Raw genomic sequence first — 72089 nt, 5'->3', positions numbered from 1 at the left:
TACAGTGATTATGAAAATAATCGCTAGTTGCAGCCCTAGTTCAAACCTGCAGCCCAACCAGAAAGTCAGACAGACAGACAGACAGACAGACAGACAGTCAGACAGTCAGTCAGTCAGTCAGTCAGTCAGACAGACAGACAGACAGACAGACAGACAGTCAGTGAGACAGACAGACAAACAGACAGACAGTCAGTCAGTGAGTCAGACAGACAGTCAGTCAGACAGACAGACAGACAGACAGTCAGACAGTCAGTGAGACAGACAGACAAACAGACAGACAGTCAGTCAGTGAGTCAGACAGACAGACAGACAGACAGTCAGTCAGTGAGTCAGACAGACAGACAGACAGTCAGTCAGTCAGTCAGTCAGTCAGTGTGTCAGTCAGACAGACACTCAGTCAGTCAGACAGACAGTCACACAGTGAGTCAGACAGTCAGTCAGTCAGACAGACAGTCAGTCAGTCAGTCAGTCAGTCAGTCAGTCAGTCAGACAGACAGTGAGTCAGACAGACAGACAGTCAGTCAGTCAGTCAGACAGTCAGACAGTGAGTCAGACAGACAGACAGTCAGTCAGTCAGTCAGACAGTGAGTCAGACAGTCAGTCAGTCAGTCAGTCAGTCAGTCAGACAGTCAGACAGTGAGTCAGACAGACAGACAGTCAGTCAGTCAGTCAGACAGTGAGTCAGACAGACAGACAGACAGACAGACAGACAGACAGACAGACAGACAGTCAGTCAGTCAGTCAGTCAGACAGACACTCAGTCAGTCAGACAGACAGTCACACAGTGAGTCAGACAGTCAGTCAGACAGACAGACAGTCAGTCAGTCAGTCAGTCAGACAGTCAGTCAGACAGACAGGGTATCACAGACTCAGACCTTCTCCTCTGCAGATGTCAGACGCTGGGTGAGTGACAAACAACCTCCCTCAGTGCCACTTATTGATCAGCTCGAGTCTCTGCTGCTGCAACACACACGTGGTTTATGTCTGTTGTGTATGTGTGTGTATGTGTGTGTGTGTGTGTGTGTGTGTGTGTGTGTGTGTGTGTGTGTGTGTGTGTGTGTGTGTGTGTGTGAGAGAGAGAGAGATAGATAAGGGAGAGGGGGGGAGATCTCAGTAACAGTCATCACATGGCTTATAAATACACTTTTCACGGACCCTTATATGAACTCTTTGTTCTGCTCAACAGGTCCAGGCCGCCTGAATCCACGGAATCCGACAGTATACACGACACACTCGACTGCAGCTGAAAACATGCCACTGATTTATTTTCCTAAAAAACAGATTCCGATCATTAGGCTTGAAATAAAGGACAAGTCCACTACCTCACTTGTCGATCAGTGATTCTTTGACATGTGAAATGCCTCTTGTTGCTCCTGTCCATCAAATCTTCCAAATTACAAAATTGGGGCAACACCCACTATACATTAAATATCAGTTACGGAGAAGAGTGTGACACAGAACTATTACTGTTACAGGAAAGTGTATAAAGATAAGATTGACATTTTATTCTTCACCTTGGCAACAGCAGTCAAAAAATCTGAGATTCAAGTTACTTCATTGCAGTTGCCTGTCGTGTCCAATGGTGACAGGTGACACTGTGACACTGTGACCTGTGACCTGTGGGCTGTGTTATTTTGACATGAGGCCTTTCTGTTGTTTTACACCTTTAAATGCAAAAGTAGAAGCAGAGATTGAAAAAAACCCAGATGAGACAAAGATGTTTTTTATGCACCCACAGATGTGGCGGGGCTCTCTGGCTCCACATATAGCTCACACCTGAACGCAACACGGCCATGTCTGTTTTCTGTAAAGAAGCTTTCAGGGAATCGTATGAAATCATAAAAAAAAAGAAAGAGGGTATAGAAGCGGTGGAGACAGGCTGAGGGGAAATGGGGCCAAAAAACAAAGTGAATCACAACACTTGATCCCAAAATAACTCCTGGATTGTATCAGGCATCATAAATTGATGATTATAACTCTCAGCAGGAGAGAACCAGCGGCTGGATCCATCTCCATGAAACACTTCTTCCTCTTCGGAGGGACCGGCTGGAACTGAAGTCGCAGCTGGAAAGGCCACAGAGCGGCTCCCAGGTGTGTTTAACAGAGTGAGACAAGGCGATTGCTTTCAAAAAAAAAAAACAGCATGTGCACCGACTCCATGTACAGGACTTGGAGAAGAGACGGGCCCGCACTCTGCTCCGGTGGATTCATCTTTAAAAAAATTGCTGCCAGAAAGAGCTTGTTCAAGGTGCAGCTCCCTGGAGAGCGAAGGCTTGCAGCAGGTTGTGGCTCAGGCTCCTTGTTTTCAGGGGCCTTGACTCCTCTCGGCACCAGGGGGAGCACACGGGTGAGTTCGCCACCGAGTGGTCCGCTACAGTGCTCCAATACTGACACCGAGTGGCCAGAAGAAAGCACTGCAGCCGTTATGATATTCCACTCACACGCAGAACTCAAACATTTTACTCGAGTAAAAGTACAAATAAATGGACAAAAATGCACCAAAAAAAAGTACCACATTAACTTTTGTACTTGAGTAAAAGTATCAGAGTTCTACTCAACGTAAAAGTAGTTGCTTTGTAAACCTATTCCTTTAATGCAACGGACTACTTCCTCATGAACTGTGCCTACTACACCAGTTGTAGCTTGATCTGTGTTGACCTGTTGGTGATGCAATTGAACAATAGGTTAGCTCAAGTTAAGTGATGCTACACGAGACTAATTTGTTACCTGTCTGCTTTGAGTTGGACCGATTCCCCTCTTGTTATTGATTACTTTAAAAGTCTGCTCCATAAAAAATCCGATGAATTGTAAAAAAAAAAAAAAAAAAAAAAAGTATAGTCAAGTTAAAAGTACAGATATTAGCTGATATTTTACAGCAAAAGGAAAAATTACCCGGATATAAATCTACGTCAGTAAAGTAAAGTATACATGAAAACTATTCTGCAGTACTGTAATATTACATCACGAGGCGGGTGGCATAAAGGGACACTGGGACGACCTGGAATCAAACCTGGACCATCTGTACCCAAGTCAGCGGTGTAACCCACTAAGCCATACAAGCTAAAGAAGTAAATGTATGTCTTTTTCCATTTTTTTCTCATCCTCACCTCTTCTCTTGCTTCTTTTTTTTTTAATCCTGTGCCTTCTCCTTCACCCTGATAGGTCCACCTGTGTTCGTCTTCTACAATAAACCCCTCTCTTGTTTCCTCACCTGTTACCTTTTCCTTTACTTGCTTTTCCTCTACTTCTCTATGTCTTCCCTCCCTCCTCTGATTCATCTTTCTCCTCCTTAACTCGTGTCTTTCTGGTTCCTACATCCTCTTCCTCGCCCTCAGTTGTCACCCTCCTCTTCCTCCTCCTCTCCCCCTGAAATGTGGGGCCTGTATTGTAGAAAGTGGAGCATCTATATATTATTGATATGGGCAGCTCGGTGGTGAACGGAGGCAGGGGAAAAAAACAGAAAACTTTTGTGCTCCCTGCTCTTTTGCTGCTCATTTGTTTTTTACAGACGACCTGGGACCAGCAGCGCAGATGTTTTAACCTTTAACTATTCTCGTTTGTGGGATAAAATAAAAGAGCTTCAATCCTCCAATCCTTAGACTATATAACAATAATAATAATAATAATAATAATACATCTTATAGAGCACGTTTCATTGTTAAAAGCAATCTCAAAGTGCTACAGAGTAAAAAAAAATATAAAAATAAAAATAAAATACAGGTTTAAGAAAAAACATTGGTAGAAGAAAAAGTACAGCTGAAGAAGAACAAAAATAAATTTTTCGTATCAAAAAGTCACAAAAACTATATTTGGAATTGCATTATGCTACATGCTAAACATGAAGCTATGAAGCCACGCGGCATCTGCACATAACGGGGAGACGCTCGGCTACACGCCAGTGATGTCAACCCTCTTCACCGACACGAAACACAGTTAAACCCGCGAGCAACTGAGTCAACATACGCATGAACGCGACAACTTTACATGACAATATATCACCGAAGTCAGACTTGATAGCTGCTACCAACATGCTAACAACACAAGCTACATCTCATGCTAACAACACAAGCTACACCTCATGCTAACAACACAAGCTACATCTCATGATAACAACACAAGCTACATCTCATGCTAACAACACAAGCTACATCTCATGCTAACAACACAAGCTACATATCATGATAACAACACAAGCTACATCTCATGCTAACAACACAAGCTACATCTCATGCTAACAACACAAGCTACATCTCCTGCTAACAACACAAGCTACACCTCATGATAACAACACAGGCTACATCTCATGCTAACAACACAAGCTACATCGCACGCTAACAACACAAGCTACATCTCATGCTAACAACACATGCTACATCTCATGCTAACAACACATGCTACATCTCATGCTAACAACACAAGCTACATATCATGCTAACGCCTCAGCCTCCGCAGATTCCAACGCTCTCCTTCCTCTATAACTCTCAGACAAACATTCAGCGAACCAGCCACTGGCCAAGGTTCATATCAACACAGCGACATACATAAATTTATGTCTTACCGTCGAAGTATTTGCAGGAAATGTTATGTGTTGATCCATGAATCCGCTTTAGTTAACGTAGCACAAAGACCGCTTGTCACTTCAAGATATTAATCCGCCTGGTCCGTCCTACTTCGACCACACATGCGGAAGTCGCATGTCAAATGGCGGTGGGGAAAAAAGGCCTCACAGTGGGTTCGCCCCCTCACAGATAGCGAATGGTGTCCGTGGGAGGCGCTGACGGTTCTATAGACGTGTCAATCACCCGGATTGACCATTGCTCTCCTGAGATACGGGCCTATGTACTGTACGTTGAGTCTGTTCGAAGGTCTGACGACATTACGTCGCACTGCAAAGATCGTTTATGGAGCGACAGATGCTCACCCGTCTTCATTAAAACAGTTCTGTTAAATGTAATCAGTGAGAAGCCTCACATGGAACAGAGTCCGTCTGACCATGTCCCTACTAAAGCCTATAACTTGGCTCTGATTCACGTTATCAGCATGAAATTTGGCAGAGATTATGTTCAGATGTTGTTCTATTGATTTCAAGAGGAATGGGCTTCATCTTCACTATAACATAGGAGATATTCACTCAAAAAAAAGATTTCAGGCGGACATGAAATCTTTCATTTATGTTCCGTCTTCATTTACTGTGACCCAATAACATCTATACTTGATTATTCACTTCTGCTGAAATCTCACAAGTGTTACATTTATATAGATACCAGGATTATTCATATAAACCTTGTAAATTCAGAGATATACTATTTTTTTTATTCCGTGCATGTCATTTTGGAGCGGGGACCTGCAAAAGGGGCCCGGAGCATGGAAAGGAAAGAAAGGAAATCATACACTATATGGCCATAAATATGTGGATAGTTCACCCCACATGTGATCAATCAACATTCTATTCCATAACACGCATGTACAGACAATCATCTATCGCTGTGACATCCTCCCATTACTATATAAATATATAAATGTATTCTTTTTTTAATTAATGCCTTTACGCATCCCCATTGAAAGCATATTCGTTATTTAGTAATATTTATTTTCAACTGTAGGTCAAGAAAACATTTACAGAAGGTAAATGTGTGGTCACGTGGTTGAACCAAAGAACGACCCCCAGCCTCACATTCTGCACGTTGATTGGCCAGGTGTGCTCAGGTGTGCAGGTGGGCGGGGCCAATCATCACTTCTTCCCAAACGGATCACACACACTGACTAAAGAACCGATTGACGAAAAAAACAAAACACCGTGGACACTTCGCTGTTGGATTATTCCTGATTAAACCTCAGATCTGGATTATTCACCAGCGCTCACGGCTTCCGCGGGAAATCAAAATCAAGATTTTAGTCTGTTGATCACCTTTGACGGACGCTTGTCTGAGCTGCACGTGCTGTTGTGCAGCACACGCGGTGAACCACAGGTAGGACGCATGCGTGTTACACACACACCTCACTACATATTTGTTAGGCAGCTGCTGCTGCTACAACTTGCACTTTGTTTAGTTGTCGTATATTTGGTTATACGTTATATAATGATGTATGGGCGCTACGGGAAAGATAATAATATTATTATTATTAGCGTTTGTCTTGGCTCCTTGTGCAACAATCGAACAAATAATCGATTAGTTGACGACAGAACTAATTCTGCAGCTTTTCCCCTTATCTAGAAAATGTATGACGATTTGAAGTAATTTATTTTGGGGGGAACTGTTTAAGGAAAAATTGGAAATACCATTAGTTTTAGATGTGATGTGGTTTTGTACACTGCGGCCTACAGTTGTGGTTCTGCTAGGTTGTGTGTTGCTCTTTGGTTGTTGTTGTTGTTGTAATACGCTTTATGGTGTTAGTATCTGGCTCCCATCACAGCGATTTATTCTTACTAAGGATAGAATATGTACTAGACTGATATCCATGTTGACAGGGGGCTTCTGGTATTGAAATATAGTAATTTGTGTAAAGCCATAAGTCATAGGCCTTTAACACCGCAGCAGGAACCTCAGTGCAGTGTGACGATGCCTGCAATGTTTCCATGATTTGAAAATGAGATATTGTGTGCACATTTATTTATTATAAATATTCTCTTCTTATGAGAAAAAAAACTAAAACCTCAGCCTCGTCTTATTGTACACATTTCTTACGGGAATGTTTCGCGATTGTTGTGATTATAATATTCGGCGGCGGTTGGTTGTCTTGAACGCACCCGAGAATGTTTTTCACGTGTAAATAATTGGTATTGTCAGTAATTCTGTGACGCTAATTCAGTCATTACATCTAAATTATTGATTAAATACATATCCCTCAAAAAAACCACAACATGTCATCTGCATGTTTTCTTTCCTGTAGCGCCCATACATCAGTAGGACCACAAGAGGGCGCTACAACGTCACTAAAACTTGACCTTTCCTCTTCTTCCAGCCACAGTAGCAGATACACTTGACAGTTTTCCCATGAAATTGAACCATCCCAGAGAAAGATCTGATCAGATGCAAAGCACTGGGGCAAATGAACAGGCTTAAAAAATGGACTGAATAACTTTGTCGGTTTTAAGGACGGAGGAGAAAATCTGGTTCGACTCCAAACAATTTTGATAATGGAGAGACAGTGGTATAAGACAAGGACGCAGACGAGGTGATAGAAAGAGGATGCACAGGTGGAGTCAGACAGAGGAGAGGAGTCAGAACCGCAATGGGAGCGAAGGAAAGACATAATAGGGAAGAAAGGGGGAACGTTGGAGAAAGAAGTTTGTTTTCCTCTGTCAATAGAAACTACACAGTGGATGAATATAGTTTTGCTCATTTAATGAAACTGGTGCATTGTTTGAAGTGAGGTAATAGGATATGGCATCATTTTCTAGGCCATGTATTGACAATATAATAAAACACATTTTAAAAACGTGCTTTATTTTCCTTGGCCACTGGGGGGCAGTGTGCAGAAACATCAGTATATCTTCATCTTATAAAGTTGATATGGTGAACACGTTGGCAGAACATACCTGCCAGCGATTAGTGTTACTAATTATTGTTCTGGTTGGCTGATACATGCAAGAAGAACATTCCCTCTCCATTTGTCTCTGTTCTTGTGTTTGTCCACCAACTCCTGAGGGAAATCCGTGGCTCTTCAGCTGAACGATGTCACAGAAAAGTTCATCTCCCTAAATAATAGAATAAATCTAGACATGAAAAAAAAGTCATTTCCAGGCAAGCCTGTGTGTGTGAGTCGACCCAGTGGCATGTGTGTGTTTGTGTGTGTGTGTGTGTGTGTGTGTGTGTGTTTGCACTTTGACCTCTCCTTCCTGCGGAGGCAGTGGGGCAGTCTGTTACCCATGGTCCTTAGCGGGGGCCAGCTGTCAGGGCCCGCGTCCAGCGTTTTTCCAGCTCAGACTGTGGGAAAGTAGGAACCCCGGGTTCGTCTCACAAGGCTCGCTAATATCTTAACAACTGCCGCCCCGGCTTTCTCATCCTACTTCCTGCACCAAAACGGCTAAATATAATACGCCCAGGGCCGTGGACTTTCCCGTCCCGTCCCAAAAATACTGCGCCGACATCAGGCATGTTGTGTCGAGGCATTTTTCCTCTCGAAGGTCGTCACCCAACGCTTTCTCTGTGGCGTTAAAAACAAGTTCAGTTGTATTGATGGATACGTTAACCAATTTTAGCTGCGTAGTTGGATTTGAATGGGAAAAAGCGCTGCTCTTTGAGGGAAGCGCTGAGCGACAGCAAAGATTCTCCTGGGAGACCGATACGGCTTCGTTATCAAAAATACGAGGAGGGGGAGTTGGGTCACAATGACCGTGTTGTACATGGTTAGGATAAATGAGCCACTGATATTGTAGCATGATGATTAAGCGTGAGGTAGTTTCATGACATTTCAGCCAAACCATATGAGGTGTGAAGCTTATGACTTATTGTTAGTCATATTTATACATTTTTGAAATCGGATTCTTCTTTCATGTTCTCATGCAAATACTGTTCTCCGGGATTTATATATTCATGTCTGATATATTTGTGTATCAACATGAAACAGTCACCCCCCCGGAGAAACTATCAGGCCTCGTTCACAATTGTGAACGAGTGGAAAATCAGATTGTTCAGGTCATGTCCTCTGCGCCACTTCAATTAGAGACGTCTTGTCGAAATATGTTGCAATGAGCTGGGCGGCTGCGGCTCGTCCGCCAGCCCTCGATCTCGGCTTCTGCCAGTCCACATGCCGATGTGTCCGAAATTGCCTCTGGCGGCTCTTCCGACGCAGTGTGTGAATGTGACGGGTGAATGGGACTTTGCTGTAAAGTGCTTTGAGTGGTCCATACGACTGGCAAGGCGCTGTATAAATACAGTCCATTTACCATTTATTAAATGTATTAAGACTAACCTTTAAGAGTTTCAAAAGGTCTGTTTCCCCTGTCATTTTCCCTTTTTTTTTTTTTTTTTTTTTTTTAATGCTTTGTGTGGCTGCAAAAAGAAGAAGAAGCTGAGGCCAAACCCCAGGCCGGATGGATGGACGGCTGGATGAATGGCCGGTTGGTTGGTTGCATGGCTGGCTGAGTACACGCAGCACTTAACCCCATTGCTGAATACCAGCTCACCACCTCCACCACCTCCTCCACCTCCTCCACCAGCAGCAGCAGCAGCAGCAGCAGCAGCAGCAGCAGCAGCAGCAGCAGCAGGCCATTACTGTTCAGGAAATATGCTGAATTATTCAATCACTTCCTCTGCATTCTCTACAGGATGCACGGGGTCTGTTGAAAATCATAGAAAGGGTGTGTGTGTGTGTGTGTGTGTGTGTGTGTGTGTGTGTGTGTGTGTTAATGACATGTGCACACGGAGGCTCTGTGCTCATGCGTGCGGTAAAGTCCTGATCATGACCTACATCACGTCGCCTGCTCGTTCCAGATTTACACAAAAAAAAAAACAACAATGTGGAACTTTGAGTCTTTACAATGTTGACGGCTTAAACGATAGAATAAATCACGTTTTGTTTCATTTGAATCATGCATATTTTTCCGGTTGCATATCGAACACGTGTCGTCTTATTTCAGTCCATTTCAAATCTACAGCCTTGGTGTTTTCGGGTTCTTCTCACTGCAACTGGTGTCTTGCGTTTTATGCCAATTATATCACAATCACATGTGCAGGCCTTTTGTTAAGGGTGCAGACCAAGTGGGCGATTTATCACTGCATGGGTACGCAACAGTAATGTAACAAGACAAATATAAGTCGACCTAATGTTCACTTGAGCAGTTATGTAGCAACGGTTGTGAAAATTGGCTAAAACATGAGTAACTTTCTCTTGAGATGGGCCGATGCAAAGTAATATTTCCAACTAGTCCTCCAACCTCGTACTACAAACTATGTTGTACATGCTCTCATACAACCATTTCCTAAAATAGCGCCTCTACGGGTGACAGGAGGTAACGCCTGAAATTGTCACCTCCGAGCATCGTGGGGTTGTATTTGATTTACCAACGCGCGGTTGATGAGCTTGTACAGGTAAAGCTATTCTGCTTTTCACAGAATATTAGCAAAGGGTCTACGGTTGTTTACGGCTGACCTCTAGTGGCCTTGGACTGTATGACGACCGGTGTGATAGGTCAGAATAAGCGGCGTGAAAAACAACCCATGTGTTCCTTTTGTTGGCGGACGACGGCCTGAATATTGTTCAGGCCGGACATCGCAAGTGTTAAAGTGTTAAAGGTGCAAACTTTGAATGTTTCTACCACAGCGGGCAGTGAAACACTAATTTGAAGCCTAGTGTTGAGTTAACTTAAACCCCAAATATTGGTGCCGCCATTTTGTGCCGGTGGCGTCATTTTCCCCGCCGATTCACGGGGTCGACCAATCGTGAGGCAGTCTCTGCTTTCAATCATGTTTCACCCCGTTTTTACATCATCAAATGAACTAATGAAAACCTCAACTCATCAGATCTTTGAACCCTTAACACTATTCATCAGTGTGATGAGAATGACCTGTACTTTTTTGGTCCATGTCCCATCTGCTAACAGGGCGGAGGCGGAGTTTATGACCTATACAGGGGGCCAAGTTTTGGGAGCTGTTATGTCGTCCATCTATACATACATACTATGATCCAAACAGTGGATACACAATGATTTCATCTGTTCATTAATACGAAGCTCAACATCTGTTGCCTCCTACCCATAATCCCTTGTGTTTTTGCGGTTGGTTTCTCCCTTCCTGCGTGAACCACTCCATATTTTGGCGTTTCTCTCCCTTGACCAAATAAAACAAACTAAACGAGTCTCAGATGATCCTCTGTAAAGTGGGTGGGAATATATATATATATATATATATATATATATATATATATATGTGTGTATTTTAAAGGAAATGGTTTATCTTGGTCCTTGAACGCAGCTGCAGCTGCTGATCCATGATTTGGCTTTATTTGATTTTTTTTTTTTTTTTTTTGCAAAGACCACAGTAGAAAACAGCCGTCGTCCACATTCACATCCAAACCAGAGTCTAATCTGTTGAGAATTTCATAAAACAAAAACAAGATAAACCATATACGAGGATGTAAATCAGATGTTGTCATTTGCTCTCAGCTCTTCTGGTTCCACACATCATCATTCACATGGAAAATATCGGAACAGGAATGCAGCAATTGTGAGTGAGAAAAAGCTGAAGAGAGGACAGGGGACGAAGGAATGAGAGTGGGAGGGAGGGATGTGAATTCCAGAGGGCAGGGAGCGGAGTCTTGTCATCCCAGCAGCAGAAACAGGAAGTGAGTTAAAACCTCTCTCCTGACCTCTCGACCCCTGCAGATAACATTCCCACCCTCCTCCGTCCCTGCAGCTGTGCGAAGCCCCTCCCACGCTGCTCCCTGGATTTCTCTGAAAGTCCAACTCCACGAAATCTCCAGCGCTCGGGTGTCTTTATTCTCATTTCTCCACCACTGGTCATCGGCAGTTCACAAAATGAAAAAAAACAACCCTGTTTGGTTTGAAAACCCTTTCGAGTGTTTTGGGTTTCTGATTCGACTCGACGGTCATTTCCGTGGCCACAGTTTGTATCGACAGGGAGGAAGTCTCCTGTTCAGCATCTCCTCAGACGTTGTGGTTAAGTTCCAAAGTATTGGGCACTTGCAATCAGGGCTGCGACTAACGATTATTAATAAAACGATTAATCTGTCGATTATTTTCTCGATTAGTCAATTTTGGTCCATAAAATGTCAACATGATGTTTTGTTTTGTCCACACACCAAAGACATTCTGTCACTGTCACAGAGGAGCAAAGAACCCAGAGAATGTGTTTTTTATGGCAGCTGGACGTTGGGCATCGGTGCGAAGAGCTGGAGGCCAGACACGACCGGCGAAGGTGATTCGCCGAATGGGTTTTTGCCTTTTCAACGATCGAGAAATGATTCTTACATCATCCATAATAATTATGGCTCAACAGTCCATGCGGTGGAACTGACACGAAACTCCGGGGCATCGTAAAAAAATGTTTTTCTAAACTGGCATTACTGGCACGCCCTTTCATCGATAAAAACAAAAAAACTGACCGGAAGGAGACTGACTGTAAAAATGATCTCATCCTGCATAATACCTGCTCCAGCTGTCGCCCTCCGGCACTTTCAGCACTTTTCAGTCACTGCCCATCCGAACGCAACATCTCAATAACTGCTGTAATACAGACACTGAAAATATATATGTATATATATATATATATGTATCTATATATATATATATATATGTGTGTGTGTATATATATATCTATATATCTATATATCTATATATCTATATATATATATATATATGTATATACACATATATATATATATATATACATATATATATATATATATGTGTATATACATATATATATAAGGGTGTGTGGTGACGCAATCCACATTTCTGCCAGTGGTTGTGTACTATTTGACAGTTGGACGTTGGTGGAAATGTAGCAATGTGTCGGCAAACGGCGGAGAGGACATGCTGCCCTCCTCATCTTCATATGAGGAAGGAAACTCTTTCATCAGGTGATTCAGTCCATTATGTGTGCGACGGTGCGAGCAGAGCGTGACACGAAAGACGTGTCAAACAAAAAGTCAAGCGTGCCCAGATTTTTTTCACTCGTGCTGTGAACCATTGATTTTTTTTTGTTGACGAAATGATCATAAAACTGAATCACTGTCCAGGCTGGACCGGAGGTCAGATGTCTTTTGATTCTGATATTTCTACATTATTATACAATAACAATATCATCTCTTATCTCCTCCTGTCTTCATCCTTTCCTCCCCTCCACCCACGCAAATCCCCAGCTTCCTACTGGAACGCTCTCTTGCGCGCACACATGCACGCGCACACGCACGCGCACACACGCACACACACTGCCAACACCTAAGCCATCTCCGTCTACTTTGCGTCAACAATCTAAACAGAATAACAATATTTCCAAGAAGCATGATATTACTTATGCTTCTAATAAACTTATATTTCACACACAAACTTGAGTTTCAGTACCTGCCGTAATATTTTAAGTTTAAAGCCATCTACTGCCCGAGTTGAGCTGAAATTCATCCAAAAACCAATCGTTGTTTTTCGTTTGGATCATAAACGTGTTTGTGAGGTTGAACCGTGTGTCGGTAACCATTCACCTTTCGGACTCGTCCTCGGATCCCTGCCTCCTCCCGGGCTGCTCTTCTGTAGCCAGCGCTGGCCTCTGGCCCTCTTTCATTTTCATTACTTTTGTTATTCCACTTCCACCATTGACAGCTATGAACCATGGCGATGCGTGTGTGTGTGTGTGTGTGTGTGTGTGTGTGTGTGTGTGTGTGTGTGTGTGTGTGGGGGGGGGGCGATCTCCTATGTGTCAGTTACCGGTCCTGTAAACACACAAGAATAGTTTTTTGGAGTGATTGACAGTTGCATGGGCGTTTGACGGACAGGCGGTTTTGTTCCCGGGGGGCTGTGAGACTGACTCCCAGGGTGCACCGGGACAGCGCCTGTATGGGAACAACAAGGCCCACAGTGGAGATGCACGAGTTGGCCAGGGTAGGGGGTCGCGCAGGGTCTGGGGGGCGGCTCCTCACCTCTGTACACCCACGGGGTCGGAGGTCACGGCTGGAAGTGGCATCACTCGTCAACGCGTCTCATCACTGGAGGGGAGAGAGTTTCTTTTTTGGGAAGCAAAGCACACTTGTCATCCTCTGATAACTATTCAGGCACTTAGGAGCTACAGCAGTTTAGCCATTTTCAATTGGCACTGTTGCCAATACATCTCAATTTCGTCGTCAATCAATTTCTTAGCGAGAAACCTTCGGTTATTACCAAAACTGTCTGCGGCAGACTTCGGAGGTTCTGGGGCCACAGAGTCACGAGCCGTGTTGTGCCTGTGTGCCCACCTGACCGACTTACAATTCTTCCCAAGTTTCTTCCATTTCCTGTTCCTAGAATTCAAAAGCCGAGGATTTTCCTCGGAAATCCAACAAATTCACATCAATTTTGCTTTATTTGTTTTTCTCCCTTCCCAGTAGACCTCCGTCGGATGTTTGTCTATCGGATACCAAACAGGAGCGACGCACCTTTTTTCTTCAGCCCACTTTTTTTGAAAACAGGGCTCCAGTTTCAAATCAATTGTCTCGAGGTTTTTAATGTTACAACAAAGTGTTTTTGAGCTGTTAGAGATCCGAGGATGTGAAAAGTCTCCAGGACCGTGAATGGAGCGTTATGGTTGAATTAAATATTAAAGATTGTAATGCTCCACTGATGACGACGACGATGACGATGCTAACTGATTGTGTGTTGATCATTTTGTCCTCCCATCACTTGACGGTGATGGCAGTTGGCTACCACTTGACTAGCTAACGTTGACTGACTGTTTCAGCTGCGCGTTAGATTGTTATTCATAAAGAGAAAATATTGTTTTGTTGTTAAAATATTGAAAGTAATTGTTTCTTTATTCCTAGATTTATATATTTGTTTCAGTTATGACTGTCAAACTTGATAATGAAATAAGTTCCATGACAGTCTTTCTGTCAGTCATGACAGAAAGAGGCAGTCATCACTTCCATACAGGTTTAGTTTAGTTAGAATACTTTATATAAGTTGTCAATGTTTTAAATGCGCCAGTATCGGATTGGTGGTCGCATCGGCCGATATGCACGAGTCCAAGTATCAGAATCTGAATGGTGTAGCCCGTCCCATTGAAAGGGTCAGAGGTCAAAGGGAGCGCAGTCAACTTGCCGGTCAACAACTTGGATGCGTACACACAGAAGTGGGCCGTGGAACCGAACCTGCAACTCCCTGTTTACAGCAGCGGCTACAAAGCTCCGACACGTCAGAGTCCAGGGAGGTCGGAAAAGTGGGTTTATTGGTAAAAGCTCGCAGACGTTCATGCATTATTCATGTTCTCTATCACACTTCAAACACACATGCACACACTTTCTACTGAGTGTTTGTGTGTCACAGATGACATGAGCAAAGTGTGTAAGGATGGAAGATGCTAAGAACTCTGTTTTAATGCACTTTTGATTTTGAAATGATGAACAGAAATGCTTTTTTCCCCTCCAAGGCTGCGTATGCACATAAACCCACGCACGGAAAACACACAGTCTCGCTTTTCTTCATCTAATAATCTCTCACACACACACACACACACACACACACACACACACATCTGTATTCACTGCTCTGGGAAGCCATTAGCGTGACCCAGCCTTGATTACATATTTATGAGCCCAAAAGAGCAAAGTGAAGGGAGTGGAGCACCAGGGGGCCTCAATTATAAAAATAATAAATAAAAAAAACGTTGTTTGACTTCACCCAGATCTCAGCGCAGTCGATGTTATCATTTCTAACAATGTCTGCAAAAAGACCAAAAAAACAAAAAAACAAAAATTAAAATCAAGAGAGAGGCTCGTTACTTGGGATCGAGAGATGTTTTCTGACAGAATTCCGTCTGATTGAATCGAGTAGTGAGGTGGGAGGAAGTATTTTAGGTTTCCCAGGTTTGTAGACGTAAAAGTCTGATATGTTTGGAATATTAATTAGGTCAAAATTATTTAATTTACGATGCACATGTGTTTATTTATATTAAATTGAGGCGATTTAGGCTGCCAGGTAGAGGGCGCTTGACTTCTTTTTTGTTTAATCTAGAGATAACGTTAAGATTGGATTTTCCTTGCAGCCAATCGATTGGTTGAATTTCTTATTATTCTCGTCATACGAAAAACATGTTGCAGAACGTTGGCTCGGAAAAATGAGCTCACAGCTAAGCTTGCTAAGAATAGCAAGTCTTGTTTTTCCATTTCAAGAAGTCAAGGAGTCCAATAGCTTACAAAGATAAATAGTAATAAAAAATGAGTGTAATATATAAGTTTGATTTGGAGTAATTGGCCATTTTCTTGGCAGCCATTTTGACATGAAATAGCCGTTTAGCATGGCTACTAGTAATCACATTAAAGATTGAACAGAACATTAATGAGGAAAAAACTCAAGTAAAGTCAAAATAAAAATATGAAATGAGTAATTGATCACAACACATCGGCCACAGTATACAGTGTAGAGTTGTCTGTTAAAATACTACAACAGTTCGACGGTTTCACTTTTGGTCGTCCAAGTCTCATCCCAGAATGCGCCAACGTGCACATGGCTTTAAAACGGTGTTTAGAATATGATCTGGGTGTGTCCATGTTTCTGTATTTGAACGAATGCAGGGCTACATAAATAATGGCTCGGCATACAGCATAGCCGTCATCGACAGGTCGCCGCGGTAACTTATCGATGATAAGATGCGGGACAACTCATTCAGTCACCAAGCACAGGTTGGGTCCGTTTGGAAATTCCTTTTTATTGGTTCATCATTAGCCAGGAGGGTAGCAGCAGCAGCCACGCCACACTGAGAGGAACAAATCAACAGAAACCAAAAAGACAAACAACAGCAACAACAACATCGGTGCTCTTCAAACCACTGTAAAATAAATACGTCGCGCATCGACATCGCCCTCCATGATTATTGTTCCCGCCCATTGTTGTAACCATTAAAATAAATACCCATGAAGCAATATCAGCAATGAAAGAAAGTGGTGAAATGCATATTGTTCCGTATATAATATATTCATTTTAGATAATTTTTTTTTCTATACATATTTGTTCCATATACTCTCCTTAAATTCTTTCACAACATACAAGATGCCAATTTGGACCAAAAAGCGATGCTCTGCTAAGACACAAGAGGAGACGCGTGGTGGTGACGGTGGCAGCCTGCGCACATACAGCATCGGACCGGTTCCTGGTATGAGCTCTTCGTCTCGACGGCGAGGAATGTTGGAAACATTCGAAAAATGTGTGGGCAATCTTCGAATTCAGAGAATTTACGTATCGCAGTGGTTTTAATTGTACGCGCGGACGCCCAGATAGCTTAGTCAGCAAAGGTCAGGTGAAGTCCATGGAAAATTAATACAATTACAAATCTCGCAATCACAATAATTTGCATTTCAGTAAAAACAAATTTGTTTGTGCTTCATTAGATTAAAAAAAACCATTTGACACAAATTACATACAGTAAAAAATGAAACTTTTGAAGAAGAAAAGGTTAATTAAACATTGGAACACTGCGTGAATCACTCTGCGTGTTCCTGAAGTACTTCAACACATTGCACTCGGAAGTGGTTATGATTGAGCTGCGACTAAATATTTTAAAGTCACTCTGAACAACAGATGAACCAGTTTTTAAAAAAAAAGAAAGAAAAAGTGCAACAGTTTCCTCTGAATCATAAGCAGTCCGGGTTCGTGTCAATCTTCCTCACAAGCACCGGCATCTGAGTCTTGCTGCTTCATCCAATCAATGTAGAGGAGACGGCGTGGGCGCCTGTGTTGGACCAATCAGAGGCCGCGCCCACACCAACGAGGTTAAATATGAAAACGTTTCCTTTTTTGTCAGTTTTCTGTCCACGTTTGTTGTCTTCAAACACCACAAAATCCCCAAAGTATGTCTCTGTTGTTGTTTCTCTTCTTTCTTTTTAACGATCAGTTGGGTCTGCACATGGCCGCCATGGTTTTCTGCTGTTTTTGAAGCATCGTTTTGTCATTCACAAAGCACGCATGCAGGATAGAATGTGCCAGCGGTTTATCATAAATGGCTCCCGTGACAGACATCTTTTGAAAAAGCTCAGTTTCTCAAGACTGGCAATTTTTGACTTGTTCTATTTTGGTTGGTCGAAGACGCCGGCTGTGGATGAAAAACTGAAAAAAAAAAACGTTTTCACACTCATCAGCATCAGTGTGGACAGCCTATAGGTGATTTGTATGAATAGGTGTCAATTACAAAGATTATGATTTTTTCCCCCGATTGCCTATTCTTCTAATAATAACCATAAAGCCATTGGTGACACTTAAAAGTGGACAAACTTGCAACATGGAAAAAACAAATGGACAAAAATAGCCATATTTAAGTTAAGCGTGTCCTCCACAGTTACTAACCCGTCTTAAAGTGAAACCAGTGATGAGCACAGAAACATTTGGGGCAACAACAACAACAACAACAACAAAAAAACAGCAATCGCACAGATAAAAACTATTAAAACATTTCTTACCTCTCTTGCAAATGAATTCGCTGTAACGCTTGATTTAAAAAGAACATTTAGCTTGCTATATTTAAGTGTAGTACAACTTTGGTCTGTTAGTATCCCCTTTGACATCTTAGCTCTCTGCCTTAATCCATCGCCACCTTCTGGAGGAAGGCTCTGAGCATTTTGTTAAAAAAAAAAATTCAAAATCGAATGACTTACTGAAGCCATCAAGTCTGCAATAATACCTTATTACCAGTCTGTCCAACCACTGCTGAAGGCAAGTGTTCATGACGATGACTGTCCGTAAAGATGAACGGCATGGCCGCTCCCCGAAATGTACGCAAAAACCGAGACGCCCCTGGTGGCGGGCCGCAGTATGGGTCATAAATCCCGCCCAGATGTGGGCCAAACTCCAAAGTCGTACTTTATTTTATGCCGTAAAAATGGGTTGAGATGCGAGTATTGACGGCTGAGATTGACTCATGATTGGTGAGGTTGGGTGTACCTGCGGGACCTCGATACCGCACCATCTTTGTATACGGTCATTGGTTTGTACCCGTCGCAAATGGCCCACATCCCACTGTGTCCCCTGATCTCACTCAATCATCCTGTGACAAACCTGCGTAGTGTTGATGCTCTTCATGCACAAATGGGGATAATGGCACACTTTTGGACAGTCTCCCCTATCCCCAGATTAGTGCGACCGTGGTATTGAATTGAGGGACGTTCGAGCTCCTGCGCACCAGGCTAGTTGTTGCGTAAAGCCGATCAGATTTTCGGAAAGGAAAGATACAAAAAGTCGTGGGACGCAGCCTTTCCATTCCGACGTCGGAAAGAGTTTATCAGATGCTGTTAGGTGATCCGACAGACACCTTGTCTTTTCCCAGGCTTTATTTTAACGTGTATCAAACTGTTTGATGCAGCAAATCAATTCCGGCCCTGTCGTAATCTGGCTTCCACCCTCCTGCGCGCAGTCGTGACCGGGGCTGCACTGATATTTCCTGAGAAGAATTGTTGGACAAATCAGAATTTTGTTCTTTTAAGCCATAAGGAAGAACAGGGAATGATCCAGAATACAACTGACCCGACGGCTGAGCCGCTTCGGAGCTTAGCTTTTGGTACTTGATGCTAAAGATGCATTTGGTCTCAAACCAAAGGATTCAAACCAAGCAATAATACTGAACTACTTCTGTCCACACAACGACACGGTGAAGAGTTGATGCTGCGACATTTCCCCAAGTCCTTGTTCGAAATTTCCCGTCACAGTTGCCCCAAACGTTCACGTTCTGAATTGGTCACAAGTGGACAGTAAATAAGTAAATGTTCACTATAACGGAAAAGCCATAATAATAATAATATTAATAATATCAATCTCATAGGGACAAAATAAAGCAGAATAAAAATAGTTGTACAGTTAATAGCCCGTATTTACATATAAAAATATAGCAAAGTAACTTTTAACATAACAGGTCAGTGTGTCCGTGCTTGTGTGATGCATCCTGTCACACATGCACACACACAAAAAAGCCCACATGCATCCAAACCCACACACACGCACACACACACACACACACAAACACACACACATACACACATGCACCGGCCTGATGTTTGTTTTATCAGCTTTGGAGCCTTCCTTCCTTCCTTGCAAAGCCATGCACTGTTGTTGCATTCGTTTTATACCTGAAGTGCGGAATAAATGTAGTAGAGGCAATGAAATTCATTTCAACTAACCTCCCCCCTCCCATTTTGTCAGACATGCTCCGTCTCCATCTGACCTAATGGCGACATCAACACCCTCTCTTCCCTCTTTACTTCCCTTCATTCAACCTCTCTCCTGTCTCCTTCCCCTTCCCGGCATCCCTCTTTTCCCCATCAGCTGTCCATCTGCCCAACACCGCAATTCCACTCATCCTGTCCTCTCGTCTTCCCTCCCTCCCACGCTCCATTCTTCTGCGGCCCATTAAGGGCTATCACGGAGCTAATTGCCTGTTTGATCAACTCTCTGCGGACGAGGAACTGGAAGCTTTTAGCCCTCCGAGCGTAAGAGGAGAAACGGACGAGGCGGGAAGGGATATGTGGGCGTGTGGGAGCAATACGCCTCGAGTCAGTCGGCTTAACTCAAAATCTCAGTTCCCCCCCCAAAACGTTGGGCTACCTGTTCCGTTCGACGTATTCCGAATGTACTCAAGTTGCCAATCTTGGTTGGTGAATCGAGTGAAATTAAAGCCGCTGCTTTTGCACCTTGAGTGACTCCGGGCCGAGATGCTAACACGGGGCGGCCCGAACTGAGAGCGAGACGGGGACATGTGTCTGGGATATTGCGACGTTTGATTTGAGGACGGGAGGAGAGCGGGACCGGTGATTTAAGCGGAGTGGAGGAGGAGGTCGGTCAGAGGAGAGAGGCTGGCGACAGACTGACTTCAGGAGGAAACCCAACCAGACCCCCAGAGCTCCACTGAAGCGGCACTGCTAAAAATAAGACAAGGGAGGCTTCTTCTGCTGACAAAACAACATAGACACAGGCTCTACAATGCACAGCTTGTTGTACAGGAGGAGGACTCACACACACACACACACACACGCTGCCTAGTCACAATGGACGCACCCCTCGCTCCTGTTGAATAATCCCCAATCAGCTCTTGGCTGCTGAGGAAAACCTGTCCATCTACCTTTACAAATGAGCTTAATAGCGTTGAAGTTCACACAGTTTGTACAGTGCATGGTCCCTTTTTGGTGTCAGACTGTTGTTGTTGACAGCGTCTCTGTTCCCACTCTATGCCTTGATGCTTCGCTCTGAGTCCCAGTCCGATATTTACCGCAACACAACGCTGTTGTTTTGTTTTTTTCCCCCCCATCTGTTCATCTTCATCCTTTGTGGAGTCTTCTGAACTTTGCGGTCTAAAGTTCTCAGTCTCTAATGTGTCTCCTGATTCTGTCTTTCAAGAGGACAGAAACTCTGTTAGCATGGACCATACACGTCACGACAAACTCCCCTCCTCCCTGATTTGGTCCATCACCGGTCTCTGTGCGTTGCCTTTGCAGAGTGTGGAGAGGGAAGAAGTTCGACAATAAATAAATGTCTATTCAGACGTCCAGATTACGGAATGCAGAGAGAGGTGATGTTCTGTCTGTAAGCCTTGGTTAAGGTTGACGGGCAGTCCGGCAAAGCACGACAGCTTCTTTCTTCAGGAGGAGTTTTTGTTTGTAGGCATAAAGTCTCCAACATGAACAGGCACAGTTAAGCTTTGGTCCCTCCTGAGCTGGAGAATAAGTAAATTCAAGGTACATTAGGTGAACAACACTTCATGGTTGATTGGTTGGTTGGTTGGCTTGTCATATCTAGGTAGGCGGGTCGCGGTGGCATCGCTGTCCCAATGTCAGCTGTGGCACTGTTGATTGGCGACAGTGTTGCTTTGGCCACGGCTGAAGAGAAGTGTATTCCTGAGGCTCCCGTCCAAGCCTGTCATAACGGCTTCTCTAGAGCTTTGCTGCGGAGCGACGGGTGGCCAGAGTTAGGGTTAGAGGCAGAGATCTTGCGGCACACAGTGTTGGTGTTGCTGCACCTGCAGCCGGGGCGCGTGGCCCGGTCGTGGGCACACTGGCACAGGGAAAGGCACAGCCTGGCGGGGGGATAGCAGCAGAGGCAGGGCAAGCAGAGCGCCATCAGCCCCATTGTGCCCCAGCGGGCACAAGCGTGGGCTGGAGCGCAGGAGCACGGGCGGTCGGCGCAGTTGTCCTCGTCGTCCTGGGCGGAGCAGTGATAGAATAGGCCTTTAACGCAACACAAGCAGGTGCCGTACTCCACCGCGCTCTCAGCAGAGCACAGGCAGCGCTGGCCACAGGCCCAGCAGGAAGGCAGGCGGCGGGGGGCGCAGCACTCTTGGCACTTGCAGCGACCGCACCGCTCGCAGATGAACAGATGGAGGCCCAACTCAGCCTCGTCCTCTGTCAGGCCTTTACCCAGCGAAACGTCAGGCTTGAGTTCCCCTTTGGGTTGAGAGCGGACCACTGAAGCTAGCCCCGAGTGAGACGGCGTCAAACCTGCCAGTAGCCGCTGGTCCGATGTGGCACTGGTTCGAGACATGGAAGAGCTTATGGTGCTGGAGCGGCTCAGGTGGGACAGGTGAGCGTGCTGCTGCTGACTTTGGCTGCGGGGCAAGGCAGAGTGGAAGGCGGGCTGGGGGTGATGGGTGTATATTCCGTGAGGGTAACGGTCTTCATGGGCATAAAAAAATCCGGTCTGGGACACCGGTTCCAGCGCCACGGGCCTCTCCACATAGTCATTGTTGGCCCGGATGGCACGTATCTGGTCGAGCGACAGCACTGGGACCTGCTGGAGGTCCAGCCCGTCCAGCTCCATCCTAAAGGAACGAGCAGGGTCCATCCTGGTGAGCCGGGCCGGGTGGCACCAGGGCTGCGGGCCGGGGCTGGGGCAAGGTGCTCCCAACACTCACGGCACATCAGATAAACCTGCAAACACACAGCGAAAAGGAATTGACAGCTGTTAGCAATGTTGAATTTAACTTTCAATTATTCAATTAGGATCCCGATTTTATTCATTTTATCACGAGGTGGTTGAAACTTTAGCTGCCCGTGTAGATAAAAACAGTTAAGTTCACAGTTAACAACAATAAGAAAATAAAAAAGCATTTCTATTTTTTTTTGCCATTCCTAACCCATCCTCTCATGCACAGGAACCGATGGGTTCCATTTCCGGTAACTCAAACTGCATTTGCCGAATGCCCAAGGTAGAAATCACAGATTCCGACCACAATGCGATCGAGCTCTGCACAGGTTGAAATCTTCCTGTGTCCGATTCGTCAATACTCTCCCTCCCACTCGGGCCCCTTTGACAAGAGGTAAATGAAAAGTATCGATTCAACACAACAGTCCAAAAGTTCCGAACGGGAACAAGAAGATCTGTGATCGTGTGTTGGAAAAAGGCAAAGACTTTCCGACAGGAACGGCAGTTTACATGGCCGGGATTCATTCGCAAAGCAAAGATCACAGTGCACTGTACTGTGACGCTCTCTGTGTGGGAGGAAACTACTGGGAACTCGCCAACTCCACCGAAAACTTTAAACATGAAACATTGCTGCACCCGTTAACCTGCTTCTCGTGGCGAACATTGACAATTGCCATTCCTTTAGATCGAGGTAATCAGTCCACCGCTTGACAGACCCGATTGACAACTCAGACAAATCGATGACTTTGCAGTCGTTTTCATGCACGTGCAACAAACAGTGGCCTTCTGCACGTGTAATTATTATTCGCCGCATATTGAGGCAGCGCTCGATCAAAGGTGGATATTTGGCAGCACGGCCCTCCGCACAACCACCAGCCATGTCATCATGACAGCGAGGTTCTCCGCTGCCCAAGCCGACGCTATTATTAGCCAGAGCCAGAGAGAGATACGACCACGAGGTCCGCACTGTAATTTAGCATCTGTTGGAACACAGCTGCTGCTGCTGCCACGGAGGAAACCCACCTGCAGACAGAGAGGCTGCCAGCAACGGCCCTGTCGTCGGAGATAATGTCGAGGGGGAGTAATGTTGCAGGGTTTCATTCTGAAACAGATTTGAACCGAGGGGGCCTTCACTTCACCTGCCAGGCGTTACAAGACTCTACTCGAGTAGATAGGACATTCTCCATCCACCGCTTTATCCGTTTAAGGGTCGCGGGGGGGCTGGAGCCAATCCCAGCTGACATTGGGCGAGAGGCGGGGTTCACCCTGGACAGGTCTCCAGCCTATCACAGGGCCACATACAGAGACAAACAACCATTCACTCTCACATTCACACCTACGGTCAATTTAGAGTCTCCAATGAACCTAACCCCATTCTGCATGTCTCTGGACTGTGGGAGGAAGCCGGAGAACCCGGAGAGAACCCATGCACACACGGGAGAACATGCAAACTCCACACAGAAAGGCCCCGGTTGGTTTGAACCGGGACTCGGACCCAGAACCTTCTTGCTGTGAGGTGACAGTGCTAAACCACTACGCCACCGTGCGGCCCTAGGACAATCTCATTCAAAAAAATTCGAATGAACTAGATTTTTCTTGAAGAAAACCCGTTGATAAATATAAAGTAGGCCACACAGACTTTTGGTTTGTGGTTCCAACCACAGCTAAGAGCTGAAGCTACTCCAGAGATGTTGCACAAGCAGTTTCTTCAGTGGCCACCACTATCTGCCCGTAAAAAAGAAGAAGAAGAAGAAGAAGAAGTTTCTGAAACGATAAAAAATCCTCTGTTTTAATTGGAACAACTTTGCACCAATGAGGCGTGTGCGGGAAGATGTTGCGCTTTGGGAACATGTTGAGCACCAGTAGTGAACCTGTGACTGAATTATCACAGATGCAGCATCTCAAAACCAAGAGGCCTTTAAATACAAAAGCGAGGTTTACTCTAGCGAGGGCTGAGGGGGGAAACACGTGGGTTTTTTTTGTAAATTTTGTGAACTGATACTTTTATCAGGGATACGTTTTTGTTAAGATATTTCTGAGCCTTCGTTGACAGGACGGCTATTGGCGCGAAAGGGGGAGGGAGTGGGGAAGACACGCATCCAAGGGCCGCTGGCGCCTAAATTAAAATTACGTTAAAAGAAAACTGTAATATCTGTTGCATTTACAATTACATCTCAACATATTTGCAGCTCAGTTGTGTCGAGACGCTGTTGTTTTAAGGAGACGTGGTTGGAGAGCATGTTGTGTGACATAATGCTTGGTAAGACCGCAACTGAGGTCAATGTGAATGTGCAGTAAATGCAAATAAAATGCCCGAATATGCCGCTAAATTTGATTCCCTGTTCAGACATCAGTTGGGCGTTGGATGAAAAAGACAGGACTCTGGAGAAAAAACAAATGAGTGCTTGATATTTGTTGTCCACATTGGACGGAAAATGTTTTTCTGCATTGTGTGTGTGTGTGTGTGTGTGTGTGTGTGTGTGTGTGTGTGTGTGGATGATAAAGACAGTACAGAACCTCCTTATTCAACATAATACTGCACACACACACACACACACACACACTCACAAAGAAACTGCAGTCTTGCCAAGTGGCCAAGGGGGAGAGATAGCTGGCTCGCTGCTCACATGGGGCTGGTCTTCTCCGAGAGTAATGAGGCCAAATGGAAATGCATTTAAAGCAGCTCAGATCGTGAGATTAGATAAAGCAGGAAAAGTGAAGGGGAGCAGCAGCAAACTACACAGTCTGAATTCACGTCCACGCGACTCGTTCAAAGTTCTCCGTCTGGATTTTTTTTCTTGAACTTCCAGAACAAGGACCTTGTTTTTAGTCCAATGGCGACAGGGATGTCGGACTCCTGTGTTTCTCTGCATAGTCTTAGCGGGTTCATTCTTTTTTTCCTTTCACCGGTTAAGCTGGTTCAACTGTTGTCCTGCAAAGGTACATGGGAGAATCTCCCTACATGTCAGCCGAGGGACACGGGACATTTGTAAAACAAGCGGATTGGTCGATCAGATCAATGCATTCTGACCAACATGCTCATCTTTTATCCAAATGTGTACGCTCATGCCCTGCACTATTTATTTTTTAAAATCACACAGTTTGATCAGTTCACTGATAACGTTCCAATGAACCAAAGATCAAACTCCAGTTTTCACGGGCAACAGAAACCCCAGAAGAAAGTGTCCAAGTCCTGCGCCCCCGGAAAAAAAGAAAAGAAAAAAGAAATCGCTGAAGACAAAACAAAAATATCACATTGAATTATGGCCTTGTTATGTACAGCTGGTCATTTACATAACAGACAAATGGTCTCTGGAAAACGCAGCGCAGAAGCAACAAGAGAGGAGGAAACAAGTAGCATGTGGGGGAGGAGGATGAAACCCAAGAATGGCGACCAATCACTGGGAGGAGAAGACGGAGAGGTGATTAGCCGCCAGCGCTGTGTATTAAAAAAATCAAAATATAAAGAAAACTTCTCTGTCCTCCTCCAAGACCCTTGGGCACATTGTGGTACCCTCTGCGTCTTTCTCTCTGGGACCCCCCCCCCCCCCTCCTTCCAGCCAGAAGGCGGCAGATAAGGAGCTCCAGGTCGGTCGACACGAGGATGCATTTTCAAATTAGTGCGAGGGGAGAGGAGAAGTCCTGCCGACTAATCTCATCAGGGAGGGAGAGCGGTGGCCACGGCTCGCTCATACGCTGCCCGACTATCGGGCCATCTAATTGTTAGAAAGAAGAGGCCTGCCGTCCCATTTCCATGACCTCATTTTTTTCATTTACCGCTCGGGCAGACTTTTACCGCCAACCCCCCCCCCCCCCCCCCCCCCCCGCCAACGTGACACGGACGCAAAAGTTTGAGAAATTACGGCGGCTGGAATGAGTCGTCCATCGAGTGACAACGACACGATCGTCGGAAAAAGGAAATGAGCTCAAGTGCGACACTTGCTCAAATGTAATCATTTGACTCTCTCCTGTGTTTTTTGTATCATTGTGAATTTGACTTCTTTTAAATGTTGAACTCTTGGTCTGACAAATCAAAAAAGTCAAGTAAAACGCGTCACCTTCAGCTGTGGGAAATTAAAATGGCATTCTTACATTTTAAAAAAGGAGACTTTTAGAATCAGAGTAATCATAAAAATACTGAAAATAAACTTTGGTTGCAACTCTTTAAAAAAATTCCCCCAAATACCAGGCGATTTCAGAGGAGAAAATTGTAGCAGCATTAGCGCTACATTTACATATTAAATATTAAATATATATATATATATATATATATATATATATATATATATATATATATATATATATGTCAAAAGTCAATCTCAATGGTCCTGGTCCTATACCATCGATACGTGGCCTGTATCCGCTGCACTGATTGGCTACTGGGAGGAGTGTCTGTTACCAATGTGTGGTTTGGTGTTCCACATGTTGAGGGGTCGTCCTTATACGGACAAAGACAAGTCCCACGTAATGTAAATCTGAGCTGAAGACATGTTTTAATGTCAGGATGAGGTTGGGTTTAAGGTTAGGGTGTGTGTGTGTGTGTGTGTGTGTGTGTGTGTGTGTGTGTGTGTGTGTGTGTGTGTGCGGAGGGCGAGGCAGGCAGCACCCTCCCCTCTCACATTACGAGTGTGGAGCTCGGGGCTGTGCTGTGCTGTGTTTTCTTTTTTTTTCAATGTGTCATGTGTTATTGTGTGTGTGTGTGTGTGTGTGTGGTTGTGTGTGTGTGTGTGTGTGTGTGTGTGTGTGTGTGTGTGTGTATTTGATTGTGAGGATTCTGGGTGGCTCATTTCCCAAACATGGTTTCCATCCCCATCTTCCAGTCGACGGGCGGGAAAACACACAAGTCCGTCACTGTGCGTCAGTCACTCTTTTGTCCTATTCCGATTTTCAATATACTAGAAATGAACAAAAAAGAAGATGTTTCTGACATGAGTCACACCCATAGAGGAATTACTACGAAAATCCATTTTGAGACACTTGAAAAAAAAGAAATTGTCCAAGTCGATTAATCGGATCAATGGAATCTAAAGTGTCACTCGCGTTCTTCATCGCTGATGACGGTAGTTCGGGGCGAAAGTTGACGCAGGTTCATGGCCAACACGGAACTGTGATGGCCGTCAGCACAGTCAGTGATTTATTTAGTGGATAATCCATCTGTCTCAGATGGAGAGAGAGAGAGAGAGAGGAAAGAAGAGGAGAGGCGTCCATCGTCTCTCCGTCTCAGCAGCGTCACATCGACAAATCGCTGGAGCGTCTTTGGACCTCTTCCCTGCAGGTTCTCCCAAGCCCACCAGAATTTTTTTCTAAATATGCCGCGCGGGAAACGCACACTCGCGCAAATGAGCGTCAAATGAAACGAAGGGCGAACTGAAAGCGAAACAGCCACAGAGAGCTGGCGTTTCGAGAGACCATCAGTGGTAACCTGAGGACGGGCCTCTGCGCCGTGGGAGTATCGGTAATGACTGAGCTTCTGCCCTGGAGAGGACACACACACACACTCACACACACACACACACGCGATCAACAGTCACTTTGCCAGGCTTCTGCTGGCGTGTTGCGTTGAGTGTAGATGTTGGATTCTTGTAAAAATGTCTCAAGAATTCGGCCTATCGACCAAAATTCCAGTCTTCTCCCGTCCCCCTCGTGGACCTCCCCGAGGACCCGGCGTCGCTGAAGACACTTTGTCACTCTGTCCAATTTGTAGATGACCTCTTTGAAGAATGTGTTTCTGGCAGGGGACCGGAGATAAGGAGGTAGACAACTAGTCTTAAAGAACATATAAGTATATATTTTGGCACATCCACAATTGCTTGACTTGGACCGGTCGCCTTGCGGGGTTTTTCAGGCATCTTGCCACAAATGCGTGGATATTCATCTTCGAAGTTGCAAGTTGATTTTTGAAATTGTGTACTGGAATGCAACTAATCTGTAAATCTGCAAAACTCTACCGGGGCTTTGGAAGCAGTATTTGTCGAGTTCAACCAATTTGTTGATTGTGCAATAGAATCCCGTAATAACGAGATGAATAAATTGATCTTGAATCGGTCTCAAAAAATATATATATATCTTAAGCTTCAAAACTCCTGTAGTCGTTTAGAAGTCGGAGAATCTGCTGTGTTGGGTTAGAAACTCCCTGATTAGGATGTCAGCGGTAAAAGGAAACTTCCACAACGGTGCCGATCCCATCTCCGACTCTCCGACTCCCCGACTCTCCGACTCTCCGACTCTCCGACTTCCGCTGAGTCCGAACTGGCCGTGCCGATGGTCGATGGGGTTTAATGGACCAGGGCATCGCCGCATCTCCCACCGATGACATCATGGTTTCGGGCTATTTTAAAACCCCGACTGCATTGACCCCTCCGCCTCGGAATGGGGGGGGGGGGGGTCGCCCTCGCCTCTCCCCCTCTTTCCTGTCGTCCTCTCTCCTCTGGTTTCTCCCTTCACATCACCTTCACTCTCCCTTTGGCCGCTGTCCTGTCCTTCGCTCCCCCGACCTATTCTGAACGTGTTCTTAGACGAGACCGCGGGATTTTCAGTCTTAAACTCTTAAACCCCAAAAGTTATGGAGCAACAAGTTTGGGGAAATCCAATGCCAGTAGGTGTAACAACTTTTGAAATTCAAAATAAAAGCACGCCTTCCAACAACGGTAGTCCACAGTTTAGTCTGTTTTTAGACATTATACTTGAAGGTTGTTGTTTTTTTCAGATGATAGGACAAGGCTCTACCTGCTATCAGTACGGGACGTCCCATGTCTCTACAGTCTTGGCTGTTTTGAAAAGTGGGAATTTTGCTCCAAAGATACGTGAAAACATTTCCTCGAACGTTTGCAGAGAATAGCGTTGTCGGTAGGAACGGGTGCGGACAGCCGTCTTCTTCCAAGTCGCTAAATACCCAGATTCATTAAGCGCCACAGGTAATGAATACATGCATTTCTCAATAGGAATAACAGGTGATGAGTGGTAGCACAGCAACGCAATGTGCACAGTTAGTATACTGTACATACCGTCCAGCTCGTTGGAAAAAATAACTTATTTTTGATCATTTGAGAGGAAAAAGTGCCTAAATTCCTTAATAGGCAACAGATGAATCAGTCAAATGAATTTAGCTGGGAAATCCGGCCCAGTATTCCCAGGAATTGTGTCCTAATTTAACTCTCTCATGATTTCTCCTGTTTGACATTCGGAGCCAATTTCAGCAGTTAGTGCGTCCTATGCGTAGCAAGGCAGGAAGTAGAGAGTGTGGAGGTCGAGCTAGTTGACGGACAATTGACCGGAGTTTGACTCCCCGCACGCCACGGCCTACTGGCAACGACCACAATCTTTCAGTGATGTTGATCCGTCAACTAGGTGCTGCGCGCAAACACATGATTCAAGAAATTGTGTCTATTTTCAAAGTGCTCTCGGGTACCGGAGGCCTGCGCGACTCCTCAGTTTGGGACCCAAAGTTAAACAGGCTCATGGAAAATAAAGAACAGGACCCAGCGACCCCCGTCAAGCTGAATGAGATTCGGACTGAAGGCCCAGGTCGGGTCAGGTCTCGGTTGACAGGAACAGAGTCGGTCTGTGAAGAATTTCTGCCAGTCCCTTAAAACCTCTGACCTCCAACCTTACACCTCAGCTTTGCATATCGGCAAACTGGATTGGAAGCGACGGTCACTCTTAACACTAAGATAGTATAATAAACTAATAGGTGTCAAACTACGCGAAAGAATAAAAATACGGCACATGGAAATGAATAGAATCCAATCAGGTCAAAGGAGACGCGGATTCATGAGGTCAAAACGATTGCCTGCTACCCGGTGGCAGGCTTCTCTTCCCGGGTTCGCGTGCAGGGCCCGCCAGGCACTAAGACCCAGGGGCCTTCCTGCCGGTGTCCTCCGGGAGCGCAGCGGGATTGAATGACAACAAACTGGATGAGATACCGGATGTGCTGAATCTGACCCCAACGGAAAGACTGAAATAGACACTGCAGGCCAGCAAGTCCAGGCACGGGGGGGGGGGGGGGGGGGTGAATGAATGAGGGATGGTGACGCTCATTTCGGTGAAAATGATTCCGAGTATGGTGGAGCCGCGTGAAGAGAGAGGGATGAAGAAGGAGATGGAAAATATGCAGAGTGAGAAGCTAAAGTTTTCTATCACTTTTTATCATCACTTATTAACGTTACATTACATTAAATGTTTGGTTGTGCCTATTCTTCAAGGTCGTCCCTTTTTTTTCTTTATTTGTACAATATCTGCACGTGGCCCCTTGAGTGTGGTCAAGTAAATGTTTTCACTGTCTGACAATTATATCTCTTGATTTGAAGTCTACAGAGAGATTTGTGGGTTTAGTTCTGAACGTTGGCCTGAGATGAATTAAAATTTAATTAATACTTTCTTCGTTAACGCACTGCAAAAAGATAACACACTGCTGTCTGTGTCATTAGGATTAAGATTGTTAATATATGGCTCTTACTAGATTTTTCTACTGAAAGGCTTCCACTCCTTTTTAAATATCTACTGGGCAAAATGAAATATCTACTTTCTGTGTAGACACTTCAAATAACGTAGGTCCTGTTTTGTAAAATAATTCTTCAGTGTGATTATCTGGTGTGACACCAACCAGGAAATGCTTTAACACCTCCTATGAATCAGTTTTTCATGGAACTGAATCAAATGAAGTTATTTGAGCGAATCGTACTTAATTCAGGAGCAGTTACAATTGTAATTGCAATTACAATTGTTGCAATTATTGCAATTGTAACTTTTTTTTAAGCTTAAATTTGAAATGGTTTCCAGTCATTTTTATCAAAATAACAAGTATTTTCACTGTATTCATCTCAATTTTTTTGTGCAAGAACAAAGAGATAGCATCAGTTCTTTTCTCGAGCCCTGAGTTCATCTCACCGGGTCCGAGTCACTGAAACTTGAGATGAACATGATTCGACTCCTCGGTTGATTTTTGTATTTCTATTTGGCCAAATGAAGCCTAAACTATCGGTAGGACAGTTAAGATGCCTCGCTGCTGCTTGGTTTTTTTAATGGTCCACTTGCGCCAGAGTGGCAACCCACTGTGACGTCACCCGGTGGTTTGTGAGCTGCCATTTTGAATTTTGATCAGCGCCATGTTGGCTTGTTGGGTTTCTGTGCAAGCGGACGTGGAGCTGGCGATGGGTCTCGGCAGCATCGTTGTTGCCAAGAAAAGGAAAAAACATGGACGTTGCATGTGGAAAACGTAATCACTACTTGCTGCAACCTTTCTAGTTGCATACGAGACAGGAAGCGCTGCGGCCTCCATGAAACCCGCAGACGCTTTAATAAAAGAACTATGGTTATTGATGAACCACCTCAATTGCATGAGGCAGGACATTTTTTTTCTTTTGAATTGTTGGGTTTTCTTGTTCAACAGTGTAAAACCCAATGATACTCACAATTATCACCTTATCAACATTGTTGCCAGGTATTTTTTTTTTCCTGCTGATCAACAGATCCATCAATCTAACAATTAACACGGCACGAGACGAGGCGAGCTCTGTGTCGGTGAGCAGTGAATTGAGTTTGCCGTCGCGAGACGTCGGGGGAGTTTTCTCCGCTCACCTAAATGCTGTCGCGTCCGTTTTCTCGTGTCGTCCAGTGGCCTTTTTGGGAACTACACCTCCAAACGGCAGCAACTCCACCTCGGTTTTGGTGCTGCCCAGCACCACTTGCTACACGCGGGGGTGTCCTTCTTTTCCGAGAGTTTCTCTTCTAGATTTAAATTTGTGGTCGTGGAAGGCGGCGCTGCGGTCCCCACAGGGACTCGTACTGCTCAGCTGTAGATACCGACCTTTTCATGTACGTCATTGTGCTCCTGATGACATGTCAAACACCGTTAGCTTTCAGGAAGCTCTTTCTGTCGCGCCAGATTCAGAAAGTCCCGGTCAATTGTGTCGTCTTTTCTCTTTTTTTTTTTTTACAAAGTGCTTCACCGTGAGTCTCTCCTCTCGCCCTCCACAAGTTCTGTGGTGCATTAGTCGGTGCATTAGCTCCTCCATCTCCATTCATCCCCTCCCTCGCTCTCCATCCCTCTAAACCATCCATCCATTTCGTCGTTCGTTCATCTATCCGCCATATTCATCCACTCCACGCATACTGTCCCCTCCCTTTCATCCATCCATCCATCCATCCACCCCCTCCCCGACGCTACCACTCCTCTCTCCCCATTCACTTTCTTCCTTCCTCCCGTCAATCCCGTCCCATCATTTGCTCATGCACCCCGCCCCTCCAGTCCCACCCCGGTGGAGATGGGTATTGACGTTCTGCATCCGACCTTGAGGACAATCAATCCCCACCCCACATGTCCCCATCACTGTAACACACACACACACACACACACACACACACACACACACACACACACACACACAAACTGCCAAAACACACACACACAAACTGCCAAAACACACACAGGGGCAAATGTTAACACAATCCGTCATTTTGTTGAGATGTGTGTGTGAGCTCGCTCGCCCTCCTCTCAGTCACCAAGGTTGTGTTCAAAGTCGCCTCCCGAAAGTTGGTAGAAACTGCACGTTTCCGCGCAGACCGACGGGACGAGACTAATTCACCTTCAGCGCCGCTGAAACAATAATTGGATCAGTCCGTTTCACCGGGAGAGTGAAGGAGGTTGCAGTCAACGTGTCTGCACACGGACGTCCATCACTTCACTGGTCCGCAAGCTCCGGACACTGACGAGAGCAAAACCTGGAACCGCCATCCCGCTCCTCAACCCAACATTCAGGATGAGAGACGGAGGACAGGACGTAGGCAGGAATGGACCTGATATTGGACGTGTTGGACTGAACGCAAATCAGATGCCGAAAAGACGTTTAGAAAAGCTGATGACTGTTGATCGTCGAACTCTAACATGCGCCGCTCAAAAAGTCCCCGTCAACTCGACCCGATGAGAAAATCCACAGGGTTTGAGGAAGCAACCAACAGTGTTATCATGTAAAGGCCCAAAAGGACGGGCAATTGATATTTTCATAGCAATTCAAATTAGAATTCAAATTAGTAGCCATGGTTTTTAAAAACAAAAAAAAAATGAAAAGAAATGAGTTCAACTGCATCTGGTTTTTTATCAATGAAATTGCACGGGGTGCAAAAAAAAAAGCCTTTTGAATTATCACCATCAAAACATTTCAGATGGACCTTTCTCCACCCCAAGGTCACAAATCATCAACAGTTCACCAGCAAGTCGGATGGCGACCGGGTGAATTGATGCTTACCTCTGACTGGTGGGAGATCCATGCTGCGGCGGCTTGTCGGGTTGTCCTGTGCGTGTGTGCGTGTGTGTGTGTGTGTGTGTGTGTGTGTGCTGTATTCCTATAATATCCTTACAATGACTTGTAATATGTCTGTGGAACCCTCTGATGAATTCGCCTTGGCCTCGATCCTCTTTTGCGGGTTGATGTTTTTGTTTGTGCTGCAAAAGGTTGTTTCCGCAAAAATATTTCTACGATGCCCCACTACGGATTATTGTTGTTATTATTATTGTTTTATGAAAGATTACCGTGGCAATGTGATCTTAAGGGTGTGTGAGTGTAAAGGACGGATGAGGAGAGGATGCTCTTCCTCGGCGTGACCCACCCTCCTCCTCCTCCTCCTCCTCCTCCTCCCTTCTCCTCCTCTTCCAGGAGCGCTCTGGTCCCGGCGCGTCCTCCCTCCCGAGGTCACCACCTCCTCGCGAAAGAAAGAAAGGGAAAAAAAAGAAAAAGAAAAAAAACAACCCCGAACAGTCCCTTCTTCTTTAAACACGCCGCGGCATCGAGGGGGGCTCCGCGCGCTCCCTGTCCCAGTTGTACAACAGATGAGTCAGAGATCCTGTGAAAAGCGGTTTTCTTTTTTTGGAGAAAGAGAAAAAAAAAGTCCTCATCTGCAGGAAAGAGAGAGAGAGAGAGAGAGAGAGAGAGAGAGAGAGAGAGAGAGAGAGAGAGAGAGAGAGAGAGAGAGAGAGAGAGAGAGAGAGAGAGAGAGAGGGGTGGAAGTGAGATACTTGCAGTGTTTCTGGGTGTCAAAAGAAAAAAAAAAGCCTGCAGCCGGAGGTTCAGAGTTCCACAGTCAGAGAGGTTGGATGCAGAACTTTTATAGAAGAGCTTCCTCTTTTCGTCTTTCTTCTTTCTTTCCCTCCGCTCAGAGAAAAGGTTTCTTCTCTGGTCCTGTTGTAGTTCCCTCTCCTCTCTCTGAGAGATGAATGACTGAGAGCTGGATGCACTCTCTCTCTCTCTCTCTCTCTCTCTCACACACATCTCTCTCTCCAGTCACCCCTCCTCCTCCCTTCCTCTCTCTCTCTCTCTCTCTCTCTCTCTCTCTCTCTCACTCCCTCTCTCATCCCTCCCTCTCCCATCATTGAATTCCATCCGGTTCCGCTTCACGGACGCGGCGGAGCTGCAGCCTCCGTGTCGATACTTTCAAGTGACCTATCAATTATTTATTCACATTTCATTTGAGTTCATTAATACCCTTAATATTTTGTATTAGAGCAGCACTGGTGTGACGCGAGGGAATCCAGGTTCAGTGGAGTGTAAACTACCTTCATACAAAAACTAAAGTTGAGTTAGAAGTGGAAAGAACTGGAACTGTTTTGTCCAAAAAGTTTGTCCGTACAACCTGATGGGGCTTCCTCCCGTCGCACACGAACGAGGACAGAATATCTCGGATGCGGGCGCTGCCATTTTGCTCCGGTGACGTCTGGGTTCGGTATCCGCAGACATACGCTCGGACGGATGGCGAGTCGGTCTCAGCTCGCCGTGTTTTTGTAGCATCAAATATACAAAATCAAAATCAAACGAATAAGAAACACGAGCACTTGAACACTTGAATGACACAGAAACATCTTTGGGAAATATGTATTTCCCATCTGTCCCATCTGCTAGCATGGAGGAGGCGGGGCTTATGACCTATACTACAGCCAGCCACCGGGGGGCGACCATGGCAATTTGGCTTCACCTTTCAGGAGCTTCATTTATTAACAGTCGTGGTTCAAGATGCCGTGTATGAAGAAGAATCTATCTGTGGCTGTATTTACTTCTGAACGTCCTGTAGCTGAGCTGACTGACTTCCTGCCGTCTTTCATGAAAATGACATACTGATATTAGAGGCTTTAACATTTTTTCTGGACCTAATGGCTCAGACGTTCATGATGCAAAGACTCATTGTGGCATTTTGTGGAGTTTGTCGTCGCCTGTGACACCCGTCAGTGATGCTGCACAATGCCCATATGTCCCACTGCACCTGAACCTGACATCAGGAAACGTGATTCCATGTGTTTTCATTTCATGTTTTTGTAGCATTCTGAATTATTATGCTTACACATTTCAGACACAACATTGAAAAAAAAAAAACAGGCCAGTGGGTCTGATCATGTGGCGGAGCAGTGTGTGTTATGACCTCGTACAGTATTTGCACTGTGCTGCTCATGTACTGTACAGGAAAAGGGGGAAGGGAGATTCTCATTCATCCATTCATCTGTTCCATAAGGACAAGTGACATCACTAACATATTGCTGCATGACTGTAATATGAGCCTCCTCCCTTTGTCTCTATGTGTGTGAGAGGATGCTCGTGTGTGTGTGTGTGTGTGTGTGTGTGTCTCTTACTCAGCAACTTGCGGCCACAGCAAGGCACACTAGTTTAGGCTCGCTAACACGCACGCACATTAAGGTGAGCGGATGGCGCTTAATGGAGGTCGGTGTTTCCTGTCGAGGAAAAATATCTGAGATGAAACAAACTGCGGACGGAGAGAGAGACACCGGGGAGGAATGAAGACGAGGAAAATGTGATTATCTCAAATAAATCAAGACTACTTTAGCGTCAAGTGTTCTTCTTCGTCCTTTTTTTGTTCTTCTCTTTGCCGCCTGCAGTCCATCCCGTGTTGGTCGGTTCAGTGGGACATTCAATGGTCTTTGTCAGTTCGGGAAAGTTGAGTTTTGTTGTGTAAAGGGCAAATTGACACGACATGAACATGACGACAGGCTGTTATACGGGTTCTAAAAAAAGGCATTGGCCAGGGTTTCCCACTTTATTTACACGCCTATCATATACATCATCTCCGGGTAATAGTGTTACCTTGAAAAGTCGCCTAATGGTCAGAAAAACACAAAACCACCTTAGCTTTCAAGTAATGTCCAGAGAAACATCCAGAAAACTCCTATGTGTCGATAGACGTCTCAATCACCTTCGAATGTTCTATCATCATTCCCAGCAAGGGCACGGCAGCCATGTTGGATCTGAGACAACAATACCCCCGTCGAAACCAGTGAGTGTACTGTGTACAAGTGTACTACCTTTTAGTGTGACGGCTGAAGTAGCCAATTTGGAACTCAACATCTTAGTCTTGATTGACAATGGCTGCCCTGATGAGTTACCAAGCAACCAGACAGAACACAAAGCAGCGCCCCTGGTAACCGCGTAATTAAGCACCGGCAACCGTCCAAATAACAAGTAAGTTGCAGGAAAAAATGGATCATATTTAATAACTATACAGAATCATTTTTGAACAGTACATCTTCATAATTCTGTGAATTTAAATGTCTAACCGCCTCGTCATCGGTGCGATGATTGATTGATTTTTTTAACATTTATAGTTAAGATTACATTATGATAAAACAATCTCCTATTGTCTGACATGCAACATGCAAACTTGCATGACACTTAAACAAGAATAACTACATGATAGTGTGTGTGTGTGTGTGTGTGTGTGTGTGTGTGTGTGTGTGTGTGTGTGTGTGTGTGTGTGATGGAGAGATGTTCTGGGTCAGGCAGGGATCAATGTCAAATGGCCTGGTTAACAGCATACAGCTGACAAAGTCATTCATTTCTGCCGGCGCTCTGAGCACACTTCCTGTGTGTGTGTGTGTGTGTGTGTGTGTGTGTGTGCGTGCGCGCATATGCATATGCCAGTATGATCTGGTTGTGTGTCATTTGGCTGCAGTAACACCACCTCCTGGATGGACAGGAGGCGTCCCACCCAGGAAGCACATGGGTGTCAACTTACACAACACATTACAGTGTGCCTCTCTCACGTGAGCAACACTGCGCACACACACATGCACACACACACACACACACACACAAACACACACACTTGCGTTTGACTGAATGCTTTTATCTGAAGTGCTTGGCTGGACAGTCAGACAGGAAGCGAGGGGGGGAAATTTCTTTGCACTTTATTTGCCCCGAGGTTAGTTTTAAAACTGCGCTGATGACAGATTTAATGAATCGATGTGACACGACTGACAACTGCAGAGCACTTTCAGTGGTTTTGGTTGACGCCTCTTTTGAAGGAGTGAAATGATGAAAGTCCGAACCGTCGATATGCTGCCTGTCATCCAGATTGTGTTGGGGGGGGGGAGTTAAGGTTTGCCACCAACCAAGAAAATCCAAATCCAAAAGCCGAGGTGAGACGAGCAAGTAACACCCGTAAAAAAAAAACCCATCTCGCTAAATGTTTCATTGCAGAAGTTGTGTGAGGAGTAACGCGTGATGAAGTGTGATGGATGAAGATAATGGATCGGCAGGAAGTGGGGAGAGTTTAATTCCTTCCCTTTGCGTCATGATTTTATATATCTGGACGCCCTGTAGTGTACATTATCATGGGCATCCAATAGACTAAACTCTAATTTAGTCCTACTAGTAAGTGGAATATCTCACATCCCATCATATGGCTTAGCAGAATTAAGATCAATTGTAGTAACTTTTTAATGATCCATAATGGTTGTGAGATCTTCATAATCACATGGCATCAGTGGTTTGAGGAGCTAATTGTAATAACCCCACACGCGATTAATCAAACCATTAGAAATGTGGCGCCTGTTGAATCAGCAGCATTTGGTAGAAAGACTACAACATCATCTGCAAATGGAAGTTTTAATCATCATATGAAGTTTAATCGATCGTTTCTAATGCGTTACTTTTTAGCGTCGCGCTTCGTGGCAAATGTTAGCATGCTAACCTGCTAAAGCAAGATGATTCGCACGCTTAGCATCAGCATGTTAGCATGTTGACATTAATGGGACTGTCATAGAGCTGCTAGCATGGCTGGAAACCCCTTTTGTCTTCTCACGTTCATGATGACAACTTTGAAATACGTTTGAGTCAAAATCAGAAATCTTAAGTTCTTTTCAAATGTGGGCTTTAATCAGTCAGCAGGCTGAGATATATTGAGAAAATGATTTCTTCATGGGCTACCAAATGCTTACTAAATAATATTCTTTTTGATTCTATTTTCATTTATTGGTTCATGAGCAAATCTCATAACCTCCAAAGCAAAGCACAACAACGCGTTACGTGTCGAGGCAAAAGCATGGGGGGACACTTTGTGTTGTCCTTTGCTTCGTCGTTCATGACTCAGTCGGGTTTGTCCCAGGTGGTTTTGAGGCTTATTTTCCCATTTCACTTCTTCGTCGGCTCCTGCTCACTTGCGTGACTCACATCTCCCGCCCCGGTCACGCGCTCCCCCGCACCATCCGTCTAATTGTTGCTGATATTTAGGTGTAGAGCCACCGATCCATTAACTGACCAGGCCCGGCTTGATTGGCTCCGGACGAACCCCTGAAATAGCAGGATTGGCTGCCGGCCAAGCGTCCATTTCCTGTGCGTCTGACAGGAGCTGCAGCCGCTGGGGCTCAAATGCATTTCCTGACTGTGTATAAAACTTTTATTAATGACCAGGAGTGCATCAGTGGATGTGCCCGCTCGCCCGCACTCACCCACTCATTCACTCACTCATCTGGGGGAAGGGGGGGGGGTGGAGACGGAGAGAGGGGAAAGGATGATGGAAGTAAAAACGAGTTGCAGAGAGACACGATGTGAGACGAGTAGAGGGAGTGTGTTTGTGTGAGACAAAGAGAGACTGATGGATGGATCAGGAGATGAGGAGATAGAATTAAGTGAGACAAACCAGAGACGAGACATTAAAAGAGAGAGAGAGCGGCAGGGAAGAAGGTTTTCTATAAGCTCACAACCTACAGTATCTCTTACAGTGTAACTCCATTACGCACCTTCACCATGCAGGTCACTCAGTTCACCTTTCCTTCCTCTCCATACGAGATTAACACCAACACGTGATGATGTTGAGTATGTATTTTTTATCAAAATCTATCTAACGATTGCGACTGGAGCCGCCCAACCGCACAAAATTCCCAAAATCCTGCTGCTAGATTTTATTTCTTTTTTTTTGCGGTTTATCAGTAATAGGGATTTCATATGTCAAGTTTTTCCTGAGGCCGGCGTCAAACGACAAACTTGGCCTTGCCTCTAAATGTTTTCATGGGTTCTGACGCCGATTGCGTCAGAGGAGATGAATGAAATGGTACGTCAACGTGGAAGCAACTTGGCAATCGTTGCCAAGGTTAATATTCCAAGCCAGTCGTTCACAATTCAATCATCTCAAGAAGGGTTTGATGGTTTGCCGTGACATTTCATACAGACCTTCGTGGTGCCCCGGAAAGAAAAACCCTAAATGATGTCGATGGGGTCTTTGGACTCTTCATCTCCCAGCAGCTTGGGATTAAGTTGTTGTAGTTTATGACTAAACACCAAAAAAAAAAAAAAATTCTGATGTGCTAATTTGCGAATCATGAAATGCTGCAACATGCTTGAACTATGTTGGTGAACACCGTAAACATGACACTGCTCAGAGCAACACCGTAACTTTCGGAAGCTACAACAACCGGGCTCCGAGTTCGAGCAGCCACGTGTCTTTTTACATGATCCACAACTCGCGCGGTCTAATGTCCGGCAGTTTAAAGCTGTCGGCTCCAACTCACTTGGGCACGGAGCGGTAAACGAAAGAGGCGCCATACTCCCAATTATTAAAAAGAAAAGTGTATCATATGATTTTCCTTATTCCGAGGTACAGTAGTTGCATAATGTTGACTTACCGTCAGCGCGTTTGCGTCGTCTTGTTGCATGTCGGCATCCCAATGTTGCCATTTGGCTCACATCAATTCTGTGCCGCTGGCATGGCTGTCGACTTAGTTTTGGTAAATTCTATGAAATGCATCCATGGTCTGTGCAGCATTAGAGGGTATCGCAAGGGGAAGGCCTGTGAAGTGTCCGACAGAAAGAGGGTTCAGCCTATGGGGAGCATGAATGCGCTAATTATACAGTAATCCATCATAGTCTGCCTATTTTTGATGTCTGCTGTCCAACGGAGGGACACATCGCGGTTGGGTTACGAGGCGTACATTGTCACTACGTATGTTTTTCATAGAATTCACTACGAAAGCTCTGAGACGAACAGGGCCGCAGCATGTGGCCCCTTCGTCAGCCCGTAAAATGTGAATGGAGAGTTTCAAATGGACACGCAGGAGCAAAATCACATCAAGCGGTGGACAGACGAGAGCTGTCAACACTTTCCTGGCAGGATGGAGAGACGGAGGAAGGAACGTGGGGGAGGAGAGAGAGAGAGAGAGAGAGAGAGAGAGAGAGAGCACGAGGCGGAGCAGGAGATGACTCCCATGACTGGTGGAACATTTTGAAAATACCCAGACTGATTAGATACAACCTGCACGGTCGTCCGGACCTGCCGGTCGGAGGGGGGGTCGCTCTGCGTGAGCCATGCGGAGAAAAGAAGCAACGCTGACACTGTTGAGGTTGAAAAAACCTCTTGTGTTTGTGTTTCTGAATTCAATACGCGATTCCTTTTTCCTCCGTTTGAAAGTACTGTCAGTTTCGGGCTCGTTCGTCGGGTGAGGCTGTTTATTGTCACATGGTCTCCACTGAGACTCTTCTGGTCTTTGACTCTCTGGCTCTGCATCAGCGTGAGCTGCGGCCTTTTTTTCGGCACCACAAATGCCTGCCGGTGCCCCAGTGAGTTGTTGTGACACACACACACACACACACACACACACACACACACACACACACACACACACACACACACACACACACACACACACACACACACACACACACACACACACACACACACACACACACACACACACACACACACACACACACACACACACAATTCCCGACCCAGCAGTCAGGCAGGGGGCCTCAGTGGGTCACTGACCCCAGGCATGGGGCCTAGTTACTAGGATAGCGAGGTCGATGGGCCCGGGTGTGTGTGTGTGTGTTTGGGGGGGGGGGGGGGGGGGATGTGGATCCCAATGTGGATGAAAATACACTGAAAATTTTTTTTTCATTCGAGTTCCTCTTGTATTTTTTCACAAAGTCATAATATATATATATATATACATATATATAGAAACTTCTACTTTTATATTTTAATTTGTTGTCTTTCACAAGGTCCAAAACATTTTCTTCAAAAATTTGAAATGTTGAACATCAACTGTCCCCCATTGCCGCGCGTTGCCACCTTCTGTTGCCCACTCTTGCCAATATTAATATCATACCTCCGCCCCTGCCAATAAAGCCTATTGATCCGATTAGAGGCAGAGAGCGAGCGGCTGACCGGAGTGTGTAATGGGGGGAAGGCATTGATTATGGCTGATAACTCTGGCTCTTTGATGTGGATAATGCAGTCTCTGTCTTCCTGCCTCGCCACTGCCTTTACACTCTAAAACCCCCGGGCCTCAGAGGAGATTGGGTTTACACAGACGCGCACAGAGAGAGTATACATCAAACATGGTGCTCGCGCTTAAAATGTGACAGAGGTTGTATGTGGCGCATAAGCAATTAATTGAGTTAATCCAAACGAAATGATAATATCTGAGGCGTCCGACTTCTGCGTCTCCTTATAGAATTATTACAAATTTAAACTTGGCTTTAACGTGCTCCACGTGCTTCTGTGAAAATATGATTGGCTAATTATTCTTATACCTCCTTATACTTTTTGATTAATAGTTAATTAGCATCCAGTTCAAAATCATCTCATATGGTAAGTTTTTTTTTTGTGGTTGCTTGGATGATAAAAATAAAGATTGGACACCTGCATTAGATCATCTGTGTGTGACGGCTTCACTGTTTTACCACTATAACTATAATCAGCTTTTAAAACTGATTTAAAGGTGATTTTTTAAAAATCATGTATCATGTTTGCACCAGTTATCATCTTACTCGAGCTCTGGGCTCACCAGTTGACCTTGCAAAATATTTATCACACGTTGCTTCTTTTCCAGAAACTCCAATCAGATTTTTTTTTCAGTGTCCATAATCAATTGCAGCAAGCAGTTATTATCCGTCCGATCACCGTCACTCCCCTGCGTAAGGAGTTAGTTCCCGGGGGCCTGGTGTGTCGGGACGGTTTGCAGAGCGCCGTGATGAGTTCTGTGCGACCGCGTGAGCCTCGACAGGAGTGACTGAAGGGAAAGCGGTCGACGGGGCGGCCAAGTGAGCCAAGCCCTACAGAGCTGGGATGACCTCATTCTCCATCGAGCTCCACTCGTTGACCCCCGAGCTGGGAGCAGGGCGCTGAGGGGAGCTGGCTCCCCCTGCTGGACACACACAGACAGACAGACAGACAGACAGACAGACAGAGAGACAGACAGAGACAGACAGAGACACACACACACACACACACACACACACACACACACACACACACACACACACACACACACACACACACACACACACACACACACACACACACACACACACACACACACACACAGAGGAACTTAAAGGGACAGTTCAGTGATTTTGAAGTGGGGTGGTGTGAGTTACTTATGCATAGTTGACAACAGTGGGACTCAGACTTACGCTTCTTCCACTTCTCCTCCGAACTCCGTTAAATGACATCGCTGCTCACCGTCTCCATAAGGAGACATGTCAACTATGCATTAGTAACTCACACAACCCCGCTTCAAAATCACTGAACTGTCCCTTTAACGAATACAGTAAAGGCTGTTTGTAGTGACGATCGAGTCCCGGCGATTTCTGTTCGATGCATGTCAGCACAGACTCCTGCGGGCGACGTTTAAAGGAAACAAGGGGTGAAAGGTTGTTTTTTCTGTTTTTTGAAGACCTGCTGTGAAGATTATCACAGAGAATTAAAGAGGGTAACAATTACAGAAAGTGAATATGTAGGCATTCAAACAGGTTCGAGTACCACTTACTTGCTTTTCTGGACCTTTGGCCACATTTAATGGTCTTCGAGGGAAATACAGTTGACATCTCGTAAGCGAGAAAAAAGAATTGATGCAACAGAAGAGACAAAGTGGGGTCAGACGAGAGATGAGTCCCTTCATCATTTGGGTGAACTGACCCTTTACTGTGAGCATTATTGACCGGGTCGGTTGTTCGTGATCACGCAGAAACAGAAAACACCACCACGAGAGAAGTGCAACTTTTACAAAGAGACGTTTTCTGATTTTAATCACAGCTCAAAACATTTTCTCGATGGAAAAGGCCCCGAGGCCGAAACCTCTCGGACCACAGAAAACAAAAGAAAACAAAGAAGAATCTTCTGCATTCGAAAAATATACGTAGACATCATCTGTTTGCAGATTAACTACAACAACCAGTTAATTTAGCTCGGCTGGCAGAGAGAGAGAGAGAGAGAGAGAGGGAGAGGGAGAGGGAGGGAGAGAGAGAGAGAGAGAGAGAGAGAGAGAGAGAGAGAGAGAGAGAGAGAGAGAGAGAGAGTCTTTGTTTTCCTCAGATTACCCAGAGGCGGCGAGCGAATGAAGGTCCGACCAACCGGAGCAGAGATGGTTGATGGTTCTTGACCAATTATGAACAAAAACACTGATTCAGACCCAACATCCGCTCGCTCACATGACAAACACAATAAGGCACTTTTTGTTTTTGTTTTTTACAGGCTTCCAACCAAAACATGGCTGTGTCCACCGGGCGGCTCTTTTTCTGTCGGTGCTGTTAATCTAGTATTTTTTTTGGGGGGGGGGGGGTGTATTGTACACGTGTGTATAATTTCACCGAAAACTGGTCACCGAAACAATGGTCGCCGTCGACTTCGAGACGAAACGCGGTTGACATTCTAATTTATTATTTTTGTATTCATCTTCCCGTCCATCTCCTGAGGCTCTGAGTGGTGAAACTGAGGATCACACATGTGCATGTCGTGGTGTTGAGTTGATACAGAGGCTGCGTATAGAAGCACAAACGCACAAGATGAAGCCAATCTGTTCCTAGAGGGGACAGATGAGTGTGTGTGTGTGTGTGTGTGTGTGTGTGTGTGTGTGTGTGTGTGTGTGTGTGTGTGTGTGTGTGTGTGTGTGTGCGGTACAATGCTATAACGACATATTTACTACTTCATTATGTTAATAATGTGGAGGAAATAGGTTGGGAGACAAACCAGAAATGATTGGTTTTTTTAAAGCCCCATGTGAGCAAAGATAAGAACAAAACCTGGATTAGTTTCCGTCTCAAGTTTTTCTGTCAACTTGCAGCACCTTGACGTGGAGCAGCCGGTGGACACGAAGCCTTCCACACGCGTCGCTTTGTGAACAGAGGCCGATCGAGGAAAACTCAGGAGGAGAGAGAGAGAGAGAGAGAGAGAGAGAGAGAGAGAGAGAGCCAGCCGACGTAATATTGTGCTTTAACATTTTTTCTTCCACCGCCATAATCCCCCAGAAGTTCATGCTGCAGTTCCCACACATCCACCTGCTCTCATCCCCGGACGCGAGACATCGCACACACCACCGTCATATACAAACACGTGACCTCCCGCGCCACCTCTGGCTCCATCGACACGTTCCAAAACGTACGTACAATCGTCTTAAAAACAAATTACACGGATGCAAACTTAGCATTTAGCACAAAACAAAAGCAAAGGAAGCAAAAGAAAAAACAAACCCCCCATCAGAACATTTTTCAAATGTCCCTCAAACCATATTACAGTCATCCTGGAGAAAACACTCACTGAGCCCATCGAAATTACATATTTAAATTTATATATAACTATTTACATGCAGAGTAGCGATTCCCCTCCCTTGTCCCCCCGGGGGGCTAATGTGGCTGTGAGGAGGATTTGATGCAACACGTCTCCACTCTGACGTGCACGAGTGACAACTGGGAGCTGAGACGTTTGGCGTCGCCGGGCGGCGTTTTGGTTCCACAGTCGTTCACTGCACTGCTTTCAGTTGGGGGGGCCCCCCCTAGTGGTGAAATACGAGAAGTGAGGAAGCTTTGTACGTCTTTCAGGGCGACTATTTTAATGATCGATTGACATATTAGTTGCTTTGGTCCATAAAATGTCGATCTTGTTTCCCAAAATACCCGGGGCCATGTTTTTGTTTCGTCCTCACACCAAAGATATTTAATTTACTGTCACGGAGGAGCAAAGAAAACAGAAAATATTCACATTTAAGAAGCTGAACTCAGAGAATTTTGACTTCTCGAACCGAATAATCGATTATCAAAATAATTGCAGAATAATTAAGTAGTAGATTTCTGATCAATTAACAGTTGCAGCTTTCATATTTTTTAACTATGACCTACTTTCCTGGGACCGTCTGACCAGTCTTACACTACCTGGAATGGTAAAATTGCAACATTTTGAAATATTGCTGCACATTCAAACTTCTTTTTTTCTTTTTTTTTTAAAGTTTAAGCAGGAGCAGTGTGTCTTGTGCCGTGTGGAACCAAAGGCAGCCGAACTGTGACGCGTGAGCTCACCCGCCGAGTAGCGATGGGACAAACGATTAATACAGCAATATATCACGATACAATCATCCGTGACACCGAGGCGGCAGCGACTCTCTGACTCGGGTCTCATTTTGTCAATCGGTGGAACTGAAAATGTGATATCTAGATTTTTCCGAATGTTTTCCTCCCCGGGCACAGATGACTGTCGTGCAACACATCACAGAATCACGTGTGAAGTGATTCCATCACAAGACACATTGTCACGCAGTTCCCAGCCCGACCGCAGAGAGACAGAATGTTTTGGCCTGTGGAAACATTCATCACAGTCTTGTCCTCACAGAAACACTGCCACGTGTCAGCGTTAGTGCGTAGAGTCAGATCGGATGAAACATTAAATATAAAATAAATTATTATGCTGTTTTTTTATAATTATATATATCAGCATTTCTCAAATGGCATTTAGTGCAGTAGCCAATCAAAAGCTAGTTCGGGGGACACCAAAAAAAGTGTTTCACAAACATGTTTTTGACCTTGAAACTTCACCTTCAGTTCCCAATTGTCACTGCTGCTACATCGCTGCCTCCTTAATCCATGTCACAACCGACGGGCTGAAGTAGAGTGTGAAGAGATTTGGTCTTTGAATATAACTTTATGTATTCCCTTTTTAAATAATGAAAACAAAAAAAAGCCCCAATCAACAACACTCACCCCCAAACAAGCCCAATTTGGTCAAATCAAAGATCCGAATCAATGATCCCAAATTTAGGAGGGGAGACGGGGATTTCAACCGCCACCAACCCTGGGGGGCCCTGAGGACAAGGGAGGGGAGGGGAGGGGAGGACAAGCATGCAATGGGGGGGGGGTCTTCTTGTCGTTCAATCATTCCTGTCGGAGAGAAGCAGTGTGTCTTAAGGGCTTATAATGGTTTCCTGTTTAAAAAATAAAACACAGGTAGTTACTGTATGTTTACAGTCAGCTTAAAACAGAAAGAATGAAAATGTCTGGACATTAGACAAAGACAAAACAGCAGGAGGAGCAGTTTCCAACCGAGCAGAGAACATGATGTTTGTCTCATTTTGTGTTTTTTCTCATTTTGATACTCGCAGTCGTTTAAAGTTAAGTTACTGTACTGACCTGCCACGTGTGGTTGTAAAATACACTGGATGTTTTACACTGGGCAGGTTAATTCGCGGCTGAATAAGCTAACGCAACGTCTCAGACTGTGACCTCGTTGTTGGTCGTCCCGATGACACGTCTGTGCGAGACATTCCTGACCAGGATAGGGTTTTTTCTTTGCCCTCGTTCTGTTATATTAACATCTGTATTCATTGAAACTACTCAATTCTAATTATTAATGCTGATTTTATTTATTCATTTTGTTTGTTTGTGGTCATCTTCCTTTCCTCTTTCTAACAACTTCTGTTACCTGTACACGTGTAACTTTGCCGGCCTCTAGTGGTCATAAAAATCACGACAGTTTGTTTAAAAAAGGCTCATGGAATGTAATGCAGAGCAGATTAGATGAATTTAATTAAGAAATTACCTTCTAAAATGTTTTTGGACTATAGTAGTAGTATAGTTTCCCACCCCCCACCAAAGTATAACTCCAAGCTAAGAGAATTAAAGAGGAAGACTGAGGTTAGTTTTAAATTGCATCACTTCTGCCTGCCCTCCGGATTTTTCCAGGACCTAAAACGGAGAAGTTTGGAATCACTGCTGGCTGCGTTTTATGACAGACATAAACAGAGACATTTGGAAACGTCGACCCAGTCGACCGTGTTCACTTCCTGATTGGTTCTTATTAGTCACGACTCGACTACCAGCGGTGAAAATCACGCTGCCACTCTTACTTTTCACCATGGATGGTTCTCGCCGGTATTTTCTGTAACTAGGCAACCAACTGCGGAGTAGACAATCTGCTTCCCGTTACAATGACCGTGTTTTTTCATCTCCTGTTCGACTCCCCTCCCCGCTGGTGTCTTACCTGTTTGATCATCGCCCCACTGCTCTCGATGACGATGGTCTTGTCCTCTTTGATGGGTGAGGTGTACTGGTAGTCGTCGCTGAGCAGACCCAGGATGGGATACTGGTTCCTGTACCTACACGCACACGCACATAATTTTTGTTTTTTGAGAGTATCTGAAAACATTAAACTATTTAACAATAACAAGAGAAAATTGTTGAAATAAAATGGTTGAAACATAAATATGTAATGTTGTAGTGCTGCAACTAATGATGTTAAATTACCAATTAATCTGCAATTTTTTTGGGGGTGAAAACAGAAATAACTGAAAAATTTCATATGATTTTCATTATACTATAAAAAGTGAGACAAGGAAATGCAGCTAGGATTAAGAAACTGGGACCATTAAACTCCCATTTGCACTTTTGCTTGAAAAGTTCCTGAAACTTCATGAGTGATGATGAAAGTGACCGTTGAAAAACTTCCGTCCATCAGATAAATGGATGATCGACCCATCACTTCATCTCTATGGTACAGTGTGCATTGAATGTGATCTGTGACAGGTCGCCGTGGCGTCGCACCTCTTGGTGATGATGGTCTTGGTGAACTGGTTCTTGGAGCTGTCGTTTTTGCCCTGCATCAGCCTCTTGATCTCCTGAGGGGTCAGCAGAGGTCAAAGGTCAGCAGAGGAGACAGAACATTCGTAGCTTTGACTTGTTTGAGTAAAGTAAGGACTATACATCAAATCATCTTGTAACTTTTCGTCTCAGAATGTGAGACTTGGTTTTCGGCTCTTTTAGTAAAACAAATTGAGTTGTTCCTTTTTTTCTTCTTCCCTCGCACATCTCTCCATTCTGCTTCTGGAGCCGTGTTCTTTTTCCAAATCCCTTTAAATGCAAATTCAAAACTTGTCGCCGCCATCCGTGTGAGAAACTCCAGCTCGGGTGTGTGTGTGTGTGTGTGTGTGTGTGTGATGCCATCACCCTGCGGTTACAACAACATTCCTGAGGGTTAAATTAACTGACGGCCTGTTTTTAGACCTGGTCAGAATGCAATCGGACCTGAAAGGTGAAAACTCCAGAAACCAGAAGCCACACACACACACACACAGTTTTCCTGCGAAATAACCAACTGATCATGTGAATACTCGTTACGTTTGTCGCCGATTTTCCCAGGAAATAATTAGTGGATCCTGATGAAAAGAAAAATCTGGCATGTCCAGAGGAGTCATATCTATGAGATTGCAATTTGGTGCAGATCCAAATAAATAAATCAGACTCTAGAGAATTTAAAATACGGTTTCATTAGGGAGCCGTTGGGCCATGGCCTCTACCATGAGTGACATTCTTGTAAAGTTCCCATGTCCCCCCGACTTCAGGAATAAACAATGTTATCATAACTGATAGAAATAGTCAAAAATGAAATGAAAATATGTTTTATAATAAACGGGAATTAAGGGACCATGCCAGAGGTTTTTCACATGTATTGGCCCATTTCCTACAAATACCACGTTTTGCACCAATTAACCATAATTCAAACCCACTGCTTTGTTTAAGATTTGACATATATATATTCTGAGTTCTTTGTCAGATATTTATGGTCAGACTACACCCCCATCTGGGAAAACAATTTCGTTTTTGAGCACCACGAGCGCAATGCAGGGTGGTATGTATTGGTCTCTTTATGACCATTGGTTGTACACTACTTTTCACGATGCATTGTGGGATACAATGAGGCCGCTGTATGGGGCGTACGAAATTTCACTTAGCATTTGGACAAAATGGCGCGATTTCAGACACGGCCTCCATTTTGTCTGTGGTGACTAACACAACATGAGAGCATTTCATGAGTGTCTTGATTTGATTTTCATGCCAGTGTCTGTGTAAAACTTCTGGGTTAAAAAAAATTATATCTTTAAACACTATTTGTTTTTTTTAGGAGCTGAAACATAACAAAAAACTCTGGTATGGTTCTTTACGGTCGCCTTAATTCTTGGTTGTCCAACCTAATCTTCTCCCCGGGCGACTGTAAAACGCTTGTCTGAAGAGTGTTGGTGTGTGTGTGGTGTCGCCGACCTCCTCCTGCCGGGTGATGGTGGTCTGCCGCTGCTCCAACATGGCGAGCAGCTCCGAGATCTTCAGCTGGAGACTCCGGTCTGAGGACGACTTCTCGCTGCTCACCTCCGTCTGGATGCGCGTGATCTGGGTCTGGAGGCAGAGCGGAGATGGGGACGAGGAGCATATGTGAAGAAATATTCTGCCCGTACAACCCTTAGGCATAAATGTGCAGATGGTGGTTGCAAACATTTGATTCTCACCCTCAGCCTCTGGATCTCCTGGTCTTTTTCCTGTCTGATGCTGCTGAGCTGGTCCTTGTACTGGCGTGACAGCTCCTCCGTCTTGATGTGCAGGGTGGTGCTGCTGGCCTGACCCGACAGCTGGACGACGGAGGGAGAAAAGAAAATCATCAGGACTTCCGATTATTATTTTGATTTCCCCCTCCTCAAGATTCAAACGTCTCACGTGGCTTTTGTGCGAAGCCGCCACAAACATTTCACTTTGCCTCCAGCAGCAACATTTATATGAAGCCCTTTTGTTCCCTCTGCTCTGTCAGAATAAAGTTGCTTGTTTTTTAACAGAATTTCTTAGAGTTTGGATTAAGCCTTTGCTAATTCTTCTTCCAAATACTTTCTTTGTGTCCTCATCTGTTTCCCTTCGGGCAGCGTTTGTACCTTCTGTCGAAGCATCTCGTTCTCCTTCTCCAGCGCCCTCATCCTTCCCTCCAGCTCTTTGACCTTGAACTCGCGGCTCGAGTCGGTGTTGCGGCTGCTCATCAGCTGGCTCTCGAGCGAACGCTGGGAGGCGCTGGTTTCCTTCAGGGACAGCTGGAGAGGGAACACACACGAACACGTCAATAACACGTCTTATCGGTACCACAGAGAATACATCTTCAGTGATGTCGTCGATGACTTCTAGCTTCAACTTCAAACCAAATACTTTGAAGGAACATCCTCATATTTATGTCTACTTGTGGATGTGATTCAGAAATAATGTGACCCCCCCACCCCCCCCCCCCCCACACACACACACACACACACACACACACACACACACACACACACACACACACACACACACACACACACACACACACACACACACACACACACACACACACACACACACACACACACACACACACACACACACACACACACACACACACACACACACACACACAGGTGTGCAGTACCTGCAGCTGTCTGTTGTTCTCCCGGACGGCCTCCAGGAGGCTGTCGTACTGCCGAGCCTGGTCCGCTTTGAAGCTCAGGTCTCGCTCCAGAGACTCTTTCTCGCTCTCCAGACACTGCAACACCACAGACAGGAGGTTGTTCATGCCAATTATGATACGATCAATCAATCAATCAGTCAATCAGTCAGGTCATTTCATATCAATTTCCTCCCTTGAACATCTTGTGTAACACTGGATAAGTTGTGTTTCTCCTCTGCTCACATTGTTCACATGCTTGTTGTCTGATTGGACGGAAACATTAAAGACTCCATCAAACCACAAGAGGAATTCTTGACTCTACTACATCTGGCCCGACGCCCGCACACGTCTGGTTTGATTTAAATGATCTGATTAACGCACACACACGACTGTGAGAAGCTCACGACGTGACGATCTGACACCGACTGCTGCGGAAATCTGGATCTGCATGGGCACGTTTTATTCGTGAAACCCGAACGCCCTGATGCTCCGACGCGTCGTTTGATCCATTTCACTGTTTTAAATATTTCTATACAATAAAAAAATATATTCAGATTCCCCTCCCTCTGCAAAAGCCATGAGCCGCGTTTGACTTTTCAGAAACTCTGAGGGTTGTTTCTCTGTATTTGTTCAGGAGAAGGAAGAAGAATAAAAGTGCATTGACGCAACGTTTTCACCGATGCTAATACCAGAATTTAAAAAGTTTAAAATCTAAATGTAAATGGTAGAAAGTGACAAAACACAAATACTAAAGTACTTAATTAAGAACAATGCCAAGTGTAAGTAAGACACGAATATTTTGTATTTAATTCTGATGTTTTTTAGTTTTTTTAACTTCACTGCATTTATTTGCTCCAACAATTAGCAACATTGCAGACTTGTACAACTTTAAATTAAAACCAAATCGAACGGCTACAACATTAAAGTGCTGAAAACCGGGGTAGTAAGACGGGGAAAGGTCCCTTCTGCACGTTTCTTTTTATATTTGGGTCAATTTGGCTACAAATATTTTCGATTTCACAAAGTATAATGTTGAATGAGGGATTTTTGCTCATGGCAAACATTTTCTTTTTTGTCATTTGATCACTTTCACATGAGAGAAGGTCTAACTCTTCTGTCCTACTGAAGAAAGCCAAACCATTAAAATTTGAGGAGTTGGGTTCCTAATGACTTCTGTCGACCCGTCCCGGAGGATCTGATTGGACGCTGCTTGCGTGTTTGCTTTCTTTTCCTTTTTCTGCTCTCACCATGTCGTCGAACCGGAGGCGCCGGCTTCTTTTGAAAGCGACAGTAACTGTTGAGAGAGTTTGTCGTCAGGCGGCGGCGGCGGCTCTTACCCGCAGGTCCTCGGACATGTGCAGCAGCTCCTCTCTCAGGCTGCTGAAGGTGGCCAGCAGCAGGCGCATGCTCTTATCGGCAGTGAGACGAGTCTAAGACGGGGAAGAGGAAGAGGAAGAGGGGTCAACGTGAAGCCCCGTGTTTTACAGTAAACATGAATCACACCAACATATTCAAGATTCGTTGACAGTTTAAAAAAACATGACCGTGTTTTGACTCCGTTGCTGGAATTACATCTGCAGTTGTAAATCGTAGATAATTAGTTTGTGATCATATGTACGTGTGTATGTAAAGTTAATAAATTCTTTAAAACAGGTTTGTTCATGTCTGTGATGATACATCTTTATATCTTTGCTGCATTAACGATCATTCATTACTATTTATGAATCATGGGTTATGGGTGATCGTAGGACAAGTTAAATCAGTGACAAACACACTAGAAAACACTTATTTTCACATATTGATTTTACACGGTGGGATTTGAAGAAAAACCTCAGGTCAAACTGAGGGAATTAATCTAAAACGATTCAAATAACAAATCTACAAAGTGCAACACGAATGACGTCAGATTAATACAACAATACACCTGTATGAATACAGTATCTCAGAAACTGGTCTAAGGCGAGGTCTGTTGCTATTGTTGACGATGTTGATTCAGTGAATTTGATTTGCTCAGATTCGGTCACTCACCTGCAGCAGGTAGCGGATTTGTTGTTTGGTCAATTCCGTGGCTCCTTTGGGAATCAGAGCTTCCACCTCCTCTTTCTCCACCTGAGGCAAATGGAACAGGTGAATGAAATTCCGTCTCGGACAGTGAAGAAAGATCCTTTCATTTTGGACAAATTTTGAATTTTTTGAATTACAGGACATACAAAGTGGAGGGTCAGTGTGAAACAGTGAATGATCCAACAGCTAAACAGAGGTGAGACAATATTCTAACATTCAGCCATAAAGTGTGAACCGCAGATTTGGTTTTCGTCCTGTTTCGTCCCTCGGACTGCGTTTACAACCGTTTACAACCGTTTATGAATTTATTTTTCCGCTTCTAAGTTGAATTTGAGGTTTTCTCTGCTCAGATTTATTCATTGTGTGTGTGTGTGTGTGTGTGTGTGTGTGCGTGTGTGTTTGTTTCTCACCTTGTAGTCATTGCTGGGATCCAGCTGGTGTTTCCTGTAACACACAGAGAGGAAAGACAAAACAATGAGGACGTGAACATGACGGGAGAGAACTGTGTGTGTGTGTGTGTGTGTGTGTGTGTGTGTGTGTGTGTGTGTGTGTGTGTGTGTGTGTGTGTGTGTGTGTGTGTGTGTGTGTGTGTGTGTGTGCGCGTGTGCGCTGAGTGATTGATTGAGAGGCTCACGTCCTCAGTGGCTGTGAAAGGTTGGAGGAGGATTACGATTTTATGGTTAAACTCTCAGTCACAGGACAAAATGACACACGCACGAGCACTTCCCAACACTCACTGTCCTCTGATCTTGGACACGTGCTCCGAGATGCAGGAGTGGATGTCGCAGTTCTTCCTGTAGACGTCGGCCAGCAGCTCGCCGAAGTACCGCGTGTCCATCTTCACCGGCTGCGGCCCCTCCCTCAGCTCCGTCCCCACCACCGTCCGGGAGATCCGCTCGATGGCCGGCGGCGGCTTCTGCTGTATGATGTTGACGATCTCCACCTCTTCCACCTCCACCTCCTCCCCGCCGCCTTGTTCTTCCTCCTCCTCCTCCTCCTCCTCCACCACCACCTCCTCCTCCTCTTCCTCCTGGAGTAAAAGAAAAAGAGGGAGAGACAGATTTAGACCCACCGTTTGTGAATCAGTTGTGACCCTTCGAGGGACGGCCTTCCAGGCTGCCATTGGTTTCTCAGGAGTTTAGTACAAGAAATAAAAGTCCCCTGCGTTTGATTTCCGTCATGCCGACTTTCACTGTTCTCACAGTTGGATTATGGTCAATGTGCCTATGCAGCTTTAATGTCTGCAGGAAATAATGCAAATAAAATGTCTTTGTTCATACGTCAAATTACTCTAATGTCCCGCCGTGACACTGTTCTGGTTTTTCCGACTCCCCACCGGGTTTTGGGGGGATTTGCAGGTCCAACAGTGATCTCGAGCTCATATTCGGGGTTCCGGTTCATACCAAAGGTGTAACAAGTGGTCGCGGCAGCTTTTGGAATCGCGTCACTAAAAACATTCTTCCGCAACAATTATTCGGCCTTTTCACTTATTGGGCCGAACAATTTCGGTGCGTTCGGTGCATCCCTACAACCAAACTGTGGAAAAACCTATTCCTTGTGGAGGTGGATTCCCCATGACGAAACAGGGAAGGTTCTTCCTACAACTACAAAGCTCTTTTTGCTGGAAGAACTCTATAAAGGGCCGCGATCGAACCAAGACGAGCAGAGCCCGAGTTCACGAGGATCTCCACCTGCTGCTTCGCGTACTTCACCCTACACCTGATCTGAGCCAACCACGCCCATCGCCTCCTCTTATCTACATGTGGCAACAGAGCGGAGTCAAACACTAGGCGCTAACAAACACTCAAAGCAGTTGCGTAACCTGTTATCTGAGGCCCACGCGGAGCCCGAGCCGCCTGCCGTGTTGAACACCTTCACTCTCTACAAACACCGGCCCGTCAGAGTCTTTGTTGGCCGACGCATGACAGACCGGGGGGGGGGTCAACACAAACATGATTGATAATATTTGTCTAGTCTTGTTTAAAAGCTCTTTTCTCATGCTGCTTCTCTGAGGTGCCGTGGTGCACGTTGTGACAAAGCCGGCTGTAAAAAAAAAAAAGCCCTTCATGAATCATTTCATTTCAGTTACACCCAACGGACATCAGCTACCGTCTTGTAGCAACAAGACGGCGTCATCTGTCAAACTTTTCTTTTTTTTAACTTTAGGGAAGACCGGTGAGGGATTAAGTTTCATAAAGAGAAATGAATGAAGTTTGTCAGTTGTTGTTTTTTGGTGTGGAAGGCAGGTTGGCCTGGGTCTGTTGATCTATACGTTCTGCCTGAATTAATCTTTGGGTCTTAAAGCTCATTTATCACAGGGTGCAGCCGTTTCAGTTGCAGGCCCGCACAGCCTCTCAACGCAATATATCTTAAGAGCTGTTGGACAAGTTTAGTGTAAAATAATGACCTAGTATGTGGGTTGCTCTAATTGGAGCCATTCATATTTTCTAAAAGTATGTCACCGACTACCTGCACCGACACTAAATCACCTGCTGCACTTACACAGCTATCTGAAATCTAAAGCGGCATTAAAGTTTTTAAATGTTCCTGAAGCAAAACCGGTTCCCGAGTCAGTTGAAGGCTCAGTTTCCCTTTTTCAGCTCATGATCTCTAGTGGCTACACTAAACGATCTTGATAGTTTGCTCCCTGTGTACTAAAGAGATTCGTTTGAATCATTTAAAAACTTCAGGAGAGGGAGAAATTAAGGGAAATTAAACTAAATATATATTTAATATCTCTCTGAATAAACAAGTCACCCACTGGTGGTTGGTTCAACTTGGTTTTTATCTCGGTTTCAGCCAAGAAACAGAAATATTTTGTCCGGTGTCATGTCTCATCAGGAATCCCCAAATTCCACAGGAGCCGGGGTGAAGAAGACTGGGAGTCAGCGTTTCCCACCAAGAGAAGTTTACACTACTGTGCCATTGGACGGCCTCCAAGAACCACATGGAGCGACACTTAAGTATCGTGTTCAGCTTGTCTGGGGAGATTCTCAGGCTGCCTACACACTAAGAAGTTTTAGAAGGCATCACTCTTTGTTTACGCCTGGCGTCCATACTACTGCTTTTCTTTTTGGGGGGGCGGGGGGACATTTGGGAAACCCACTGCCCCGTCTTAGTTTAAAAACTCAAGGTTGTGTTTTAGTCTGAACGGGCAGCGATAAGACTTTTGGAAATGATAATGCAGACATTAAAATGCTCTTACTGATTCTTCCTGGGTTTTATGAATTGTGAAGTATCCTATCGTGTGACCCTTTTCCAGAAGTTGGAGAGCTGACAATATTAGTCTGGGACAATTCCCGTGGGTATGCGGATGTCCACAGTATGTTAACGGTATATGGAGGTAAAACATTGGAGGGCCGACTCCTCATGTCAGGACTCGGCAGTTTACCTACACCTGAAGGATTAGGGACGAAGGGGGACAGGTGGTTTGAAAGAGACGTAAAAGAGGCCTTAAGTGTCAGAGCCCGAGAAACCATCCCTCAACAGACGAAGCCACATAATCCCCCCAACCCACAATTATGTCTCCTATTATGCCTCTTGAGGATATTTAACAACCATTCACACTTGACCTCCACCGACAGTTGTGACAACAGCCAGGAGCGCTGATCGTGACAGAGGTTAAGTACCTATTCTACACGTTCAGTTCCTGTTGCCACCGTGTCAGAGAGGTTCTGTAGTCAGTGGGTAATGTTATATTTGACTGTATTATACTGAGAAGTAAACTGGTTATAATCTTTTGTCCACTCTTTCTAATTCCAGCTGCTCCAATGTGAGGAATTGCTAATTTGATCTGTTTTGCATTAGAGTAAACTGAACCTCTTTGTAATTTATAGATGTCGTCTCATGCTGTGAGTTACTAGAATAGAGGATCAAGTTAAGGTTGATATGTTCCTGATTCGCTGGTAGTTCCGAGTATGAAGAAAAAAACAACAACGCTACAGATGCCAAAGTTCCCCGTTCCCCTCTGTTGTTTCATATTGTTTCTGAATGGCATGGCCCCTTTGTGCTTCCTGTATAGCCGACACTCGTGCAGCAGCACCAATGAGAGAAAGACTAAACAAGTTATGTCATCACTACCAGTAAACACTGGCACAGGAGATGCAATCTTATCTAAAAGGGAAAACAGAGAATGAAAGAAACTAAGGAAACTACGAAGAATGAAACGGGCAGCGACGCGGCGATAACCCAAACAGGCTCAGGTTTTGTAAACGGGAGCATGAAGCAACTCAGTGGGAGAAGACCGACACTGAAAGACGCTGTTAGGAATTGGATTCCTGCTTAGCGCCATTTCAAATCCGGTGTATTACAAGCTTTGAGAGAAAAATCTGTTGGAAATCAAGCTCAAAGCTTGACCCTGAAAGCACCAAAACAACAAATCATTAACGGTAAATAAAAGAACATATGCTTGACATTAATAACTTATTAAGTTGTATTGACTTTATCGAAGACACGGGAGTGAGGTTGTAATTTCAAATCCCGTCTTTCTGCAGCGACCGTGAGGTGAAAACTGAAGTTACAGTCTGTAACTTTTAGGGATTGCATATACAAAAGAGAAGAGAGGCAGATTGCAACAGACGAGATAAGGAGTGTGTGATCACATGGAGGTGGGTGTGTCGCAGCGCTGCAGGGCTGTGGCTGCCACGGCAACATGCCTGTCATTCCTGCAGAGAAAGGGAGAGCGTGGAAGACAGACAGACCTGAACCACGCTCTGTTTTCCAACCAGCTGATTCCAGTTCCGTCGAAGACACGGTGCTTTATGTTCGCTATGTTGTCATCTGTCAAAACTTTATATGTTATCGGCTTCAGATGTTGTCAAGACATGACAAGTAGAAGCTGACGCCTTAGAGGAAACATAATTTCACGTTGATATTTAAGACTAGGCCTTCAAAATCCAAGGCCTCTTCAATGTTCTACTCCTACTGGCTGCAGGGATTATCTAACTTATTTCCTCTGTATTTCCTGGAATTGCCAGCGGAAGGCGACTCCACTGGTTGTTTCTGTAGAAGTCTAATGAGAAACATGACTCTACTTCTCACTTGATGTAAAACGCCAGGAAACATTTTCCTGCAGAGTTTATGGTTCAATCTCTGGTTTCGAGTCTGCGTTATGTTCATTTTGTAGATGATGGTTCGTTTCGCATTGTAGCGTGGATACAGCGTGATTGACAGCCGGTACCGTCCAATCAGTGCATGGTTGCAGTGGACGAGCTCTCAGTCAGACCACACCCCCTGCTCCTACGTCTGGTTGCGGGGGGGGGGGGCGGAAACAAGATGGCGCTGCGAGACTCAAAGCTTCCAAAATGGCAGCTCACAAACCAACGGGTGACGTCACGGTGGGTCGCCAGTTTTGTGGGACATACGACAATGAGTGATCAATACTGTGAGTGTGAACCAATGGGCAGGATGATTGTGAAAATAACTACTTGTGCAGGTTTGGGTCACCGATGAAGATGCAGAGTAGCTCGTAGTTTTCCCTTCTGATATCTATACTGCATGAGAATAACCTCAAGAAAACTAAAATCTATTCTCTGGGTTCAGAGTATACTTGCATATGTTGCCATCAGGACTCTGAGGGCCGCTCAGCTGTGAGGCCTCTTGTTTAGTCCGGCTGGGGGGAAGGTGGTGGTGGTAGATCCGATCAACTCTGACAGAGTTTAATATGCAGCTGACCTGCAGACAGACGCTAAATTCCTGGGAACGGCCGCAGCACTGAGCTCATACCGCTGTGTAGAATGTGTGGGAGGATGACAACGACCTCATGATGAGAGGTAAGCAGGTCAGAGCTGCTGAGTGTGTGTGTACACTTGTTCTTATGAACCTGTAGGGACTGGTGGTCCCCCACAGGACCACGGGTTGACGCTTGGCCTTTAGGGCTCAGGTAACGATAAGGTTAAAGGTTAAGGCATCATTTAGTTATGATGATTCAGGTTGGAGTGAATGGGGATTGCATTATGTCAATGAGCTGTCCTCCTGGGGATAGGGAAACAAAAATGTGTGTGTGTGTGTGTGTGTGTGTGTGTGTGTGTGTGTGTGTGTGTGTGTGTGTGTGTGTGTGTGTGTGTGTGTGTCTCACCTAGAAAGGAGTGACAACTGAGAAGGTCGAGGTCAAAGGAAGCACAGAAAAGTCATTTCAGTCTAAACTCCGTTCTAAAACCTCCCTAAACCTAAAAGAACCTAAAATATACATAATATGGTGTCTGTATATTTCCAAAAAAAAAGTAAAGATGAAGGCCAGAGCACGAGGATGACGTAATAAACTTTGGGAAATCCCTGACAAAAGTTGCATTTAAAAAAAAAAAAGGCAGAAATAAAATCACAGAATTGGCACATTGAACGATCATTACCTTACTCAATAATAATAATAGGATAAAAATCATTGAAGCTCTGAAGAACTCAATAAGCAGTTTCACTAAGTTAATGACAGAATTCCACACTGCTCCTGAGTTTTCAAGCCCCTAAATCGGAGGGTTCTGGGAACGTCCCCATAAAACCTCTGGGGTTATTGTTTTTAGTCTGGACGACCGGAAACAATGACGCAGACACTCACATTCTCATCAGTCACTACATATCCCTCCCTGATTCGTCACGCTCCTATCAAATGATCTTTGTGATAGCCGCTAACCCTAATATTTTGTGTATTTAAAATGCACCAGGAGTGTTAGTACGGATGAAGATTGTTTCTGACAGCGAACACTTTTTGTTTTAATGGTTTGGACGCAGCCTCCTTTTCCTTCCCCTGCGGGAGGTCAAACCCTGTTTACATGTGACGAGACTTGAAATGACAACATATCACAAATGTTCATACCTGGTATAAACATTCTAAGTGCGTCAGTTCACACTCGGTGTTAAAATGCATCTCCGCTCGTGTCCCGAGTGACCACGTGTGAAGGGATCTCACTTCCCCGCTACATCGTCGCTGTTTGCAAAAAAGACCAAATGTGTTGGGGGGGGGGGGGTTTTTAGCCATGTGCGACTATGTCGGATGGGTCTGATGTCACTGCGTTTGTGTGTGTGAATCAATTCTCTGCACACAGCTTTGAAATGAAATGAAATCAATAATGAAAATAAAAGACTAAATCAATATGTGGCAATGAGTCTTAAGATTGTGCCACAAACGGAAGAGAAATGTCATTGAAAAGTATATTTTCGGTTTCATTATGAAACTGTAGCAGGTCAGAGGACGATCAGAAGGTGAACCATCTACACTCACTTCTCCATCCTGTGTGAACGCAGAATACCAAAGGACCAGTAACTCAATATCTAACCTGAATACATCATCACATCACCTGTGTGTGTGTGTGTGTGTGTGTGTGTGTGTGTGTGTGTGTGTGTGTGTGTGTGTGTGTGTGTGTGTGTGTGTGTGTGCGTGCGACTCAGGTAACACTAGAGAGAGAACAGAGTCACCTTACCACACACAGGCTCTTTGTGTGTGTCTCTGAGTGGCTGTACTGCAAAACATCCTTTTCTCTGTGTGTGATTCACTGTGGCAGTGAAGTAGGAACATTAGATGTCTGATCCCACTGTAAGTTTTTGTACTTTTTCCAGTATTTTCCATAGTAAAGTTTCACTTCCCCCTCTCCTCCAGTTACCTGTTATATTCTTTATCATGCAAAGACACATAAACATTTTTTTGTTTGATGCTGTAGAACAAAAAGGGGATTAAAGACATGAAAACAATACTTCCATTAACAACACACACCATGCCAAGGTCGGCACGAAGCCAGAAATCACACCACAGTTTTTCTTTTGACAAACCTTTTCCCCAAATATAACATGGCTCCATTTACTTAACCAGAGATTCTGCTTGGGGACATGTTGCATGAACGAGCCAATCAGAAGCCTTGCAGGCGCAGGATGTATCGTTTCTTTGGAGGAGTCCGAAAAATTGGGGCAGATTCATTTGTTTTGAAAATTATGTTTGATGAGACGGAAAGTCACTCGCTACCGACTTGGTTTTGGCAGAACAATGACATGAAACAATTCACTCTACTTCACAAGCATAACTTTCACAACCGACAATTGTATGAAGTTTAAAAACGCCACAAACTATGTGCGGATACAAACTGGTTGCACCACAGGGCCATAACTCAGCTCCAACCCCCTGCGTGACAGCTTCAGAAATGTCAGCGTTTGTCGGCAACAGACTGGTAAGCAGCCGGCGTACAGATGTGATGAGACAAAAATACATACGTGTGCATCGCTCGTGTACAGCATGTGTACAACTTTCACAAGTACTGGCTGCGTGTGAGACTCAAAATACCGTGACATGAGATATTGAACATTTTCTAAAAGCCACTACCAAGCACGGATGAGGTGCAGATGTGACGTTGTTGCAAACCGGCATTTCAATTTTTATTTCCTGCACAATAGTGATGAAAGTATTAAAGTTATTCCCGACAGACTCACTTTATGGAAAAGTGCTGATTTAATTAAAGCCGCGTTTCCCCGTTTGGCTCGGAATCTGTCGGGGATTCTGGAGAGATTTGCTCCCTGTAAACATTAAGAACATGGCGTCCCATCCAGTGTTCTCGCCTCACCACAATGTGACCTGTTATTAACTCTGAATGCCTCACATATCCCGCAGTGGTGAGAAAGGCGTCTTGGGGAAGCAGCGGATCAGAGACAAACAACAACCAAAAAGAAATACAACGCTGAAAGCGCCACTCTCGGATACAGTTTGTAAAACTCGCATTAATCCTTGAATCCGTGGTCTAATCCGGGTTGCAGACGCCGCCGAGTCGTTCTCAAACAGAAAAGTCTCAGATTTCACCCTTCCTCGCAGCAGCAAGCATGTCCGTCAACACGCCGTCCTGCGTAAATCACACTTAAACCTCAACCTGCTTCAGAAATATCTAACACCTCTCATCACTCAACTTGTCTAACTCCTCTCCTTTACCAGAGCACTCGCCGTGACCGTGACCTCCACTGAACAGGCTGTTTACACAGTGTGAGACATCTAATGGTTTATCTCCCGTCTAAAAAGAGCCCACAGATCGACGACAAGCTTCACTGAACCTCAGCCGTCGACTGCTGTTGAACCTGCTGCTGAAAAAGACGGGAAGCGAATCATTAGGGATGTTAAGATACATTAGAGGGGCTGCACGGTGGCGTAGCACTTTTCGCCTCACAGCAAGAAGGTTCTGGGTTCGAATCCCGGTTCAAACCGACCAGGGCCTTTCTGTGTGGAGTGTATGTGGCCCCGCCTCTCGCCCAATGTTAGCTGGGATTGGCTCCTCTAACGCTACACAACCAGAAATCACTTCTTCTTCCGTCACATTCAATGTGAGTGCATCGGTGATTAATACGTTTACTCAGAGAGTCTTTTAGCCGGTGTGCCGGTGTGTGTTGACTTGTGGTCCCCACAGGTAAAAACTCGGTTTCGGGGACTCAGGAATGCATTATGTCATCGGTCGTCCCCTGCGGCGGTAGTGAAAGCTGAGCCTCCTGACACCTAACAACACTTCAGCTTTCACTGCAGCCTCGGATTCGTTTCAACCATTTCCCTCCAACACGCACACATTTTTAAGCACTTCATCCCTGTCGGCGTCGCGAGTGGCCCACGTTGTGAGAAACGTCGAGGGCCTCACGGTTTCATAAATAGCAACTCTGTCATCCTGCTCAACAGCAAAGTAACATCTGATGCCGTCACCAAAAGAATAAATGATACTTAAAAAAAGAAAAGAAAGATAAATCAAACAAGGAGATTCACTTCCTGTAGGTGAGGCCACAGGTGTGGCCAGCGTGTTTCCGTAGCAACCTATCATAATCAGATTTTGTCCTTGGCAAACCATAAAATCTTTTTAATTTTTTGCCCGTTGCCTCTTCTAGAGAAGCTGATTACTGTCTGAGGTCTGACCGCCCAGACGGTTTTCTTTAAGTTGTACCTGTACACAAGACCAGGCAAGTCGGAGCAGAAAGGAAATTAGAGGCAGCGGTGGCTCAGCAGATTACGTCACAAAACTTCTCATAATTCAAAGATAATGTCATATGTTTCTATTCACTCCATGCACAATAAATGCACCAATGTTCCCCCAAAATCCCAGCCTACAACTTTATCTGATCCTGCCTCCTGTTTGCTACGGTTTCATTTGTGGACTTTTGAACCGAGAGTGTTGTCGAAACACGTTCCGGGTCTTATCTGTCCCTATTGATTTATTGCGTTTTTACTGTATTTGAAACGACCTCACTGTAGAAAAAAAAAAAAGAGATGGAGTGAACTGTGCAGGGAGAAGAAAAGAACTCAAATAATCTCAACAGGGCGAGTTATGAATAATAACTGATCACAATTTGAGCCATTTAGAAAAAAAATTGACATAAAACAGTTCCTGGTTCTCGAATGTGACGATTTGCTGCTATTCTCCGTTTTAAATCTTCAAAAAATAACAGCAATACAAACAAAAGAATATTGTAATGGACATTTTTCTCTATTTCCTGAACGTCTTGTACACAAAATAATTAATCCAAAAAACTTGTAACGGTTAAAACAATAATGAAAATAATTGTAAATTGCAGCATTTGTGACAAACCACCTTTACAAATTGATCACTTCCGCAGATGGAATTTCTTAATTTGGGAATAGGTCTTCACAAAAGTTATTTGAAGGTGTGTTTTTTTTTTCCCCTCACCAGACGTTTTGAGGACAGACTTGCAGATGAGAGCGTCACCACAAAAAACAGTTACGATTTCTTTGGAAACCCACGGACGACTCTTTGTCAGTTCGTGCCAAGACAAACGGGCATCAAAGCGCCGCCGTGGCCGCTATGAATCAATGAACCGCCCTGTTTTGACAACAGCTGCGTACATGACGCTGCAGGTTCAAATCAAAAGGAATGTGCCCGCCCAGAGCAAAGGCCTGTGGGAAGTGGCCGGCGGACACACCTCGATTTTTGCTCCCACCCTGAAACAGCGTTTTGTGACAGTTGAAGGAGCTGTGATTTTGAACAAAGTGTTGTTGTAACACTGCGAATGTGGAAGCAGGGCGTCGCTCCACCCACACACACACACACACACACACACACACACACACACACACACACACACACACACACACACACACACACACACACACACACACACACACACACACACACACACACACACACACACACACACACACACACACACACACACACACAAAGACAAGTTCCCGCGTTCAAGTTCCATGCTGATCAATCTGTGCAGAAGCCTCTTCCAATTCCATTCCTCAGTTTATAGAGAAACTCGACACGACACTTCTACGGTTCAAACCACAAATCATTCCGTCACGTGCTCAAACCGCAATTTACCAACCCGGAGACGCAATCATCACGAGAGAGGAAGACGACTCGACTTGTACAGGATTTCTCAGTGAGAATTGTGCTGTTGTTGATTTGCATATCAAAAGACATTAAGACATGCGGCTGCCCTCAGATCTATTCAACAACAAGATATATGATTCTAGAGGTATAAAAAAAAAACACCCACATCGTAGAATATCAAGAATATCAAGTGAGATAAAGCTGCTCCAAAAGCCCGGTGCAAATACGCCTGGCGTTAAATAAAAATCAAAGGGAGGAGGCTCAGATTGGTTCATTTCATGTTACGCCCAAAAGGTCGTTAAAATAAAAGCCCAGAGACTTCGAGACTGAGCGCGTTCTATTGTAAGAATTCAATGCTGGTTTTGGAAACATGTAGGATAGTAACCAAAATGTTGTGTGGCAACAAATACAATATAGAGAGTAGGCGCTGCATGTCTCAGCAGATTCACAATCATCTCTCTTTGAAATGTAGCCCTCTTTTTTGGGGTTCTTTGACATTTGAGAAGTTGTCTTTTTATGAAATGTCAAAAAAAAGCGACTTTCGCGGAATAACATGTTTCTTAAAAGTATAAAAGAAAAAAAATTACAAATTTGGGAGCAGCACTGAAACTCTGGTAATATCAGATTTATATAATTTATTCATTATGATGATTATTGTGAATGTTTCAACATCATATGAATGACTATACGTCCACAAAATATGATCAATTAAATGCTGATTCAAAAAAAGTAGCTATATGTAATTTATAGTGTTAAACTGCAAGTCTTTTTATGCTTCATCAAACTGAAACGATCACTTGTGCCCTAATGTTGAAAATTCTGTGGAAGATGTTTGAAGTTGTGCATCATGTCTCACTGCCTGCGCGTTCTACCCAAAGCGAAATTAAATTACATATCTCCATACTAGTTCTCAGAGTAATTTAAGATACTGCGGACGAATTTGTAGCATTCGTGGGTTGAAGTCTGCACATTAAATCCTTTTCCCCTTCCACAGTCGCTGTCGCTGCCGAGCAGACGCAGCACTTCACGTCTTCCAGCTCACTTCCTCTGATCGTCTTGAGTGACATGTTCCGACAGCGGGATCACCCTGAAACTCGCCGGGACAGGTTACAGACTCGTTTGTCTGCGGGATAATGTTTGTCGTGTTCACAAAAACCATTGACAGTTTGTCCGCGGAGTCGAAGTTTTATTATCTCATGTATTGTATCACGAAAAACAATAAAACCAAACTAACTTGTCTAAACTAAAGTTAACTAGACTTTACATAGTTTTTTGCTCCAGTGGGTTTATACCAAGTGCGTGCGTGCGTTTGTGCGTTTGTGTGTGTGTGTGTGTGTGTGTGTGTGTGTGTGTGTGTGTGTGTGTGTGTGTGTGTGTGTGTGTGTGTGTGTGTGTGTGTGTGTGTGTGTGTGTGTGTGTTTGTCCTTGCCTCCTCAACACTTGGCTGGACAGGACTGGACGACTGGCTGAACACCGACGAAGAATTCCTGCTGTTGCTCTGTAATCACAGACAAAACGGAGCGAAAACGAAGGAGGCGGTGAGATTTCAACAGGAAATGATCGACCTCGCTCTGCGTAGCATCGTCTTTAAGCATTTGATTACTTTAAAACCCACACGACTGATTCAATAAAAAAAAAAAGTTTGCTTTTGACTCGCACGTTAAACATATATAATCGTCTCTTATCTCAACTTTGGAGTATCACGCCGTAAGAGTTTATTTCCTAGTAAAAATCAATGGGTTGGAACCGTCCACACAGTTGGTCCAAGAAGCACTTAGTGAAGAGGAACCCTGTTAAAAAAAAGGGTGACTTGCCCTGAAGATAAAACGTATTCCGTCTTATTCATCTTCCACTTCACCTGAATTGGACTTGAGTAACTCGAGACTTGACTTTCCGCTCCATCTGATAAACTTAAAGAACCCCTCCAGTCACGTTTTAAAGTATATAAAAAGAATCTGCTATCCCTAATATTTTGTTTCACATTGTTTACCCCCCAAAAGAAGTTTAAAAAAAACCTTCTGAAATGGGGCTGGAAAACCATCCACTCTCTCTCCCTCATTGAGGAATTCTGAGACTATGAGTATTCATGATATGCAAATAACACAGGCCCCGCCCACCACAGCTGCTCGCGCTACGTTGACCGGTGGAAGAATGTGCGCAACAAGATGGCTAGCGGCAACATCGGCGACATTCAGCCATAAAACTTTCATGAACTGCTAATGCTAACGATAACTGTCTGCTGACACACCTGCCGTCCTCTAGTGGTTGCTAACTGTTAATGCTAACTGTCTGCTGACACACCTGCCGTCCTCTCGGGGATGCTAATGCTAACGCTAACTGTCTGCTGAAACACCTGCCGTCCTCTCGGGGATGCTAACTGCTGATGCTAATGCTAACTGTCGGCTGACACACCTGCCGTCCTCTCATGATGCGCTGCCTCTGCTGCACTGGAAGTTTCCAGTTTCTTTGCCCCACATTTGCATATTGGACAGAGATTGGTTTCCTGTATTTGTGACGTTCCAAATCTAGCTTTGCCCCAGGATTCGTTTGAATTTCAAATTGCACAGAAATCTCCTCCTCCAGGTGAGGAATGTGAAAACACCTCTACAGTGACAACATGTGCTCGAAAAAGACGGGGACTTTAAGCTACAGAATCAAACTTCCACGACAGCTTGAAATGTAAATATATACTTAAAAATAAAACGACACCTCCAGCCAATCATAAGGAAGCATTTTTGCATGACATGGTAAAATATCTATGAGACAAAAAATGAAGATAGTGGACAAGATGTGTTGGCTCAACTCAAGGTATTTGCATGGGGAATAGAATGAGACCTCTGCTCAGTCTAATTCAGCAGAGATAATCCAGCCAGGTGGAGGAATGTGTTTGTCTTTTCAATGACAGGGTGTGCCACCTCAGCAGAGTCAGACCGGGTGTGGCACCACGTCTCCACCAAACACTTCAGGACAATTCGGTTCCGACTGCGGAGACGCAGACGGCAGAATTCAGCCGAAAAGAAACTATCAGCGAAGACAAAAAGAAAAGTAGTGACGACTCTCAGCCGCACTCAACACAAGAAATACATTGTATATAATTAGGAGCTGAGCGAACAGGGAGACTTTTCTTCTTCTTATTATTATTTTTGACAAAGCTAAATACGGGAAACAGACGAGGGAAATGTGGGAGTGAAGATTATCCAAATGTTTCCAGGCTACAACACAGACCTTGTATTAACCAGGCCAGGGGGCAAAGGCCGAGGCAACCAGGAAGTGATTATCAGCGCAGGGAAGTGTTCACTAGTGAAACTGAGGCAACTCACATAAACCAGGTGAAAGCACGTTAACAGGTTTATGAGCCTGAGGCCTGAAGCAGAGTGAATCCATCGTCCTGAACAGTTATTAACGCCACAGGTTTATGTTGGCAGTGACATGGCGTCTACTATATCAGTCAAGCGGTAAAGCGCAGGAGTGGCAAGAGTTTCTTAATCCATCAGAGAATGTAAACAGGTGATGTGAATTTCGCCAGAGGAGGGAAGAGACAGAACACAAACCAGTTCATGGAGACAAATTCTTTTCTTTCTTTCTTTCTTTCTTTCTTTCTTTCTTTTTTACACCCGTGCCAATAGATTAGCTCAGTTTCGGTACCGATACTGACAGAAAAGAAAAGCAGGAGAGGAAATTTACCGAACTTGAACCAAGAGAAATGTTTAGTCTAAAATTAGCAGTGTTCCGACTTCAAACGGGAGGAATCTGAAGAAACTATTTGCAATATCGATCAAATATTCTTTTGAATTTCCCCAGATTCGTCGATTAATCGGTTTGTCGGTACAGTTTGTCAGAAAACAGTGAAAAACGCACAGAATAATTTCCCATCAAACCCACAGTGACGTCAGCAAATGCAAACGGTCCAAAACCCAAAAGATATTCAGTTCACTATCATGCACGACAGAGAAAAGCATCACTTCCTAATGTGAGAAGCTGGAACCAGGAAACGTTAACAAAAAAAATAACATGACTGTTCGACAATCAAAATATTAAATATTCTGTAGAAAAGACTTATTGATTAATCGACTGATTGCTGCAGCTCAAGACGACATGTGACAAATGTCATTGGTACCTGATCAGAATCAAAAGATCTAATATATATATATATATATATATATATATATATATACACACATAATACATTTTTTTCAGTTCCTGAGGCTGTATAGCGGTATGAGCTCATTCTCATTCCCTTTCCTGTGAGTTTTTTTAAGTCGGCAAATTCAATTCGTAGAAAATGTCACTTATTTTAGAATAAATTGCACTTCATAATGAAAAAGAGAGAGAAAAAGTCAAAGGTCTTTCGTTACGTTGCGTCTTTCCTGTCCACCTGTTTATCTCTGATCTCAGGCTCTGGAAACTGACTTATCATTTCATTTTATCATATCATTTCGTCACACTGCTGATGTTATTCGTAATGGCGGCAAAGTGCCTCACACACGCTATCCTCGCCCTGCAGCCGAGCACCTCCCCGCTCCCGTGACTGAAGACAGGTTGTGAGACTGACGGACGGGTTAATGAGCTGGGTGTGTTCATTACCAGGCCCAGGCCGGCGCTCGAAACAGAAGCTACAGATGTGAGACAGATGTGTAGACGACATTTACACACCAAATCAACTGCTCAAGGGAATCCAAAAGAGAAAGACATCACGACACCAGAGAAGGCTGGAGTCTGACACCTCAACAATATAAAACTATACAGAGAATTCTCTTGGTTATTTCTAACAGATGATTTGCAATTGACTCAATTATCTGCAAATGTGTGTTCATTTTGCTTAATTTAAATTTTTCAAGTCATATTTCCTCGTGTTTTTTTTCTTCAGAAATACTAAATTGATCCAGGTAGGAAATAGGGTTTCGCTACAGTTTCTCCAACCAAGAATAGAAGTATAAAAAGTCCTGGAGAATCACAATAAAAAGATATAAGAAGTCTGCAGAGATATGTGTATTATACTAAATAAACAGAATAAGAATATGCAAATATGTATTATGAAGTCAATGCAACAGCTGAAACATAAACAATAAGTAGGTATTTTATGATTCAACTTTACAAAACAAGGACATTTGTGCATTTAACAGATGTTTTTTTTAATCTACAGTGGTAGTTTAAAGATGCTTGTTCACTTTAGTAAATCGAGTATCACTTTATATGTTGGTAGACACCGATCATATTATACAAGCTCTGTCTCTGACACTGAGGACAAACTGTCTGACTCTGACTTTGGCACTGAAAAAGGTTGTGTTCCTGATTTGATGATGATGATAATAATAATAATATGGTACAATATATAATAACAATACTACTAATAATAATAAATTCAATTTATAGAGCACTTTTCATTGCTAGAAGCAATCTCAAAGTGCTACTATATAATGGAATAGGTCTGAAACGAGGCTTTCCAGCAGGACAGGAGGCTGCTCCGGAGGGACTCACCTCCACCGTCTGCTGCTGCAGGTACAGGATGTCGGACTCCTGGCTGCTGACGCTCAGGCGGGGCAGAGTCTGCAGGTACATCGGGGACACGCACTGCACCATCGGCTGCTGGATCACGGGCTGCACCATCTGCTGCACCATGGGCTGCTGCATCACGTAGTACGAGTGCTGCTGCTGCTGCTGCTGCTGCTGCATGGCCTGTTGCACCGGCACCAGGTAGCGCACCGTCTCGTACGAGCCATTCTGCACGGCCTGCACCGGGGACACGGTCTGCATCGGGGACACCGACCTGGCCGAGAACACCGAGCTGGTCACCTCCGGGGAGGAGACGTTCACGGTCCGGTAGGTCATCTCCGGGGCGGAGACGTTCAGGGTCCGGTAGGACGCCTCCGGGGCGGCGACGTTCAGGGTCCGGTAGGACGCCTCCGGGGCGGCGACGTTCACGGTCCGGTAGGACGTCGTCGACGTCTTCTGGCTCGTCCGCAGAGACATGTCGAACGAATCCGAGGAGCGGATCGGATCGGATCGGACCCCCGAAAGGAAAAAGAAAAAGAAAACAGAAGGAGCAGAACTTTTAAAGTGAGTTTGTCGAAGCGCAGTTAATCGAGTTCCCGCGGTTTCAGCGGAGAGGTGGACGGCTTCACTTCCTCCCGGAGGGTCCGGTTGCAGGAATCTTCTCCACCGAAAGTTTAGAGCAAACTACGGAGGAAGACGCTCTGTCTGCCCGTCTGTATGCAAATACCCGCTCCGCGCGTCGGGAGGAGGGAGGAGGGACGAGGGGGAGGAACCGGAGACTCAACCTGACCGCTCCGTGTGGTGGAAAAAACACACTGCACTCAAACGTACCCCCCCGCGTTGTGTTCGAGGTGCGTGTATGCGCCAGGCATTACGGTAACGTCCGGTCAAACGTGAATTCACCATAGACTGGGTATAGTATAGTATGGGTTTCACAATAAAAGGAAACGTTCATGAGATGTATAGAAATTAAGAAAGGAAACGAAATGAACCTAATACTAAAACCAGTTCCACTGACAGTTGATTACCCTCCAGTATCACTCAGGAAATTTCAAGACAGTTTGATGTGGAATTTCAAAATTAAAGCCCTATAAAAAATGGTATTATATAAGCTACTGTCGTCATTGAATTAGGATTAGAGTTAAAACGTCCTGTTTCAATAGACCAGGTCCTCTTCAGACCGATGCTAGACCACCTCAATGTGGTCAAACAAGCCCCAATGTTGTTTTGAATTACGTGTTTACTCTGGGCATTACGGTAGCAGCGCGGCGTAGTAACTGATTTCGCAATAAAAGCACAGTTCCGGTGCTTTTAGTCTGAAATATAGGGAAATGAAACAATACAATTGATGAATATTAAATAATAAACTGATGTCATAAACAAGCCGTTTGCTTTCATCTGATAATTTGGGAGACAACTGTTTCCACAGTTGATTTGAAGACCACCTGATGCGACAAACAAACAAGATGGCGGCCTCCTACCGCCGTTTTCGGTTGCAGCGGCGATACTTGTCCGTCTTGTGTCCGGTACGCAGTCTATCTCCATCATGACCATTCCGGCTCTTGTATCCTGGACTGTGGAGGTAAGTCGTGGATGTGATAGATCCATGAGGTAATTTTGTCGGAAACCTTTGCAGTTTACTTTTGTCATCAGAGATCCTGAATTGATTTGATTGGGAAGATGGTTGACGATGGAGGGAAAAATTGAAGTGGGTGGAACGGAAAAGTATTATCAGAGATCCTTTATTGTTGTACATGGGAAGAGGGCTCACTCACACTAAATATTTTTTGAACTGATTTTTTTTTTGTTTATCCATGAAAATGGAATTGTTTTGTTGATCTCTGTTGTCTTTGTTATTGGTAACCATCACTAGGAGTAATGTGAAAATGTTTGTTTGTTGTGGGTTTGAAATATGCTGGTTC

General features: G+C 44.7%; 3 protein-coding genes and 1 long non-coding RNA gene across 6 annotated transcripts in view; 1 reads left to right on the top strand and 3 right to left on the bottom strand.

Moving 5' to 3' along the window:
• Window positions 1–4877, bottom strand: part of LOC124849763 — a 10265-nt gene extending 5388 nt beyond the window's left edge. The window contains exons 1-2 of the long non-coding RNA XR_007030299.1: window positions 4559–4877; window positions 3212–3380 (exon numbers count right to left, since the gene is read on the bottom strand). This is a non-coding gene — a long non-coding RNA (uncharacterized LOC124849763). The remainder of the gene's footprint in view (window positions 1–3211; window positions 3381–4558) is intronic.
• An 11458-nt stretch (window positions 4878–16335) lies between these two features.
• LOC118300197 (protein sprouty homolog 3) lies at window positions 16336–34481 on the bottom strand. The gene is made up of 2 exons (XM_035624401.2): window positions 33787–34481; window positions 16336–22548 (listed from the first exon to the last, which is right to left on the bottom strand). The coding sequence occupies exon 2, from the start codon at window positions 22460–22462 to the stop codon at window positions 21542–21544; it is 921 nt and encodes a 306-aa protein (XP_035480294.2). The 5' UTR covers window positions 22463–22548; window positions 33787–34481; the 3' UTR covers window positions 16336–21541.
• Window positions 34482–46821: 12340 nt separating this feature from the next.
• pof1b (POF1B actin binding protein) lies at window positions 46822–70866 on the bottom strand. Of its 2 annotated transcripts, none has more exons than XM_035624395.2 (12): window positions 70153–70866; window positions 54112–54404; window positions 53785–53818; window positions 53339–53419; window positions 52648–52740; window positions 51293–51406; window positions 50772–50924; window positions 50358–50477; window positions 50116–50247; window positions 48622–48695; window positions 48062–48176; window positions 46822–46962 (listed from the first exon to the last, which is right to left on the bottom strand). In XM_035624395.2, the coding sequence occupies exons 1-12, from the start codon at window positions 70642–70644 to the stop codon at window positions 46957–46959; spliced, it is 1707 nt and encodes a 568-aa protein (XP_035480288.2). In that variant the 5' UTR covers window positions 70645–70866; the 3' UTR covers window positions 46822–46956. The 2 variants fall into 2 exon arrangements, with proteins under 2 accessions (XP_035480288.2, XP_047184795.1); XM_047328839.1 differs by having other exon boundaries at window positions 46850–47006.
• Window positions 70867–70902: 36 nt separating this feature from the next.
• Window positions 70903–72089, top strand: part of elmod1 (ELMO/CED-12 domain containing 1) — a 15163-nt gene continuing 13976 nt past the window's right edge. The window contains exons 1-2 of one of the 2 annotated variants that reach the window (XM_047328851.1): window positions 70903–71018; window positions 71597–71749. The gene's annotated coding sequence lies outside the window, so the exon portion shown is untranslated. Of the gene's footprint in view, window positions 71019–71596; window positions 71750–72089 lie in introns of those variants that run through there. The other variant, XM_035624399.2, reaches the window with a different exon arrangement.

This window comes from Scophthalmus maximus, chromosome 2 (assembly GCF_022379125.1).
Source record: "Scophthalmus maximus strain ysfricsl-2021 chromosome 2, ASM2237912v1, whole genome shotgun sequence".
NCBI classification, from domain to species: Eukaryota; Metazoa; Chordata; class Actinopteri; order Pleuronectiformes; family Scophthalmidae; genus Scophthalmus; species Scophthalmus maximus.
This window is presented reverse-complemented; position numbering and strand designations above follow the sequence as displayed.

Excerpts from the sequence above, each read along its gene's own strand:
- LOC118300197 (XM_035624401.2), bottom strand. The coding sequence starts at position 22,462 with ATGGACCCTGCTCGTTCCTTTAGGATGGAGCTGGACGGGCTGGACCTC.
- pof1b (XM_047328839.1), bottom strand. The coding sequence starts at position 70,644 with ATGTCTCTGCGGACGAGCCAGAAGACGTCGACGACGTCCTACCGGACC. Across the intron at positions 50,248-50,357 it reads AGGAGATCCAGAGGCTGAGG|ACCCAGATCACGCGCATCCA; the intron begins GTGAGAATCAAA and ends CTCTGCCTCCAG. Across the intron at positions 47,007-48,061 it reads GTGGGGCGATGATCAAACAG|GAAACCATTATAAGCCCTTA; the intron begins GTAAGACACCAG and ends TTTTTTAAACAG.